General features: G+C 39.4%; 6 protein-coding genes across 6 annotated transcripts in view; 3 read left to right on the top strand and 3 right to left on the bottom strand.

The window, feature by feature from the left end:
• The window catches only part of LOC133725028 (probable receptor-like protein kinase At1g80640), a 4338-nt gene extending 3626 nt beyond the window's left edge, over window positions 1-712 (bottom strand). Inside the window, exon 1 of the mRNA XM_062152046.1 lies at window positions 331-712. Coding sequence (XP_062008030.1) covers window positions 331-502 — 172 coding nt within the window. The 5' untranslated portion in view covers window positions 503-712. The remainder of the gene's footprint in view (window positions 1-330) is intronic.
• Window positions 713-16602: 15890 nt separating this feature from the next.
• On the top strand, window positions 16603-18110 carry LOC133738251 (vegetative cell wall protein gp1-like). The gene has a single exon (XM_062165739.1). The coding sequence runs from the start codon at window positions 16697-16699 to the stop codon at window positions 17900-17902; it is 1206 nt and encodes a 401-aa protein (XP_062021723.1). The 5' UTR covers window positions 16603-16696; the 3' UTR covers window positions 17903-18110.
• A 4509-nt stretch (window positions 18111-22619) lies between these two features.
• On the bottom strand, window positions 22620-25097 carry LOC133728737 (uncharacterized). The gene has a single exon (XM_062156173.1). It carries the CDS (start codon window positions 25095-25097, stop codon window positions 22620-22622), a length of 2478 nt encoding a protein of 825 aa, XP_062012157.1.
• An 18486-nt stretch (window positions 25098-43583) lies between these two features.
• Window positions 43584-45686, top strand: LOC133738261 (uncharacterized). Its single transcript, XM_062165761.1, has one exon. It carries the CDS (start codon window positions 43732-43734, stop codon window positions 45484-45486), a length of 1755 nt encoding a protein of 584 aa, XP_062021745.1. The 5' UTR covers window positions 43584-43731; the 3' UTR covers window positions 45487-45686.
• A 549-nt stretch (window positions 45687-46235) lies between these two features.
• Window positions 46236-50963, bottom strand: LOC133725029 (uncharacterized). The gene is made up of 5 exons (XM_062152047.1): window positions 49964-50963; window positions 49432-49511; window positions 48788-48899; window positions 46636-46688; window positions 46236-46520 (listed from the first exon to the last, which is right to left on the bottom strand). The coding sequence occupies exons 1-5, from the start codon at window positions 50850-50852 to the stop codon at window positions 46353-46355; spliced, it is 1302 nt and encodes a 433-aa protein (XP_062008031.1). The 5' UTR covers window positions 50853-50963; the 3' UTR covers window positions 46236-46352.
• Window positions 50964-54784: 3821 nt separating this feature from the next.
• LOC133725030 (uncharacterized) lies at window positions 54785-59411 on the top strand. Its single transcript, XM_062152048.1, has 5 exons — window positions 54785-55287; window positions 57015-57065; window positions 57927-57989; window positions 58100-58168; window positions 58819-59411. Exons 1-5 carry the CDS (start codon window positions 54904-54906, stop codon window positions 59074-59076), a joined length of 825 nt encoding a protein of 274 aa, XP_062008032.1. The 5' UTR covers window positions 54785-54903; the 3' UTR covers window positions 59077-59411.
• Window positions 59412-72089: the final 12678 nt, after the last annotated feature.

A 72089-nucleotide genomic window follows, 5' to 3' on the forward strand; every position in this document is an offset into this window, starting at 1 on the left:
AAGTAATTAATTTAAAGTTTTGTTATTGCTTTAACTTTCATAAGAACACAGACTGGAGATTTTCAAATTTTGTCAACTCTTTTTTTTTTTCCCCTATATTTTATCAGTAATCTAGCAAGGCATCCCACAGAGCAAGGAAAAGGAAAAAACATAATAAACTTCTGACATGAACAAATTGACACTGAGACCCCATTTATAAAACTTGAGTTTCAGTGGCAGAATGTGGAAGTAATGAGTATCCATTAACCCAAAAAGACCCAGAATTGAAGTAAAGTATAGAAACCAACTTAAAAGCTGAAAACAGAAGGAAACTCTGGATTGCTGAAATACCTGGAGATTGAGCTTCCATTTTTGCAGAAAAGTGAGAAGTGGGTTGTTCCTCAAGTAGCATAATGTGGCCAGAAGTGGTGGAAGCTGTTGGGTCTGGCCTGCCCTCAATTATGGTTACAATCAGAGCGGTGGTTAAGACCCACATGGGTATTAACACAGCAGCAAAACTCATATCCCCTTTTCCACAGAGCAAGTGAAAATGAGGGGTCTAGAATTTGAGCAACTTCCTCTTCTTGTGTACTGAAGGTTTAGAAATTTTGAATCTATATCTTTACACATATGTTTGTTTGTTCACAAAGTTTGGAGGAGACAAAAAAAATAAAGTGGTATTGCAGGGAAACCAAGAAAGCGCTTTATTACGTGATTTGTGTCAATCCAAAGCCCATATGTTGGTATGAAATCGGGTGGTAGTTATCAAAAGGTGGAGGTCGAAAAATTATGGGGTTGGGATGATGATGTTGATAGTGGGCAGGGGATGGTTTCCCTCGTGAGTCTGTCACGACCCTCTTCAATTAAAGTCATTATCCTTTACCAAAATATCAAAGACTATTTATCTATCCCCTACCAAATGCAGAGGAGAAAGCTTTCTGTCCTTTGGGTTATAATAAGAAACAGTCGAAGACAAGGCACCTAAAAAGAAAGTTTATGACATTATAATTAGTTAGGTCGGACAAAAGTATAACGTTAGGAATTGCGTAACTGTGAGCTCAAAAGTATACCGTTTCTAAACTTATTTTTCAGAGAAAATATCAATTTTATCAATAAGCCTACATTAATGGTCGAAATACCCCATGACATTTCCTTCTATTGTCAATTTACACACTAACACACTAACTTTTTCAAAGTTTGCCAATTTCCACATTTCCGTTAACTTCCATCAAGTTCCACTATTAAGTGTCATCATGTGCGAAACATGTGAGGGTATTTTAGTCATTTTTCTTTTTATTTTTATCTTTTTTTATCTTTTTCTTTTCTGTTTTTCTTTTTGGGATCAAAATCCCACTATCATTTTCTGATAAAAATAAAATAAAATAAAAATTCCACTATACATGAATCTTTATTTTGTTATGGAAAAAATAATTTATACATGAATGATTCAATTGTTACTAGTACGTACAATACTATTGGTACCCTAAACAAAGTCAAGGGCAGAGAGAACAGTAAAACCAAAAATATGTATCACGACCACAACTTTAACTCAACATATTCTAACATGGACAAAGCCATAGATGAAACAACAATACCAGACCAATAAAACCCTCAAGCAGAATATATGTTCGACATCAGAGCCAAATAACAATATAGACCACTATATCTACACAAACGGTGAGAAGATCTTTTCTTCTTCCATGTAAAACATTAACAAGAATTAGATTAGATAAAAATAAATAAAAATAAACATGACCAAAATACCCTCACATGTTTCGCACATGATGGTACTTAACGGTGGAACTTGACGAAAGTTAACGAAAATGTGGAAATCGGCAAACTTTGGAAAAGTTAGTGTGTTATTGGGTAAATTGACAAGTTAGTGTGTAAATTGGCAATAGAAGAAAATGTTAGTGGGTATTTTGGCCATTAAGCCATAATAATAAGAAGGAATACAAATTTACAATGGCAAGATGTAGAAATTATACTAAAAATGACAAATACGAAAATAAAATAAAATATCAAAAGACATCGAAAATAAAACCTAGTAAAGACAATACTGGATGCAATGATGCATCTATTGACGCATCAGATGTAAACGGGGCTATTTAAAAAGTTATTAATAGTATGACCGACCATAGTAGGGCAATCTTCTATGAAAGTAACTAGTGATATGACCGACCAAGCATATTCCTCCTACAATTTAACGCTAAAAAGAGTACAATTTTCTGCCTATATTATCGATAGTGTCACTGACCATGAAAGGGCAATCTTCTAATAATGTAACTGGTGATGTGACTGTCCTAGCCTCTTCCACATAAAAAGTACGCCAAATCAATCTTCCACCAAAGTAACCTACAAACCAAGAAATGAAAAATCAAATAAAAATAGCCACCAATGCCCAGCCAAGATCCATAAACTCGGCCCAAACTAAAATCCAACCTAGATGTCAGATCCAAACCTAGGACCAACTCCAGATCCTGATCCTAGCTATCGGACCCTTCTTCACCAGGCCATCGCACGGCGTCACCAGCAGCAAAAGGTTGAGGGCCCTCTGTGCCGCCGTCCACAGTTGCCCCACCGAGACTTGCTTGTGACCCCAACAAGACACCGCCACATCTGCCTCCCTACTCCAACTCTCCGACTGCCATGAACCGCGACCATCGATTGTTCTCCGCGACCTCAAAGTGGACCTCTAGATCAAATCGGAATTTCACTCTACCTACTCCCACACAACACCGCCGCGTCCACCAGCCACCACTTTCTGTCACTAGATTCGAATGGTCAATCCCTCACCCAAAGATCTTCTAGCCCCGACCTTCACAAAATTGACCCCGTCGCGAGAAAACAAGCCGGACAACACAAGATCTGCCCAGCACCTCCTTGCCTCACAAGTATCCTAGAGCCTCCATTCTCATGGAGGAAGGTTTCATATACGACCGCCACGATGGCGGTGGCACAACATCCTAACAGAGAGCTAGGTTTTTGTTTTTAACAATATTGTACGTTAATTGGTCCTCTCTTTTTTTCCCTCAAAAAGAGGAGGAAAAAAAAAAGGGTAGGAGGGTAGGAGGGCCGACACATGTCTTTACTTGGTGTTGGCGTTAGATAGAAAAGTGACAAAAGAAAATATAACTTATAAGTGACTGACTCACACCCAATTATACCGAGACCTTCTGTGATTAAAACCTAACACATACTAGGTGGTTATTTTGGGACAATATCGCTACAATGGTAGGTCAAGGGGAACACTTGTCGTTATTTAATATGGTATCAGAGCTGGTCCCTTTCCAATCATGTCTCATATTGTCATGGACCCGATTTAGGTTCCTTAAATTGATCATCGAAGATATTTCGATTAGATGGTTATTTAATTGACCAAGTCTCTTATATAGGACTTGTGTCCCAATTTTCAATGTGAGAATTAGATTTGTTAATTGATTCACCAAGTCTTCAATGTGGGACTTGTGCTCCAATTTCCAATATGAGAATTAGATTTGTTAATTGAGTCCACGTGCAAACCTAGAGTTGCATATGAAGGAGCGTATTAGAGAGGAAATATCCCACATTAGAAAAGCGATAAAAGAAAATATAAATTATAAGTGAGTGGCTCACATCCAATTGTATCGAGGTCTTTTGTGATTAAAACTCAACACCTAACGGGTAATTAAATTTGGACAATATCTGTAAATGATTGGCCTCGGGCTACCCTTATCTCTGTTTAACAATTGGATCTTAAAAGGACTAATCGGTCGGTGTATTTGAAGAATTGTTTGAATATTTGTGTTTATTTAAATTCATTGGTCGGAGTCCAAGAGACCCTTTACTTAAGCCAAAGGGTTATTGTGTACAATGGTTGAAACTTGTTATTTTGCAAGAACCTAGGTCATCACACAAGAGCACAAAAGAACCTCAAAAGGGAAGTAAACTAGCCTTTCACCTTTCTTGCTATTATTTATCGCCTACCATTATAGGGCTTTTTCAGATTGCTTTGGGAAGGGCTAAAAGCACTTTTGAATCAATAAAGAAAATAATGTTTTTCTATTCATACCTTTAAAATTAACACTTGGACCTTCATATTTTTTGAAGTTATTGTTTATTATGTCAACTCATATGAAATTACAAATAAGGATGTGAAGAAGAAAAACAAAAGATTTCTCTCTCTACCTCCACAAATTTGTATCTTTCAACTTATAGTTTATTTCTCCATCTCCTCCAATGTTAACCCTAATTCATGTACAATTTATGAAAGAAAATGAAAGTCTAATACGTAGTTGAAAATTGAAGCATTATTATTATTATTATTTTTTTATTTTTTTTTTGCAGTCTACCAAACCATTGTTTAGGAGCTGTCGTATGAGAGGCATGGGTTTAGAATGTTTATGTTCTTCTATTCTTTTTAACTAACGTTAAACCCTAAGTTTTCTTGCATCAAAGATTTTTTGTGTCAAAATTTTCGCACAAAGAATTACCATCATCAACTTCTGCCATTGTAATGTTTTAGGTCAAAAATTTGATGATATCACTAATAAACAAAATTGCCATCTTTGTTTAATATATTAGTCAAAAGCAACGATAGTGATGATTGTGTTGTGGGTTTATGGTTCTAGTATGGCCTTTTCTTTTAGCATATTGTTGTTTGTGATCTTTGGGAAGGATCATCATATTCCTAAGATTTCATGCACATGCTTAGCATACTTGGGTCTTCAAATCATAAGAATGCTGCAATATACTCCTGTTGGCAGGCCCACTTGCTAAGTATACAACTGTGCTTATGCGGTAACAAGCCAGCGAGAGGAGCGCACACGTCCACGCACAATCCTCTTCCCAATTCCCAATTTCAGAGATGACTTCCGCTTTACCTCTTTCTAACTTGAACGTCGGAGGGGTGAAGTCCGGATCTCTCCAAACTTCCTCTTAATGACTCTTTCTTTTATCTGCAGATCTCAGCAGAAGCATCCGTTACAGTACGTATACCTCCCGTCAGCCTATCCTCCTCAGCGGAATTACACACTAGCAACTCCATCAATGGAAATAGTTTCTATTTCATGCCTCTTTTTGGCAGCCCCCCAATCCATAGCGACTTTTAAAACACTGCAGATAAATTGACTTCTCAATGTTGAGTGCATTGTAAAACATTCTGAAAACTAATGTGTCACTCTAAGTGTCAGTTCCGACGAAGACATGTCTGGTACTTGAAACAACATATATGGTCATCTATATTTTTCAATTTAATAATATTTTGAAAAAAAATAAGAAAACAATTTCTATTCGCTTAAATAATAACATAAATATATACAAAAACAATTAACTGCATGTACATTTATATATATTGCATCACATGATGGGGTCATGAATACAAATCTAACTTAATGTAAGGAATAAATAGAGTGGGGATAAATATGCACATTACATCACAAGCAAGCATTTGCAAACCAAAGGAAATTAACAACCGCATTTGCTTGATCAAATGGACGCAACCTCCTAGTGGCCGGATGAAATTGAGTGTCGCCGGATTTATTTCCGTGCGGCAACATAGTGGGAAAACTGTACTATTTGTAATGATGCTTCTTTGTGATAGAGTTATCTTTCCGGTATGTCACCGCTATGTCAAAGCAAATGGAGTAGCCATTCGTGCACTCTTTGTTAATTGGTGCTTGTTAGAATACATAGGTTTTGTGGAGAATCCTGGTATTATTTCAGGATGTTCTCTCTATGCTTATTGTAATTTGGGGTTCAGGTTCTATGTCCCCCCCCCTTCTATTCTGCAATTTCATTAATCAAGGCTTGAGGACAGCCACACCAGCCCCATTTCAAAAAAAAAAAAAAACAACCGCATTTATGTCTGAACATCATTCATTTTTGGTATTGTCTCTATTTCTTCCCATATCTTCCGGCAAGTTCTTTTCATTGTCAAACCTTTGATTGTTATTTCCAATATAGTAATCAGTGGCTAGATATTTATATTTTTCTACACTCCTGATATATATATATACATAGGCCTCATCATTTAGCCCTTCGGCCCTAAGCCCGCCCGGCCCGTAGGGCCGAAGCCCGACTCGGCCCTTACATTAGGGCAGGCCGGCCCTACCCTTTTTCAAATAGGGTAGGGTAAGGGTCATGCTAGGCCTCATCATTTAGCCCTTCGGCCCTAAACCCGCCCTAGGCCCGCCCGGCTCGTAGGGCCGAAGCCCTACCCGGACCTTGCATTAGGGTGGGCCGGCCCTACCCTTCCTCAAATAGGGTAGGGTAAGGGTCATGCAAATGAAGCCCGACCCTACCCTACGGCCCGGCCCGTTGAAGCCCTCCCAATTAAGCCCTAATAATTTTCTATTTTTTAAATATGTTTCTCTTTAGTCTATAACATACAACTTATCTCATTTTTGTAATTGATTTCCTAAGCTTTATTTTCTTTAATTTTTGTTTCCTTTGTTAAACAACAATTAATTTTGGGAGATTTAGAGAGATAGTTAATTGAATATAACCATCTTAACAAATATTTATAAATGTTATAACTTATAAGTTAATTCCAATATATATATATATATATACAAATCCTATCCAGAGCGGAGCTCCGCTTTGAAAATTAACGTGTGAAGTTCGAGTTTTCGGTCACTTTTCGGTCGCATATCCACATCTCGACCGTTCAGTTTTTAGGTACTAGTGTATAGATCGTCTCTGCAAATTTTCAGCCAAAATGATGATCATTAAGGCATTGATAAGTGCCTTAAAGCTAGTACGGTTCAGGTTGACAGATTCAGTCCGTCCATTGGTTTAAACGAGTTAGATGCCTTAATGATCATCAATTTGCCTGAAAATTTGCAGAGATGATCTATACACTAGTACCTAAAAACTGAACGGTCGAGATGTGGATATGCGACCGAAAAGTGACCAAAAACTCGAACTTCACACGTTAATTTCAAAGCGGAGCTCCGCTCTGGATTGGATCTGATATATATATATATATATATATATATATATATATATATATATATATCAATTTGGCTGAAAATTTGCAGAGATGATCTATACACTAGTACCTAAAAACTGAACGGTCGAGATGTGGATATGCGACCGAAAAGTGACCCAAAACTCGAACTTCACACGTTAATTTCAAAGTGGAGCTCCGCTCTCGATAAAATCTGTATGTATATATATATATATATTATATATGATCAACAAAAAATAATGAGTCTTGTATTACCTATATAACCATTGAGCCACATTTTGAGATAAAAAAATAAAAATAATATATTTCTTTTTGTTAAACAAATTAAGGCCCTTTTTGGCCCTATTTGGCCCTATTCGGAAGGCCGGCTCTTTCAACCCTTTCGGCCCTAGTGGCTCGGGCCTTTCGGGCGGGTAAGGGTTAGCATATTTAAGCCATGGCCCGACCCTAAATTTTGTTGACTTTGACTAGGCCCGACCCGGCCCGACCCTAAGCCCTAAAATTTAGGGTAGGACCGTCCCTAGCCCGGCCCATGATGACCCCTAGGTCATGCAAATGAAGCCCGGCCCTTTAAGCCCGCCCAATTAAGCCCTAATAATTTTCTATTTTTTCTATTTTTTAAATATGTTTCTCTTTAGTCTATAACATACAACTTATCTCTTTTTTGTAATTGATTTCCTAAGCTTTATTTTCTTTAATTTTTGTTTCCTTTGTTAAACAACAATTAATTTTAGGAGATTTAGAGAGATAGTTAATTGAATATAACCATCTTAACTAATATTTATAAATGTTATAACTTATAACTTATAAGTTAATTCCAATATATATATATATATATATATATATATATATATATATATATATATATATACACAGATCCTATCCAGAGCGGAGCTCCGCTTTGAAATTAACGTGTGAAGTTCGAGTTTTTGGTCACTTTTCGGTCGCATATCCACATCTCGACCGTTCAGTTTTTAGGTACTAGTGTATAGATCATCTCTGCAAATTTTCAGCCAAAATGATGATCGTTAAGGCATTGATAACTGCCTCAAAGCTAGTACGGTTCAGGTTGACAGATTCAGTCCGTCCATTGGTTTAAGCGAGTTAGATACCTTAACGATCAGGCTGATCTCCTTGCTCGACTGCGTTGACGAATTGCAAGAACGGGAAACTGGACGTTCACTCCAATGACTGAAAAATCGATATTTTCGCCGATATTTCGGCAAAATTTTTGTTTTTTTGAGTTGACGATATTATCTTTATATACCATGATAATTCAACTTGAATTTCTTCTTTTTTCTCGTGACCCAACAGTCCCATTTCCTAATTTGGATTCAAAATTCGGAAAACGGGGGCATATCAACCTTAAGGAGGTTCGAACCTTGATTGTACATGGACAATTCAAACAAGTAAACCCTTGCCGCTGGAAGAATACTTGGTTATTATATGAATATCTTTTTATATATATCCTTTCTTCATTAATCTCTTTTTTTTTTTTTTATAATCCTTTTTTCAATAGTTTGTTTTTTTGTAATTAATCAGATTTATTATTTTAAATACATTGTATCTTTTTTTTTTTTTTGAAAGAAATGTGGATTTCATTAACACATACCAAGATGACCATTACATATCCTTCTACTGCCTTCGACTAGACAAATCAAGAAGTTGTAGTAAGAGAACTATTGTGATACATAGAAACAGACCACCTATATTCGAACTAACCGCTCACTTATTTAAAAGTGAGCCCATAAACTATGGAGAATTGTAAGACATAGTATATAGGCCCCTACCACACCTACCTATATTTTTTCTTTGCCCTTCAAGCGAGAGCTAGGAGGGCTACCTGAGTACAGTACACTCAGAACCTCTTCAGCAGACACCTTCTTGGCTAAAATCTGCAAATCGTCGGTGCTTGAAAAGAGAAGGCACCCTAGCACTCCATCATGAAATGGGCCTATAGATCCAAAGTTTCCAATTTGGGGCTCCAAAAACCCATGGCCCAATACTGGTCCAAACTTTGCCAAACCCCAAAAACCATAGACTCCATTTTGTTGTGGACAACCCGAAAAGAGATGCCCACTTTGAACATGGAGGCCGGACCGACAATAGTCAATTGCACCACCGCCATCGCTACTGTCATAAGCTTGGTGACAACTGCAAACGGAAGCAATAGTGTCCAAATTTGTTTCAAGTGTGACCCATTGATACGTGCATCGCCGTATTCAACTACAGTCCCGATAGGTGACAGCATAGCCCTAGCTATCCACAGTACCGGTCCCGATTTCCACCTCTTGAACGCCGCCCAATAGTTCCTGAAGGTCCACACAAGTGTCGACGATAGTGTTGAGGATGAGCCCTCAATGTCGACTCGGTTGTCGCCTCGCGGTGGAATGACCACCGTCCCTACCATCTCTTGTGAAGACTTTTGGATCTTTGTAATATGAGATCTTCAACCATGATTATCGATCTGGGGTTCAGCAGATCTGTTGTGGATGAACCAGAGAGAGTCACCCACAAGTAGGCTTGCGAAGAACAAAATTCTGACACAGAGCAATAGATTTGTCGACAACATCGACGTTGGAGTTCGGCCAGAGAACCCACGGCTGCGACCTTAGAGCGACTCAGATTCCCAAAGCCTAGGCAGCTAGGGTTTAGGGGATGCAGCCATAGCACTTAAAAGCATATTAATTGGTTTTTTTCTATATAAACTACTAATTTGTATCTTAACAAACTACTAATGATATGTACGAGAATTATTTAAGTATCAAGATTATAAATATTCACTAAAGTTAAATTTCAATAAATGTATGTGACTCATATTAATTCACTTTAAATTATATTGATTTATTATGTAATAATATTTGTTTAATGTATATATATTTTTGAAATAGAGTAGATAATTGATCAACTAGACATATCCTAAAGTTTCATTTAATTTTTTTTTTGTTTTTCTCCAAGTTTCCATAGTTTTTGTCGAATTTTTATCAATGTCGATATTTCCTTCAAATTTCCTTCGAAATTTCCATTTTTTGAATGGTCGATATTTTGGTCATTGGTTCACTCTGTCCCCGATTGGCCGATGCTCGAGAACTCATCGTCTTTTGGGTCAACGTCGTTGTCTCCGTCGCTGGCCAATTTGCCTTCGATTTGGGTCCACGGTGAGAATAGACCACAGGATCAGAAGGTTGGGATTCGAGAGCCCGGTCGGCTACCTCTTTTGCCTCGATTCCACTGCAGCCCACCGCAGATCAGTCATCTCCAGCGAGATTCAGGTCCACCACCGAGCCTTTTTGGAGTGGGAACGGTCTTCTGGAGTGCGGGAGACGAACTTGGATCTCGATGCAAAGCCTCGCCTGAAGACGAAGAATACCTTAGGGTTCCGGTCCCGGGTCCACCACCTTAGAGCATTTTCTGGGTGCCCAAATCAATTTTTTTTTTTAAATTGTGGGCAAAAGTCCAAGAAGGAAAGAAAAAAAGAAAAAAAGTGTTTAATTATCTCGTAATAAGACAAGTATTGCCCCACCATAAAAGGGTTTGAATTGATGTAATCTCCTCATCTTCATCCTCAATCAAAGTTTTATTTGTCTAATTTTAGGGAAATTAGTTTCTTTTCCCCATAATAAACTTTTGTTGCCCCCAATAAACATTTATTGGGGGGGGCAATAAAGGTTTATTAGGGGTGCAATAAATGTTTATTAGGGGGACAATAAACCTATCCGGTGATTTATGAGATCTCCAATGACCTCTTTGGGGACCTCCAGCGAGGTTTTCAAAGAAGTCCAGCGACCGGCGACGGGACTCCGGTGAAGTCTTCTATGACTTCTCTCTTGTCATACCCCGGAAATTCCTTATTATTTTCCGAGGATTTTTCGGAATTAATTTAGTGGTTGTTGGTACGAGTACGTGGTTCGTGAATGGAGTGGAATTATTTTCGGACGAATAATTATTCAGGAATCGTCATTTTAGGGGGAGCGAAGGTTGACTTTTTATACGTTGGGTTTCTCCAAAAATATTCTTCACAAAAGTTTACAGCGCGTCGATACGAGTTCGTGAACATATGGCACGGGTAAATTGGAGTTCGTATGAAGAAGTTATGGTCAACAGAAGTTTTTGCCATTTTTAGAAATTACTATAAATAGAAGTTACTGTTTTGGAAATTCATAATCTGATAATTTTGGAAACCTTCCATTTTTGGAAAGTCAAAAACCTCCGTTCTCTCTCCTAAAACGCGACTAACCCGAGCCGGACCCGGTTTCTCGACCTGAGTTTTCCGGCGAATTTCGGCGATCTCTGACGACGACACCAACCCAGATCGTTTCGCCTCCTCCGTGCGCACTTCCCTGTGGCATCCTCTAGTGGCGATTCGCACTCACGGTGGCATTGCAAGGCGGCAAAGTTAGAGGCAGTCGGACCCGACTGGTTCTCTTGATTTCCGGCGATGGCGGAGGGTGAAACCAACCTTTTTGAGTTCGCAGCAGCCTCCTCTGTCGATCCCTGGTGGTGGTTTTGCTCGATTCTCGTTGTGGAGTTGCAACTCACGGTGAACAGTAAATATTAGACTTCGGACGGCGATCGGCGGCAATCTAGGCCGAGTTGGCTTGAACCCCAGGTATTAAAGTTGCTCTACTTAGTATTCTTGACATTATGGGATTAAGGTGGTTTTGAGTTTGGTTCGGCAGTGGTTGTGGTTGTGGTGGTTGTGCAACTGCCTGTGACGGCGCTGTGAAGGCGTTCCGGCCATGTAAGGAGCAGTTTTTTGTGTTATTTATCATCTACTCGTTGATACGAGCATTTCAATATATAATACGTAATTTTTGGAGATCGTATGAGCATGTTAGGGTTTGTGATTTTGAACCGTTTGGTTTTCGATCCGTGTGGATTCGATTGTCCGATCGACTTGTGGTTTTGATATATCGATCGTAGAAGTATTTCTGAGACTTTGGGTGGTATCGGATGAGGTTTCGCCTCGATTGGTGTTACTTTTGGGGATTTTAGTTCAAAACAGGGGTTTCGGACTTTAATCGCTTGTGTTTTGTGTACTAAGTTGAGACCATATGTGATTAGGTACTTGACGAAGTATTCTTGGACGGATATTTTGTGGTTGTGCTACTCTGTTATGTATTGAAGACGCATCGGGATTCTGAGGTGAGTAATCTCACAATGTTCATTTACGAACGAAGTTACCTTATCGTTTTGGGAGTTATTTATTTAACTACAAACTATAGTTGGTATTAATGGCATTCCTGAGTTAATGACTACGTGTGTGTGTGTGTGTATATATATATATATTTACGTGAAATATGTATATCTTTATGGGTTAAATGGTGATTTAAGCATTATGTATGATGGGTTTCATTCTATTATTTTGAGGCTTAACTTTTTGGGAAACATTGTTTTGGGAATTGGGAATTTCTATTGTTTGAAAAGTATCAAGATTTGGTGTGAGTTGATTTAACGAGAGTTGAAATGTTTTGATCAGACGACCGGGGATCTGAAGATTTGAGAGTCACGGGTTGTGATTTCTCCTTTTGAGTTGATTTAACATTTTGGGTTCAGAGTGACTTTCTTAATGTTTTGAGTCTGATTACCGGGGGTCTGAGGATTAGGAGGTCACGGGGTAACATCTCATTTTGATTTGGTTTAACATTTTGGGTCCAGAGCGACTTGCTTAATGTTTTGATATGGTGACCGGGGAGGTCTAATGATTAGAGGTCACGGGGTGACATCTCCTTTTGAGAGTTGAGTAACATTTGGTCCTGAGTGACCGCTTTTAAATATTTTGATCTGACGACCGGGGAGGTCTGAGGATTCGGGGTTGCTAGGAGTGACATCAAGCATATATATCGGGACTTCACGCCTTTGGCCGGGTGAGTGGGTACGATCAATTAGAGCTCTAATCTGTTGTCATTGTACATCATGGGGAGTAGCGGGGAGCTACTTGATGCTCATGAGTACGTGTTTTAAAAGGGAGTTTCAGAGATTCTTTCTTTTAAATGTCCAGGGTGGACTTGTTTATCATATTTAATTGTCAGAGTTTCAATTAATATGATTTTGTCATGGGGTGACTTTCGTTGTTTTGAATACGCGTTTTAAAAAGGAGTTTCAGAGATTCTTTCTTTTAAATATCCAGGGTGGACTTGTTTATCATATTTAAATTGTCAGAGTTTCAATTTATATGATTTGGTCACTGAGTTGACTTTCATTGTCCGGGTTGGACCGAAGTATCATATTCGATTTGTTAGGTTAATAATAGATATGAATCATATGATTTGTTGTGTTGTTGATTTTCATTATCCAGGTTGGATTAATTTATCATATTTTAATTGTCGGAGTTTCAATTAATATGATTTCGTCACAGGGTGACTTGTGTTGTGTCTTTTGGGAAAAGAATAGGGTTTTTGGGGAAGCATGGCATGTGTTCCTTTTTCTCGAGTTGAAAGGTTTTCCTCGTTTTGGTGTGAGTTGTGTGGAGTTTTGTTTTGAGTTACTCATACGAGCTTTCATAAGCTAACTTGGTTTGTTGTGTGGCAACCCGGTGCACTATTCGATGGTGTAGGGGTTAATCCTGCAGGTCAGGGTAATTGTGGCTGAAGCTGGTTCTGATAGTTGCAGCTTTACGACAGGAAGCCAATTTTGTGACTTTACCGTTGTTAAGACTTCCGCTTGTAGTAAGCTCTGAGGAGCATTTACTTATTATTTTGTTATGGCAATTTAATTCGTAAACTTGTGTAATATTTGACTCTGCGGAACGAGTCTGTATTTTATAAGAAAAAAGTTTTCAGGTATTTTGTATTGATGGCTGAACTATCACGCATGTATAATTATGAGATTATATATTGATTTTTAAGTGTGTTTAAAAATCGGGGCGTGACATTTGTCTCTCTCTCTCTCTATTTACTCTCTATGTAACAAAAGGTGAGGGCAAAATAGTCTCAAAAAAAAAAAAAAAAGCCTTAATTGGGTATTAGGGAATATCTTATTACAGTCTTTATGGGTAAGTGAGAAAAAAAATAAGTGGGTAGTGTAAGGGGGAAAAAAGTCCCTAGAATTAGGGTAAATTGTCAAAAACACTTGATTTAATCTAATTTTATACCTTAACGATCAATAATCAATTTGGCTGAAAATTTGCAGAAATGATCTATACATTAGGACCCAAAAACTAAACGGATGCCAAAATATTATCTAAAAGTGGGTCCCACAACAAGGTATCCCTTAGTGCAATCTCTAAACCTTAAACCCTAATCTCTAGACCACCTATAAATCCTATACCCTAAACTTGCATGTACTGCCCTAATTTTTTTTTTTTTTTTTTCGGTCTTTCTTTAGGTTTTCAGTTTAGGGTATAGGGTATAAGAATTTGGTTTTAGGGTTCGAGGTTTGTGGTTTAGAGTGTAGGGGCTGAGATTTAAGTTTACAGGTATCCATGGAAGAAATTGATGTACATAGCATGGTAATGCATGAGAACCATGAAACCCAAAGAAACACAAATGCATTGAATAATCTCCATCCGTAAGCTAAAAACTCATTCAATTTTAGCCAGAGCAAATCCTGAAATTCTGGAGACCTATGACAAAAACAAAAAGATAGTCATCTCACTTAAATATCACATTTTAGCAATTAATATTGTTCTTTATGTCTAGTACAAGGTAAATTATTTTTAGTACAAAGGATGCCAAGGGGAAAAGAGAAAAAGTTTTGACATTAGATAAGAGGAAATGCTCTTGGTATGGGAATAATTTTGGTTCATGGTTTCGGAGTATCTCACGGCGTTGTCAAGTGGTAATTTGGGCTATTAAGAATAAGACACACCTATGAAAGGTATAATAAGTATCCAGACCACGTACAGTACACGTAGTGACTAGAGACTATATAATACTTTCTCGATCTTGTCATAAAGCTAGCCTTACCTGCACAAGCAGAGTAAAAGAAAGTAAACAAATATAAGCCAAATTTGTGGATTTGTGAATGGTACTATTATCTGACCTGCCTTCATGGTCGATCTCTGCCCTGGCAATGGCATGTATGTTTTTTCTTCTTTTTTCTTTCTTTCTCCCATCACTCGAATCTTCCTCATCTTTAGATCTCAGGCTTCTTATCCCGATCTATTAGTCTCAAAAATTCTCATCGACCTCTTGTCTCTCTATTTGATTTTTTTTCTTTTTCTTTTCTCTTTTCTTCGTCTTTTAATTTTCAAATCTCATGTTCTTCACACTTCAGGTGCACATCTTTCTCACCAATCAGCTTTTTAAATGAAGGTTCGCCAACTCATATCGAAATCAATGTCGTATCGCATGTCTTACATCGACACATCAGCAATTCCACTACTGCCTTTCTCGATTCCTCTTTCTTTTTGTTTTATATGGTTACCATTGCACTTGGCAAATCCTTGCCTGGTGATTTGTTGTTGGTGTTAGTTGATGTTTTGTATGGTTTGGAGATTTGGAAGTTGGAGTTCTTGTGCTTTTCTGGATGGGATCACCTTGAGCGTCATGTAATTAGGTTATTTGGATTCTTTCCAAACTCCTGTTGGAGGACAGGCGGTTTTTGGCGGTGACTGCAAAGGTTTTCCTTTCTTGGAGGATTTCCTTCTGGGTTTTCCTCTTTAGGAGAGTTTGCTCCCTTAATGGGCTATTACTGTTGTTGGACTTGTGTTGTTTTTTCTTTCATTTTGTTTGTAATCTTAGCCCAAAATTTGTTTGTAAATCTTTTGTTCGACTAATAATAGAAATATATTTTTTTACTAAAAAAATAAATAAATAAATAACTTCAAGAACTTTCAACACGATTTGAGAATATTAAAATGTCTAACGATTCTAAATTCACATATTTCTATATGCTAGGTTGAGTGTCAACAGTGGGAGTCTTACATTTCAGCAAGAGCATGAGACAATGCAAATCTCATTCATCTTGGTCCAATCCGAACCCATTTGATGTCGATACGTAACGTGTCAAGCCCAGAATGTATAAGAACTTACTGGGACGACTAATCCAGATATCGATAAGAATGTATCATAAATTGATTAGCTCATAATGTAGACTGTGTCATTCACCCTAAGGGCACGTTTACTTACTTGGAATGGGAGGGAATGATTACAGGGTAAAAATATTCCTACGTTTACTAGCACATAAAGGAATCAGAATGATTCCTGGTAAAAGAATTCCTGCGTTTACTAACACATGAAGTAATCAGAATTGATGTAGGTCTCACCTCCTTATCAGGAATCGATTCCTGAATACTCAGGAATTTGATTACGAAGGGGGGAGATGAGTTTAGGAATCAATACCGATTCCTTTCTTCTCTCATTCCTCTTGTCTCCGATTCATGATTATTTTCCATTCTAAATAAGTTAACGTGCTATAAGATTAATCTCTCTAAATCAAGGAAGCATCTATACATATGTGCATTCAATTATCTGCACAATATTATTTATTAGTTTTGCATGTTGTCAACATTGGCACTTCAAACAATGCAGTCCCTTAATTCACAGTCAATACCAATCTATATGTTGAAATTCGAAACCAATTAGCTGGCCTCTAGTTAAAGGCTTATCTCGTTGCACAGTGATTGTAGCACATAAATGCATCGCAGTTTTTGCAGTTGATCATGCATATATTGCACCAGATCACCTCATAGAACCTCCAATACGAACATGCATGTTTGACATAAACCTTGCATTTGACTATTCTCAAATTGTCCATGCAATTAATGAGCGAGGTTTTTATATATTTGAACCCTAGAGAAACATCAAACATGAACCTGCAGCAGAAATGAAAGCATGCATAGTATTCATTGCTATTCTCTTAGCTCTGCTTCTGATCATCCAAACAATCACAGAAGCTAAACACCTGCAAAATGAGGAAGAAGATAATGTAGCAGAAGAAAAAAGAAGCAGGAGAAGCAGAAGCAGAAGCAGAAGCACAGGAAGAGGCAGCAATGGTGGATCAAGGTCAAGAACAAGATCAAACTGTGATCCATTATTCCAGTACCTATTTGGAACCTGTGGCCAATGGCCTTTCCCTACCAACCCTTCCCCAAACAACCCTTTTGCCCCAACACCAAGACCCTCTCCTCGGCCGCCGCGAGTTCCACCTACTCCTATACGCCCCTTCCCACCCGTAATCCCATCCCCACCGCCAGTAGTACCATCTCCACCACCTTTGCCGCCACCAATTCCTCCACCCCCTTCAGCACCGCCACCATCCTCACCTCCACCATCAGCACCACCTCCATCATTGCCACCACCTTCTCCCTCACCGCCACCGCCTTCTCCACCTCCACCGCCTTTGGTTCCATCGCCACCTCCGCCGTCTCCACCACCACCAGAATTCCTGCCCCCACCAATACCAATCATCTATCCACCACCACCAGATGAAGACATACAACCACCCACACTTCCGTGGCTGTCACCCCCTGACACCTTCCCCGATACACCACCAACCATTCCAGCTCCACCACTAGTACCAGATATTGACCTTCCTCCACCCGCATTACCAGACCTGCCACCATCTGGTGATCAGTCTAGCACTCCAGCAACACCACTGGTTCCAATTTTCACTCCACCACTGCCTGAAGATGAGCCTACTCCAACCTTACCACCCACAGTTGCATTACCACCACCGATACCTATACCTGATCAGCCTTCTCCAATATTTACATTCCCACCACCAATACCTGTTGATCAGCCTTCTCCAATATTACTACCACCGCAAGATCCATTTCCGTTTAACACACCACCTATCTTACCCTTTCCAACTACACCAGACACCGGTAATAGTGGTGGTGGTGTGATTGATCAGCCACCCTCTTTTGATCCACTACCACAAACACCAGTCTTTCTGCCACCTCCAATTCCTGAAATTCCCCAAAATCCACAGCAACCACCAGTAGTACTTCCATTTGAGTCTAGTCCGCCAGCACCAGATATAAGCTTTAATGAGCCATTGCAGCAGCCATTGGAGCCCACACTGCCTTAATTTTCTGCCTCCCCCTCATAAGATCTTTTTTTTTTCTTTTTTCTTTTTTTTTCTGGCTACCGGCAATCTTGTAAGAGCTTGTCTCTTGTTGATTTTCTCTCTTATGGAGCATCTAGTACTCAAAGAAATAATTGCTATCTATGTGAGTTGCATTTTGTTCTGTAATATATGAATATGTCTATTATATTGAATTGATTATGTGCTTGCAGAAATTAGATTGACCATTTGAATTAGTAACCTGCCTTCGCTATCGATTCCGTACGTTTACGTTCCTATTCTTTAGCGATGTGGGAGGCAAAGGAGGTAACTTTACCATTCATTCCCTGTGAGTCGTTCGAGGTTTCCGACGACTCTGATCACTCAAAGTGGCTACCTCTGGATCTGCCTCCATGTCATCCCCTCATCAGCGCTGGTCATCTAACTGAAATTAACTTCAACCATCTAGTAGCCGGCCCCAATATCCTTCACTGGATTCGGGACGGTGGCGGAGTACTTTCCCGGTTCGACGTCACCCGGCCCAAACAAGGATGGACACAGTTAAACGTTTTTGATGCAAATTGCTTAATGGATATAGTGGATAATACTGTAATGTTGCTAATCTACTTGCAGCAACATGGTCATGATGGTTTCCTAATCTTCTCCTGTAACACGCCTCACAGGAGACGTTACATATAGACCTTGTGAAAAGGTTCACGACCGTATAGAAGTTCTCCTCATGTCTCAGGAATGTGATTCTATGAAACATATGCAACCTCTGCCCCTGCCACCATTGCCTTATGATTTTGGGCAAACAGTTAATTGGAGTTTTCTCCATCGAGAAGGTCAAATGGTCGAACTTGCTCTCACAGGCACTGGAATCGACTTCTGGAATTGCCCCCCCCCCCTCCCTGTTTTTCTCATAACATTTCAATATGGAATAATTACCACTGAGGAGAGCGGTGCCTTGGATGTCAAGTGCAGAGTGCATACTACTTGCAGCCTAGAATATTCCCATGCTTCCCATCCCCGTACAAGTGGTACTGGGACAAATTAGCTGCCTCAGATACGTGTGAAGTCCATCTGTCAAGTCCATCTGCTCTAGTACTACTGGAGGCTGATTCTATCAAGGAGGCTGGTTCTAGACAGGAAGAAGCTATGTTTTGGAATTTCCAAGGCTGTTCTCGACGGCTAGCCCTGAATTGTCTCTAAGGCCGACCTTTTTTTTTTTTTTTTTTTTTTTTTTTTTTTTTTTTTTTTTTTTTTTAAAAGGCTTGGATAGGTGAGGAAGGATCCTACCTATCCACTTAAATTAAGAGAAGGAAAACCAAAATACAAAGGAGGGGGACCAAAGCCAAAACCTCCCAGATAAAAGGAAAGCGTACATGACACTAACGAAAACGAAAGTTCGGAAGACCTAATTGGTCTCTGTTACAATGTGCAAGTATAAAGGGTGGAGCAGAGTCCCACCAAAACAAGCTTGTAGAAGCTGTACCAAAATTCGCTAATGCATCCGCAACTTGATTACCTTCTCGAAAAATGTGTGATGAGCGGAAGTTCATTTGAGAAATACGATACAAGCAATTGCGCCATTCGATGCGAAGCATCCAAGGAACTAAATTAGGACTGCGAAGAAAGTCAAGGATAAGAGAGGAATCCACTTCCAGCCAAATATGTTTCCAGTCTCTAACCCAAGCAAGTTCAATGGCCTTGATGACTGCCATCACTTCCGCAGCAACAGAGCTAGGAATTTCAAGATTAGCAGAGAAAGCACCCAGAACATGACCCCTGTAATCTCGAAAGACCGCACCATAACCCCCCACATTAGAACCATGCTTCCAAGCACCATCAGAGTTAATTTTAATCCACCCAGAAGGTGGAGGCTGCCAATTGACTTCAATTCTCCTAGGAGCATTGCGAGGCTTACATTGGACACCAAACCTCTTCAATATCCGGAGATCGCTTATGGTGTTATGTATGTTACCGTGAGCAAGTCGACTAGCATACTGAATGTGCCCTGATATCATTCGACAAATCACACCCACATGAAACACCCGGCCATCATATTTTGCTTTGTTTCTAGCATTCCAAATGAACCATAAAACTGTTGTAAAGCAAGCCAACCATAGCTCTTTTAACTGTGGATTAAATCCAGCAGAGTTACCCAAATGAAACACGCCTAATATTGAGCAAGGCAAAACACCCAATTCAAACTGGGTTGCTAAGGCCGACCTTCCCTTCAGATGTTTTAGGTGTTGCTTTTCTGTAATTTTAGTGTGCTTTGTGTGCTGTAGAGGTCTCAGCATGTTGCGTCTTGGCTACGTGTCCCCTTTTGTTTAATGATTGACTGTTTTGAGGAATAAGCTTTCAGTACTTTGGGCAGTGTATCCTATAGTGATTAAACTGTTTTGAGGAATAAGCTTCCAGTTCTTTAGGTAACGTTTATTTTTTTTTTTTTTAAGGGAAAGACGACAAACTATATTAGATGAAACTGAGAAGTACATGGAACGATGCAAAAACATTGAAAGGAAAAACAATAAAGCATAACAAGATGCACAAATGCATCTATAAAATAGGAGAACAATAAAAGATAGCACGATGCACAGACGCATCTAAAATGAAAGGTAACCATGTGACTTGGTGTCGGACGACATCGCTGCACTGCATATGTCACGAGAGCAGTGTAAATATAATAGTAACCGTAACCGGTGATATGATCACCTAGGAGAGGTGATTCGCTCACCAGGAGTTCGAAAGTAACCGAGGGTGTCAAAAACTCGAAAATTAGCAAACGAACTCCCAAGAACCAGAACAAATACCATATCAATACGAGCAGCTGTCTCGGATCCAAGATCCGGATTTGAATACGACCCGGGTCCCAAATTCGGATCCAAATCCGGCCTGAATCCAAAATCACATCTGCCGAGGCAAACTTGACAAAGGCCCAGGCCCAGTCCAAAGTCTTACTTGAACAATCCAACTGAACAGAGGGCCAGCCAACCCTAGCACAGGCCCACCTTGAATAGCCCAAACAAGAAAGGGCCCAGGTCCATAGTTGGCCACCCAAAATCCCTCTGGGCACCCATACCTGCCTTGTCCACGTCCCCAGTCGCTGAGCCGCCAGTCCTCGCCGGAGGACCCCCGTCCCGGCCTTGTGCGCACGACTCAAGACGTCGCCCACAGCCCCATCAGTCTTGTGGCGTTGTCCGAGGAATACCGAAGATCTTCTACCCCAGAACCAACCCCCACTAATCATATCTACAGCAGAGCAAACGCCGAATCCAGTCTCCGACTCCGGTCATCGATCTGTCATCTTCCCATCATCAGTGATCATAATCACGCACCGATCCGCTGTACGCCTCACCACCACCGGTCCAGATCTAACCAATAAACCCACTTTCAGACGTGCCCGACTCGGTCGGAGACGGTTCACAGCCGGCGTTGTTCCAAACCAACAAGGCGGCACAACCTCTTCTTCTCCCCACCAGCCACGATCAGATAGAGTCTGGAACCAGAAGGTTGTCACCGGGAAGCATGCTTGCTGCGACTGGTAAGCGTGCACGGTAGAAGCCGTACACAAGGGTAACGACGCCGAGAACGGTGTCGGAGATTTGCTCCATCGACGAAGGAGGAAGGTACATAGAGGCCCAGAACGGCGCTCTCCCAACCCTAGCAGAGCGCTAGGTATTTTCATTATCACAGGTAACGTTTATTTGAATGTTATAAGAATCTGAGATAAAAATAATAATAAATATAGGACAATTCTTAGGGGTGAACTAGCATATTCACCCTCATTGTCGATTAACATACTTTTACTTAATAAATTTATAATCAAACCATTCATGTTGTATAACGTAATACAAAGATTAGCTCTGTAAAAAATCAATCAAATTGAAGACCTTTTAGTTATTCATTTCTATGAAATACATGGACGGTTCATCATAATAGTAATAAGTGTTGTTAGAACCATCCATTTGTTTGGTTCAATTAGATAATTAAACGATTTCCGATTCGATTGATTTTTTACAGAGATGATCTTTAAATGCTAATTTAAGATATGGACCGTTGGATTATAAATTTATTAAGTAAAAGTATGTTAATCAACAATGGGGGTGAATATGCTAGTTAGGGTGAACTTAAGAATTGTTCATAAATATATAATAAATAACAATATTTTCAAAGTTTGCCCGACTGCCACAATTTCGTTAAGTTCCACCATTGAATATTCTAATAATCTGGGTATACCCTTGAATTTCTTTTATTTTATACGGATGACTGAAAACAATTTGGTTTGGTTAGAACTACGCCATCTCAGTACTCAAGTGTATGGGTTGAGCTTTTGAACCAACAAACCAATTAAAAAAAAGACGCATATCAAACATTTGGGTGGCTTGTCCCTTTCAACATACATAATTGCAAGATAAGGTGTCTTTTTTCTTCTTTTTTCTTTTCAAATCTTTGATACTGCGATGAATTAATATCTCAAAGCAATAATAAAACATTAAAGCCTGTATCACGTACCCTATTGTATAGTGGCAAGGTCCTTGATATGAGATTATTATTGATTGTCTACTGGCAATGCATTTTATTCTGTTAGGATTACTAACAGTGGCGTAGCCAGAAATCTTAGTTAGGAGGGTCAGAATTTAAATAATAATATTAAACAAACATAAACTTCATCAAATAATATAAAATTATAAATCATTATAATACTTAAAAATATTAAGCCTCTCTAAAACAATTACAATTGTCCACGACGATTGCTCATATTTTGAAATCTTTTCATGATGGTTTCATTATCAATACCATCAAATATTTCTTTCTCGATATATGTAATCATGCTGCTATTCATCCACATGTCTCCCATTCGGTTTCGCAAATCACTTTTTATGATCTTCATGGCAGAAAATGCTCTTTCTACAGTGGCAGTTGCAACTGGAAGAATTAGCGTCAATGTTATGAGCAAGTAAACTAATGGATAAACCTTGTCCTTCTGTGTCTCAACCATTTTTTCTCCAAGGTCACTAATTCCTTTCAATTGTGTAAACACACTACTGCTTCGCATATCAGATATATAAGTGTCCAATTCATCTTCAAGAGCCAAGAGAGATACTGCAGAAAAATCTTTAGGATAAAACTGAGCAAGCCGAATCAATTTTTCTTTGCTAAAAGCTGAGAATGAATTAGATGGATTAAGACATGCCATACAGAGAAGTAGCTCGGTAGTAGTCTCTGTAAAATGATCATTTAGCTCTTGAAGTTGCATATCTATGACTGCACAAAATAATTCAACTCGATACCTATGCAGATTAGTGACCTTTGGAGCTCTACGCCGTGATTTTCCTGGAATAAAAGGAACATCATCCATGTTAGGAACATCAATCTCCTGTTTTTCACAAAATGAAACAACTTGACTAAGAAGAGAATCCCATCCATTGTCTCTCATATTTTGCAATTGCTCCTTACACACTTTAACTAAGTTCATTGCATTCACAATATCTTGGTCTCTTCTTTGCAATGCCTGTGATAATTGATTTGTAGTCCCCAACAAAACCTTCATCAAATGCAGACTAAATACAAAGTCGAATGATTCCAATGAGTCTAATAATCTGCTTGCATCTTGTTTCTGATCTGTAGATGATCCATCCTCTTTTATTTCTTCAAGCAATTCAACTAAAGATGGAAATAAGTTGATGATACTAATCAAAGTACCATAATGTGAGCTCCATCTTGTATCACCAGCTCGCTTTAGGGTGGTTTCCTGATCCAAGCCCCTCCCACTTAAAATAGAACCAATATTAAGTTCTTCGATAATCTTGGCAACTTGTTTCTCTCGAAGAGAATCACGACGTTTACATGAGCTTCCAGCAACATTCACCAGATTACCAACAAACATGAAGAGATTAGAGATTAAGATATGATTTTTTGCTACAGCCACAATAGCCAGCTGAAGCTGGTGAGCAAAGCAATGAACATAAAAAGCTGACCCATTCTCCTTTAAAATAAGTGCTTTTAGACCATTGAATTCTCCTCTCATATTACTAGCTCCATCATAACCTTGACCACGGAGGCTAGATATGCTTAATCCATTCTCTGAAAAGAATTGATCAATGGCTGTCTTCAGTGATGCAGAAGTAGTATCAGTGACATGTTTAACACCGACAAAACGCTCAATTACTTGTCCTTTGCTCACATATCGCAATACAATTGCCATTTGCTCTTTTCCTGATACATCACGAGACTCGTCAACAAGAATAGAGAATAATGCGTCACCAATGTCACTAATTATGACATTGAGAGTTTCAGTTGCAGCAGCCTTGACAATATCATGTTGAATATCAGGTGATGTTAATTGATGATTTCTTGGAGCATTTTTCAAGACAACCTTTTTTATATCATCAACTTTATCAGAATGCCACTTCAAAAGCTCTCTAAAATTTCCTTGGTTATTTGAATAATCAGATTCATCATGACCACGAAATGGCAATCCTTGTCGTAGTAGAAAACGAGCACAATCAACTGATGCATTCAAACGAGTGCGATAGTTAATCCGATCTTGTTGTGTTTGGTTCACCAAAACTGTATCAAAATGCTGTCTTTGATTTAATAAAACTTCACACATTCTTCTAGCATTGTTGTGAGCGCTATTGATCCCTCCAACATGATCTTGAAGCTTGTCTTTTTTCTTCCAATTATTAAACCCCGTACCAACAAATACATCACCACCTGCTTGGTCTCCAATATTTGGTTTAAAAAGATAACAATGCAAACAATATGCAGCATCCTTTTCTATACTATACTCCAACCAACTAGGATGATCCTTAAACCAATTGACGTTAAACCTTCGCTTAACACCACTAAATTCTGTTTGAGGAAAATTATAGTTTTTTGGTTGACAAGGACCTTGCAGTAAATAATGTCTTCGCACTCGATCTCGAACATTAGGATGGTACTCTAAAATCGGAGTTCGAAGTCCAGGATCTCCAGGAAGATCTTCTATATTAATCTCATTGACAGAATATTTTGAAGTACCAATATCTTCAGATGCATTATTTGTCCGATGGGATTGAGGGGGTGCCAACTGATTTGTCAAGTTCAATTCTTCAGAATGATGTTCTGAAGTACCATCATTGGATGTGTTTCTTATTTGAGGAGCTTCAGGTGGTGTCAACTGTTCGGTTGCTTTTCTCTTATGATACCTCTCTAAAAAGGCTTTCATATTCCAAATTTTCAATTATGGAGACTTCGCTTGCCGTTCGTAGGGAGAAAATTGAGGGAGACAAAAGACGAGATTATGAAAGGAAACAACTTGAGAGCATGACCACGAGACAAAAAAAAAACTATACAAGGCCAAATATATATAGACATATGTTGGAGAAAACAATAATTGAATAGGAAAATATATTAAAATATATGTAGAATGTGGGAGATAGAACTCTGTCCAAATTGGGACAGTAATGGGAGAAACCAATCAAGAAGGGATTAGGAATTTAGAAAGATGTATTAAAAAAATAGGAGAACGTGGGTGACTAGGAGTAGGAGAACTGTGTCCAAGGTTTTTTCGGTAGGGAAACTGTGTCCAAGACTCCAAGTTGATGTAATATTTAAACAAATTTTTTTTTTCCTTGTCAGAAGGGTCAATCAATTGATTAAAATATGATATATATATGTATATGTGATAATGATCGACCAATCATGTCTTAGTTTGGAAAATTGAGAAGGGTCAATTGACCCTTCTAGCCCTACTGTAGCTACGCCCCTGATTACTAATGATTGTGTGGTGACAATGTTTTCGTATTAATTACTAGGTGCACTAGGATTTTTGCTTGATATTACTGTAGAAGCACTCATAATGAAATGATCTTTCCTCCTGCACTCACTTTCTCTCTTCTTAATATTAATTACTCCTTTACACCGACACCCACATCCCAGCGAACTCCTCCCTCACCTCATCTATTAGAGCATCAGCAGTGGGGACTCATTTTTTGGACTCAAGTTTGGGTCCAAATAAGCTGGAATAGTGATTTGAGTCCATCTGAATAGTGTACAAAAAGACTTACTTTTATTGGGTGCTACAGTGGTGCAGGACTTATTTTTGGACCTATATTTTGGACTCATATTTTTAGACTCAAATTTGGGTCCAAAACACAAATCCTTCCACTGTGGAACACATTCATATTTGAGTCTTCTATTTTATGTTTGTTTTAATATATGTGTGTATATATATATACATATCTTAAATTAAGATAAAAAAATGTCACACAAATTAGTATAAATAAAAGTTAATCATCAAACATTAAACATAAAATTCATTAAAATTCAAAATAAAAAAATTTCAAGACAAAGCCGTTGAAAAACAGCAATTTTATCAATTTTGACAAAAATTTTACGTTTCTAAAAAAAAAAAAAAGTATTAAAACAAATTTTTAATCAATTAATTTCTGACCGTCAGATTGAATTAATAATTCAATCATGACCATCAGTTTCAAAACCAAAGAGCCGTTGGTTTTTTAAACAAGCGGGACCCACTCCATTTCTGATTTATTCCCACTTTGCACGCCCACTTGCATGCATCAGCACCCACGTGGTGGGTCCCACCAAATTTGGGTCCAAATTTTTTTGGGTCCTTCCTTGGATCAAATTAGCTCCACAATTTGGGTCTCCGATGGATTTGGGTCTAAATTATTCCGACCCATTGCAGCATGATTTCTTTGGTTTTGGACTCAAATTTTGGTTTTGGACCCAAATTTGGGTCCCCACTGCTGATGCTCTTACAGCCCCTCCCCCCATTAAATAGAGCCGAAACCCATCGCCTCTCTCCTCATCCTCCTTCCTTCGATATCTTTTTACTTATTACTGTCATGTCCATCAGTTGATGAATCTGTTAGTTTGAATATGTTGATCTGCAATTCCTTACTCTGGTACTTAAACACCCATCGATGATGTTAATTTATATCGGTGGAAGTATTGGTAGCGTAGACCTGCCAAGTTATCCGAGAGCGATGATGTTCATGCCTCTCTGTTGTTAATTCACATATGTTTAATGAAGCTTTTGGCTCGGTCTTGATGTCATTGCAGTCTTTTCGATTGTATACCTGTCGATTAGTTTCTATTTTTGTCCTCTTTACAATTTTTATAATGTCACTGTATGTTTGACTAGTTTTGCTATTAAATCTCTTAGTTAATGTAATTATGCTCAATTGTATAATCAAGGGTAATAAAGACTTTTTCTACTTTCATACGGTCGTTTTTCAACTAAATTACAAAACAAGGATAGAAATAAACTTGATGACCAAAAAAGGGTCATTTTTCAAAATTTCTCTAAAAACTTCTAGGACCAACCCGACCCAAAAGAGTCACAAATAGAAAACCATAACACACTAAGCTGAAGTCAATTATCCCAAACTTGTTCGTCTTAATTGAATGATCAAAGTTTTCTTACGATACACATCTCATCTCACTCATTCCTGATCTTAGTGATATTTGAACCCGTGACCTTCACAATGTAAGTTAGGTTACCAAACCAACAGGTCACAACTCATTGATAATTGATTGACCAAGGTTAATTAAAGCATCCGCATGCTATAAAGTTTCCTTCTGTTGATACCCAAAAAACCACTAGACACGTTGTAGTGTTGTACGCACATTTCAACCCCAATAAGGAAATACACATGAAAACCACATTTAGAAAGACAAAACTTTACATATTCTCTTAAACTGTCATGCCACACATGTGGATCCACAATTACGTTCTTGGGGCTTGCAGAACCGGGTGTGGTGTGGAAGGTTACGTACACACATAATGGTCGTCTATTGATTTAGTGTCATTAGTGGTTTCGGTTTTGAACCCAAAATCCAAGGCCATTGACTTAAATTAAGAACGAAATGGTGAACTTGAGAATTAGGCCAGTCTTTCCTTTAAAACCCAAAGCCCATATCAGAAAAGCCCAACTTCCCTTTTTTCTCTTCTTCGTTCTCGTCTTACCTCTTTTCCCTGCAGCAACCAAATATACATAGAGAGTTAGCAAGAATCCAAGTACGAGAGCTTCCCTCTGTTAATCATTGAAAGGGAAATCTTGTGCCAGTTATGAGTACTGTTTTTCTTCCTTAAACGATTAGTTTACACATTCCAACTCCCATCAACCACCTAATCCACCTCGTTCCTTATTTCCCATTACTGCAGCTGCCACTGCTATAGGGAGTGTCAACTGCTGTGTAAAACCATTACTGTCACGCCCCTGATTTTTAACAACAATAAAAATCGATATATATAATCCCATAATTATACATGCATGAACGTTCAGTCATTGATACAAATACCTGGAACATCTTTCCCTTAAAACAAGTATATACTGATGCCCTGAACCAATTCAAGTTAATATACACTCGCTCCACAGAGTTATATATTACACAAATTTACGAATTAAATTGTCATCACAAAATAAAACGTAAATGCTCCTCAGAGCTTACTACATAGCGGAAATCATACACTGGCAAAGCCAACAAAATTTGCTTCCTACCTGTTCTGCTGCCAACAAGCTACCTCAGCTTTAGCCACGATTTTCCTGACCTGCAGGATTAACCCCTACACCGTTTGAATGGTGCACCGGGGTTGCCAAACAACAAACCCGGTAAGCTTTTGCAAGCCCGTATGAGTAACTCATGAACATCAATCAACAACTCACATCAATCTACTTAAGGAACACATGAAACCATGGTTCCTTCTAACATTCCATATCTTTTCCACAGAAAGGACAACATGAGTCACCGCCGTGACAATATTCTATTTGCTAACTTAACCATTAAGTAGCAGTTCAAGTCTCATCTAGACAATTAAAGAAGAATACCATCAGAACTCTCCTTTAAACTACATACCTATGAGTCTCCAGCAACCTCGACCGTTACTCCCATAAGCTATCATGGCAGACAGACTAGAGCTCTATTGAAATCGTAATCACTCGTCCTACCAAGGACGTGATTACCTATTTCCTGCCTTGGTCACCATCTGCGACCTGTCACCATCTGTGACATATGATTTCAGACCCCGTCTGATCATGAAATCAAACATCAAGGTCGCCATCTACAACTTGTCACCATCTGTGACATATGATCTTTAGACCCCGTCTGGTCTCAAAGTCAAACGTTAAGTAAGTCACACCTGACCTAAAATGTTACAAATATCTAATTTCGACTTTCCTATCCCTGCTCACCATCTGTGACCCTTGGTACAAAGACCAATACATTTAAATGAGTCACGCTTGACTCAAAAATGTAACATCAAACTCAATACATTTCAGCAATAGAAAACATCTTTTTCCACAATATTGTTTCCATGAAAAGTCACATTCAACAATAATATAAGCATCATAATGCATATTATTCATCAAATACCATCCACAAGAATATATATATTTCGCGTAAATATATATATACGTAGTCATTCTCTCAGGAATGCCTACTAATACCAACTATAGTTTGCAGTTAATTAATTAACGCCAAAACAATAATGGTACTACTGTTCATAAAGATCCTTGTGAGATTTACTCACCTCAAAACTCCTGCTGCGTCTTCAATGCAGAATAAGTAGTCAAACCACAGAATAACCGTCCAAATACTTCGTCAACTACCTAATCACATACGGTTTCCACTTAGTAATGATTCACATTTGATTTAAGTCCGAAACCCTTGTTTTGAACTAAAATCCCCAAAGTGGCGCCAATCGAGGCGAAGCCACATCCAAGACCTCCCAAGGTCTCCGGAACACTTCCACGATCGATGTGTCCAAACCACAAGTCGATCGGATACTCAAATCCTCACGGATCGAATAAATTCACCGATATGAAACGGTAAAAATCATAACAAATCCATTCGAACTCCAAAATTTGCATATTATATATCGAAACGCTCGTATCGACGAGTAGAAGACATATAGTACCAGAAACAGTCCCATACATGGCCGGAACACCGTCGGAACGCCGCCACAGACGGAGGCCCACCGCCGCCGGCCAAAACTAATTATTTCACAAAACTCCCAACATCAAAAAGCTTCATCTAAGCATGCTTGTGAAATCTCATAACTAGCTCGAAGTCAGAAAACAACCATAAGGGATCGAAAACTACCTCACAAGCCGTGAACAGTAATCCAAACTGAGTTGATCGAGTTTTCACGTGAATCCTTCCAAACAACCACCACAGATCGCACAAGGAGGCTGCTGCGAACTCCCCAGGCCAAGGTTGAAGCGCTGCCGACGTTGGAAGCCGGAAAACCAATCGGGTCCAAAAACACCCAACTGCACCGCCTTGCAGCGCCGCCGTGGAGGAGAATCGGAGCTAGAGGACACCAGTGGGACGACCAGACGGAGGAGGCGAACTGATCTGGAGAGTTTTCGTCGTCGGAGACCGCCGCAGTTCGCCGGAAAAGTCGGGTCGGATCCACCGGGTTCGGGTCGGGTCAGACGGAAAACTCAGATTGTGAAGGTATCGACCGAGAGAGAAAAGAGAGAGAAAAAAAAAGGTTTCCGGAAATGGAAACTGAAATTATGAAAATAATTTCTGATTTTCTCTATTTATACTAAAACGGAAACTTCTTCCGATGGCCATATCTTTCTCATACGAACTCCGATTCCCGCGTTCCGCATGTCCACGAACTTGTATCGACGCGCTCTACGACTTTCGTGAAGGAAGTTTTCCGAGAATCCCAACGTATAAAAAGTCAAACTTCACACGACCTCTTAAACTGTGAAATTCGAATAATCATACGTAAAAAACCCATTCCACTCCACATACAACCTACGAATAAAGTACAATAACAAATATTCGTACAACTGGTCCATTATAAATTACCAAAATTAAATAACAGAAAACCAGGTCATCACAATTACGTTCTCCCAAGTTCTCATCTTCCAAGTAAGCATCACTTTCCCTAAATTTAGGGCAGAGGTTTTGTATAGATTGATAAGAAAACATTGCTTTTCCCAGAAATCTCAAATTAACGTTTTGAAACTTCAAAGCCTCTCCAATGGAGTTTATAAATGAAGAGTTTTGCTAGTGTAAAGATCATGGAACATAATCCAGCAATACCCATAAGCACTCAAAACATTCAAGCATAAGCCCAATTCTGATCCATTCCCAAATCTTCCAAACCTTAGATTTCTTATAAATCATCTAAAGATCATTCCAATTCTCTCACCGCAGTGTGTTTCTAGCTCCCAAACTACACTTCACGTTATCAAGCCTCATTTGTTTTTCATATGATCTGAATCACACACAAAGTCATCCCATTAATCAAGTTATTGGGTTAATTTTGGCCTGGTCTTTGCTCAATTCACAAAAGAACCCTCAAACCTTCTCTTAGAACATGCTGAAAGATAATTGAAGAAAAAGCATTGCATAATTGTTGGATGTCATGAACACCACTGTTTCCATTAACAGAGTTAATAAAGCTAAAAGTCTCCTTCACCAAAAATGTTTCAGAGACTTTTGTTCTGTTGTAGGAAAATATGATTCAAGAGAATTGTGAGAGAAATAGTGTGTTCTATTATTGATAATATGAGCCCTTTATATAGGGGATTGCAAGGTACATACAAGGTAATAGAATCCGAATATAACTAGGAAATCTAGAACCTTCTCCTATTACAACTCTAGAACTAAACCCTAGATTGAAGAGGCACATTAGAATACAACATCCTTAAACACTCCCTCTTGTGCGGCTCAAACTTGGTGATGATGTTTTGATCGTTGCCTCACTAAAAACCTTTCCAGGTAACAAAAACCCAGTGGGACAAAAATAACCCTGGTCGAAGGACAAAAAGAGCACAACACGTCCTTCACTCTTCGAGATCGATCATGTAGACATCATTCCTCCCCTGATGTCGACATCTCCCCCTGATTGCTACAATCATGGGAGTTCGGATAATTTTCTCAATCCGAGGCTCTTCACATGTTTCTCGAAGGTGGATTTAGGTAACGACTTAGTAAATAAGTCCGTTACATTATCCTCTGATAGGATTTGATTTACTTCAATCTTTAGAAGTGCTTGTTGTTGTTGATTATAAAAGAACTTAGGCGATATATGCTTGGTGTTGTCACCCTTGATGAAACCTAATTTCATTTGCTCAATAAATGCATGTATGTTCATCTGTGGTAGACTTCAAACCACAAGTTCCTCGAATATGTCTAATTACAGACTTGCGCACTATGCATTCAGGCACGGCTTCATGTAGAGCAATAATCTATGCATGATTCGAGGAAGTAGCAACAAGGGTCTGTTTTGTAGACGTCCAAGATATCGCGGTGCTTCCCATGGTAAAGACATAACCCGTTTGGGAGCGACATTTGCAAGGGTCAGAGAGATACCCTGCATCAGCAAAACCCATCAAAACATCACCATCGTTTTGATGTAAGGGAGGTGGGTGAGGCCAGCCACCCTTGGTGGCGGCGGCGACATGGCCGTATGGGGTCCAATCCCATAATTCAGTCATTCCTCTTCTCTCTGTAGGGATAAAACAAGCCCATATCTATCGTACATTTTAAGTAACAAAATATTGTCTTTACACCAGTCCAATGGCATTGCGTTGGCGCAAGGCTACATCTAGCCAACAAGTTCACAACAAATGAGGTGTTCGGTCTTGTATTGTGTTAAGTACAATAATGTCCCTATTGTACTTAGGTAGGTCACTTTCGCCAATTAACACGTCTTCGTCATCATCCCTGGGACAAAACGTACCCCTCTTAGGGTCAAGACTACGGATGGTCATGGGAGTGCATCTTGACTTTATCAAAATGTCAAAGCATACATTGACACGGAATACAAGTTCTAAATCTAGACAAAACCGTGTTCTCCCAAGGTCCTCCATCTCAAAATCGGATTTCAGGTGTTCAGCGGTTTCCCTTAACTCTCAAGGGTTCCAATCAGGTTTATCAACATAAACCGCGACAATTACAAATCCGGAACTTGTCATGGAAATGCGCGGGCATAGTTCATCATATCCCTTTCCAATCAAGTAGTCACTTTAGTGAGCGTTTCAACCTCATTGCAAACGCGCTCTGTGGTCTAGAGCCACTTGACTTGGGTAAATGAAGTTCGCAAGAACCTTCATTATATTCCGTATCTAGATCCCCATAAAGGTACGTAGTGACCACATTAGTAAGCTGCATGTTCAGTTATTCGGAAACTACCAAACTGACAAGGTAGTGGAGTGCAATGACATCCATTACGAGAGAATATGTCTTCTCATAGTTGATTCCAGGGCGTTTTATGAGAAGCCTTGCGCCATAAGGCGAGATTACCATATCTTTTTCTCATCACGCTATCTAACGAAGACCTATTTATGTCAATAGGGAAGTATCATCATCTCCAGCCTGAAATCATTCCTCTTCGTTAGTGAATCCAATTCAACCTGGATCACATCTTTCTATTTAGGCCAATTTTCTCTACGTTGACATTCTTCAACGGAGCAAGGTTCGATGTCATTGGTCTCAATAATTCCACGTCCTCATGTACAGTAGTGTAGTTTGTAGAGATCTCTATATTCTCAGGGATTAGTTCTAACATTGAGGCGTCCCCCAACGATGTCTCTTGGACATAACCACAATCCAGAATATTCTCATGAGACGGATTTTGAGTATCAATGATTAATGGATCAAGTTGTGCCAAAACTCGCTCTCTTCCTAGGGCGAGAATCCATCTAACCTATGAGTCTCATATGCTCTCTAGTGGAACCCATGGCCCATGACGCCATTATTCCACCTTGTGGCGTCACCATACCACCATCCATGGCGGCGGCGCCGTGCCCAGCTCCTTTGGGTAGCGCCATGTCCTTTTAAGGGGTACATATATCCTTGCAGGCATGTTTGCAGCAGGTATATGTGATCTCGTCACTTTTGGAGATCGAGATGAGACATAGTGGGGACAGACCACGACAATTCTTGTTATTCCTGTTGAACGTTGACGTTCTAATCTCCCCCTAACGATGGGAAGATTGTCTCATCAAAGTGACATTTCGCAAATCTAATGGAAAAGAGATCGCCTGTCAAGGGTTCTACATAGCGGACTTATAGTTGGAGATTTATATCCAAACACAAATATATAAGCATTCATTGCAATGACTCAGTTTGATGCGTTGTGACGGCGCAATTGGCACATAAACCGCACACTCAAATATGCATAAGTACGAGATATTAGACTCGAACCCAGTCACTAGCTGTAACGCAAATAAAAGTTGAGTGGCTATGAGTCATAGACGGATTAGCATAGCTGCATGTGATATTGCATAACCCCAAGCGGAAATATTGTTGAGCATTACCAATGTCCGGGCTACCATTGTAGTCGTTTAATGGTGGCTTTTCCGTGAGACCATGGGGGTGTGTTCATGGGAATATGATGCCTAATATCAATCCCCAATGATAAGCAATAGTCATCGAAAATTGTTTCGATGTAAACTCTCTAGCATTATCAAGTCGAATTGACTGAATGAGATGATCCGGGTAGTGAGCCCGTAGCCATATAATCTGGGGCAGGAGTTTATCATAAGCAGCATTACGAGTGGGCGATAGCGCGACACGTGACCAGCGTGTCCGCACATCAACCAACATCTAAACAGTCCGCACGTTGGTTGAATCGGTCCACTGAATCCCCTTGGATTCTATGTAAGAATGGAAATATTTATGTTGGGTCCTTTGCATAGGATGGTCTCGATCCTAATTTTGCTAAAGAGCAGCTTTGTAAAACGAACGATGGGCTTTAGAAGCAACCAAGGAAGAATTTGGTTGAGTCACGAAGTCACAATGGACTTTAGAAGTAGAAAAATGGGCCAAGAAGGCATTGGTGGCGTCAAAGCCATCTTTGGGCCGCAGGGGGTAGGCAGCGTTGGCCATTGATGGCCGGTTGTGCATAGGGACGGCGCCGTGTGGTGCATGTGCCCTTCCTTAGACCGAATTTCGGTTTTTACTTCTTTTCGTTTTGAAAAATGAATGTCCGTGTGAAGTCTTTAGTATACAGATCATCATATCATGACCTGGGTGTCCCCAATGGTCGTGCCAAAGCCTATATGTGTCAGAATCCTATAAGTCATCTCTCATGACATGGTTGGATTCAATAACTCGAATAGTGGTTGCATACAACCCACTAGCGCGACACATAAGTTTCTCTAATACTCGTTTATGTCCGTAGTTATTAGAGGTGATGCAAAGGAACTCTTGTCCATTCTCACAATGTGTTTCCACATAAAAAAAATCATTGCCTCTTATATCTTTGAAATAATAAAGTTCGATTTAAAGTATGTCCAAGACATGAAATAAAAGAATCGACACTTTATTAATAGCCAATGATTACATCAAAGTTTCGTAATCAAAAATCTAATCCAAAATAAAAATCAAACTGAGAAAAATTGTAGTTACTCAATCCTTTTGGTACCTCCAATTAAACATGACCAGGAAAGTAAGAAGAGATGTCGGTGGAGCGAGGCTCTCTTAAGTACCACTAATCTCAACTAGTTTCCTAGACATCATACTTAATTGGTTGAGCCCAGTGAGAAAGAGCTAAAACAAAATGTCATTCATTGATTAGGGCACAATTGCCATTACATAATTCTTGGAAAATAAAAGATTATATAAAATCTGCGGCATTTTATCTTCATCGCCAGATTTGAAGTTTTCATTGACTCGATGTCTTGATCACCATGAGGAGGCTACCTTCTTAGGTACATTGCAAACTCAGGTCCATTGATCAGACGTTCCATATCAGAAATAGACACCATGAAGAGGATTCTCCCTTGATTGAAGCGCATTGGCGCAATGTGCATGGTCTCTAGGACTGGAGGCGTTGGAAAATTATTACCATTGCCAACGTTGGCTCTATGGTTTCCAACCCTTCGCCCCTCAAAGTCACGACTCCTACGGTGGCGTGATTGTCACCTTTGGTGACTACCTTCATGAGCATTTCGATCATATGGATCATGACGTCTATGGCGACTTTCTCTAGCCATGGGACGATGCTCTGGATAGCTATCTCGAAGCCTATCGATTTCTCTTCTCACAAGCTCGTTGCCTTGCCTTTCAGCAATTTCTATAGCTTCAATAAGCTATTGAAAGCTTGTGATCCGTCTTGCATTTATACGAGTCCAAAATAAATCACAGGACCTCATAGCATAGACAGGGAAGGTATTGAGGGTTTTCTCAATCAATTGTTCTTCTGTGATCGTCTTGCCACAGAAGCGCATCATTCTTGTGATGCAGAAAGCTTCCGAATAAAATTGTATGACTGTATCAAAGTCAGAGAAGCGAAGATCATTCCATTCTGCTTCTAAATTCGGAAGGATGGAGTCACGAACGTTGCCATAACGTTCACGAAGCGCTTGCCATAGCTTTATAGCGCTATCCTCATTCATGAACTCAAACCTGAGGTCCCTATCCATGTGATGCATCATTAGGGCAAGTGCCCTAGAATTTTCGATCTCAGTTTGAGGGTCTGAAGCAGTTCCTTTATGACAAAGCTCTTGGATTGTATGCAATAAGTCACGGGCAATAAGGTGGAGCTCAACATCCTAAGCCCACATAAGGTATCTTTTGCTTGCACAATCCAATGGAACAAAATCGAGTATGTTCGAGTTTGACATCCTAAAAAAGGGTGAAACAAGAATGAATTAGTTTCGGAGTCAATGCTTCCACGAAAACTAATATTAATAAGATTTCCGAGCTATGCTACCAAGAAATCGATTTCCAAGAATATTTGGATTAGACCGAAACAAAGATGTTTGAATGGTCAAATTTTGACGCTCACGGACACTCTTAGTCCGTAGCTTACGAACGCTCTTAGTCCGTAATATTTCGATGCTTCACGAACGCTCTTAGTTCGTGGTTTACGAACGCTCTTAGTTCGTATAGCGTGAATCCCCACGATTCCGCTTATTTAAATAATCGAACCCATGTTCGTATATTGCAAATCCTGCAGAAAATAAAGGAATTTAAAAGACAAGAAAGCAGGAACTTTAATCATAAAAACTTACTTGTTGATTCAAGGCTTGAGAACACGCGCGTGTTGATGCAGGCGTGTTGGAAAACAGGCTGCGGGGATGTGCGAGGTAGGTGAACTTTGGGCGAGGCTAGCTGAACGCGGGAGCTGCGGGGGTAGGCTGCGGGTACTGCAGAGCTGCAGGGCAGTAGGCAACAACGAGCGCAAGGACGCGTAGCGCAGGGGCGGGCTGGCAGGCTGGCTCTCGCAGGGTCGCGCAGGCGTGCACGGGGGTGGCTGTAGGGCTGAGGATTGCGGGGGGCAGACGCTAGCGTGGGCTAGCTGTGTGCGGTGGTTGCGGAGGCAGCGGGCGAGCGTAGGGCTGCGGGGGAAGCAAATGCAGGGCGTGCACGCGGGGAGCAGCGAGCACAGGGGCGCGTAGGAGCTGCGGGGGCTGCAGGGCTGGGGCTTGTGGCAGATTTGGTGAGAAGAGTTTTAGGGTTTGGGTTTTTAGGGCTAGGGTTAGGGCTCGTGCTGATAATGTGTTGTAGGAAAATATGATTCGAGAGAATTGTGAGAGAAATAGTGTGTTCTATTATTGATAATAGGAGCCCTTTATATAGGGGATTACAAGGTACATACAAGGTAATAGAATCCGAATATAACTAGGAAATCTAGAACATTCTCCTATTACAACTCTAGAACTAAACCCTAGTTTGAGGAGGCACATTAGAATACAACATCCTTAAACATGTTCTTAGTTTTGACTAAACCATCACGAAGGTCAATTGCTTCCGCAACAAGAACATAAATGCCTCCTAGTCTTCTAGCTGTAGCAATGACAGAATTGCTATTACCGTCTCTTATAATGAAGCCAAAGCAGCAACACCAGTATTTTGGATGACAAATATGATCCATTAAATTAGTTTAATTTATGGCTTTTTTTGATTTTGGTCTCTTTATATGGAAATAAATTAAGGAACTTGTCACTGTGCCTTTCGTTTAACAACCATATACTTGTGTCATTTAATTCTATTTGGTTTAGGAATGTTTTTACGTGGGAAAGAATCAAGAAAAAGTCTTGGGTAGGGGCTGCCACGTGGTAGGGCAGTGCGACCCACCAATCAAAACTCAAAGAAAAAATTTCTTGTTCCAAAACTGTCCTCAATTTGCAAAATAAAATACCCAAAATACCCCCCCTGCTAGACAGTGATTGGAGGGCCTCACTGCCCCACCACGTGGCAGCTCTACCTAAGACCTTCTCAAGAATCAAAAGAACATTAGTTCAGTAATAGTTGAAAGCACCTTTTGTGCGAAGTATGTGGTCGATACGATGCTTTAAATTCTGTTTCATGACTGTTGCAGCTGTGGTTGGGATTGATATATTATCCTGTGTTGTTTTTCTATAATTAAGTGGAGACCTGCTCCATAATCGTTGTGTATGAAGAGCTTTGTGCTACAGTGTTGTTCTTTGGCTGGTCTTAATCAGGATAAGATTGTTGGTAAGTTTTTTATTTTATTTTATTTTATTTTTTATTATTATCAATAACTTGGGTGTCAATCTATTAAGAAGAAATGTAGTTGATAGTACAATGATCACTCACAGAGAGCACAAGCAACTTGTATACTATTAAGAGAGCCCTAAAGCTACCTACGTAATACTAACCTAGAGAGAAGCGCTAAGTAAATAGTAATCTGACACTACTAATTTATTCTTAACTCACATGACCCACCCTACACAAAAGGGGATTCCCTAAGGATGCCTACAAGCCTAATAAAGTCCTGAAATAAAACAAAGGAGAAAATTCTGCTTACTACCCTGTATTTTCAAGGATTCATCAATTCAGTCCCTGCACTTCTAATTTAATCAAAAAAGTCATCGCACTCTCCAATTTCATCAAATCTATCTATTCCGTCAATTTTCTCTGTTAAGGTACTGACGTGGCCAGTTGAGGTATGATATGGCAGTTTTGTGGGACCGTCTCACTGGGAAAATTCCCAAAATACCCATACAAGTATAAACACAAACTTCATCTTCTTCAACACCCCAAGAATCACTCTCCACCTATCTCTCCATTCACTTTCTCTCTCTAATGACCTCTATGAAAGTACCTCTCCCAGCTCGATCACTTCTACTTCAACGACCTCAAAAACGGCATCCTCCACTCCCGAACCATCATTAAGGACCTCATCAACGCCGACCACATCGACGAGGTCTCCATCGTCGACAACGCCACCACAGTCGCTGCCGCTATAGTCCTCTAGCAGGCAGCCTGGGGCTTCTCCGAGAGCAAATTCGAGAAGGGCAACGCTGGCGTCATGCTCCATTAAGCTTACGGCGTTGTCAAGAAGTCCATTGCAACCTATATCACTCGCGCTGGCGGGTATGTCGTTGAGGTACCCTTGCCGTTTACTTTAAATTCTAATGATGAGATTGTAACCGAGTTTAAGAAAGCTTTGGAAAAAGGGAAGGCAAATGGGGGGAGGGTTAGGCTAGTTGTGATTGATCGTATTACTTCAATGCCTTGTGTGGTTGTACCTGTTAAGGAGTTGGTTAAGATTTGTAGGGAGGAGGGGGTTGATCAGGTTTTCGTTGATGCGGTTCATAGCATTGGGTGTATGGGTATTTTGAGAATTTTTCCTGTGAGAAGGTCCCACAAAACTGCCAGATCAGACCTCAGCTGGCCATGTCAGCACCTTAACAAAGAAAATTGACGGAATGGATCGATTTGATGAAATTGGAGAGTGCGAGGACTTTTCTGATTAAATTAGAAGTGCAGGGACTGAACTGATGAACCCTTGAAAGTACAGGGTAGTAAGTAGAATTTAATCCTAAAACAAAACAAGCCCAGTAATTAAATCTAATATGCAAAAACAAAAGACCACCCCCAAGAGGTGGGGCCCAAAAGGCTTAAAACCAAACCCAAATGTTAGGAGCCCAAGCCCAACCAACTATGGGAAACCTTAGGCCCAAGTTGGCCTCCCCTGTGCTGCCACCGATGACAAAGCCAGACAGCACACCACCGCTGAAAGACCGAGCCACAACAAGCATCAAATCCCAGCCACCATCAAGATCGAGATCAATCACCCACTAGCCATCGACATCACCATGACCATGGAACTGTTGAACAACCGCAATCCTCAGGCCGACAACACACCCAGCGATCAAAGTCCCAATCTTCACGCTCCGACTCATCACCTCCATCCAGGGGCGTAGCTATAGCTAAGACATTTAAGCTATAGCCCAAGGGAGATTTGGGCCAAAAATTGCCAAGTATAGGTATCAGCCCAAATTTAAAAAAAAAAAAAAAAAAAAATACCAAGTCCATCAATGATCAGTCCATCTAGGAGAATAGATCTGAGTGTCTCACACTCTCACTGTTTGAATCACTCCCGCAGTCTCGCCGCTCCGTAGTCCAGTTGTTGGGTTGTTCACTGCCATTTCTAGCAACTTGAATCTCAGCTTGTTTCAATTCTACTACTCTAGCTGAAATCAATTTTACTACTCCAGCTGAAGCCACAACTAGAATCTCAGGTACAATCAACTTTAGAAGTTCAGATTATGTAGATGTTCTTGTTTTCTTTTTCTTGTGTATGTCGAATCACAAGTGCTCTGTTTAGTTTTCATGACTCATAAGGAATTAAGGATAAGATCATGATCTCTTTACATTAATCAAGGAAGAAACCATTGAGCTGTGCCATCAAGGTCTTCTTAATTCAATTATTTTCCATTTTTGTTTCGAGTTATAGGTTCAGATTTCGTTTTGAGTTTGTGGGTTTACCATTTAATCAACCTCGTATGATCTTCTCGTTTCGCTCTTCCTCCCCATTTAGTTTCGAGTTTGTGGGTTTACCCTGTACCTTAAGCTTAGAGGAATTGAATACATTAATTGAACCATTTAATACCTTCATCAATTCCTCATGTGTCTACGACCTCATTCCTCTAAGCCTGATTAGCCCCTGAAAGCTGTATTGGCTTTACATGAAAATAAGAGTTTGTTTCTTTTATGATTGTTTTTGTTGACTTGTGCCCACAATGGTATCAATCTGTTTTAATAGTTCCTAAACATGCTGAAAACTTTTGTTAATGAGGTCGTAAGAGGAAGTTCACTGGTGCTCCTTTGACGAGCCTCCATCTAGGCAAGAAAGTTGCTTCCACTGCTGGTCTCTTGACCAGCTTCAGATTGAACTTTCGTGACCCAAGCCCAGAAAAAGGTGAAGCTGTTGACCAAATTATTGACCCAAGCAGGCCGGTTGCCACGCTGGCCCAAGCCCAGACGTTGAGAAAGCGACACGAGAAGCAACGCGTGTGGAGGCCATGTTCTTATAGTTTAGCGCCAAAAAGTATCAGGCGCGTGCTAAAGAGTAGCGACGGAGCCGTGGACAACCCAGAAACCAAATCATCAAAACTAGATTGATTACAAAAACTAAGAATATTAGTATGTAGAGCGTGTTGCGAGGATTAGTTTTCCTACCTCATGCAATTAAATCGGCCACCAGAGCCTCCAAAAATTGCCACGAAACTGCTGAAAAACTTCAATCTTCTCCAGCCTCGTATCGTCGTCGTCCGTCACTGATTGTGTAATCCACCATTAGGAGGACGTCGACGCTGAGGAGAGGGATCGAACGCAGGTGGTCTGCTGCCGGAATATGACCAGACAGTGGAGCCCCGGTCGGATTTTCTTTCCGGCTTTTCGGGTCGCGCTCGCAGGTCAGAAGCCTAGAAGCTTCTATCGTGGTCTGCCAAAGTTTGACCCGATCTGATCATATATATAGCCTCTCCAATAATTGAATTTGGACGGCTACGATGAAGGCGGTGGGTATTTTAATGGCCCAGATTGCACCGCACAAATTTCTCCTTTTTCCTTTAATAATTTCTAAAATCCCAAAACTTCGGAAAATCACTATAAATTGCTCAGGTACCTGAAAAATTTCCCAACAATTCCCATGAACTCGTTGTGCCATGTACTTTATTATCCAACTCATAAATAGAGGATTTGACCTTTTGAAAATTTCTGAAAATAAGCTTGATGAATTTTTCGGGGCTCACAAATAGTATGCAAATGATTTATTTACATCAAATATATTTCAATTTTACAATAAATAAATTAATAAAAAATTCAATGAACAGTAACTAACCGGTCAAGAAATAGAACGGGTGGAAACACATGTCCAGTGGCAGTGACCAATGTCTTCATTTAGTGACCCGGTGACCTAGTGACCCTGACCTATTGACCCAATTGGTGAACTTGCTCTAAGGTTGGCTAATTGAATACCTTGCTTTTGTTGTGCAGACGGTGATAGTGTTGGAAACTCGCAAAATTTTTATATAGCTAATTAAACTAGCCCAACCCATTTTTGATTCCCGGCTACGTCCCTGCCTCCATCTGATGCGACCACCCCATCAGAGAACTGCGCCTCGAAAGAAGTGATGATAGACTAGAGTCTTAAGAAACAGAGCGGACACTGAAATCGTCGACCCTGGCGGCGTAGGAACCAACTCACCTGTGAATATGGAGATGGTGGGTGCCGGTGCCATCGTCAGCCAAGAATATCACCCTCAAAGTGATCCGAGATGGATCAGAGATGCAAAAAAGGGGAGCGAAGGCTGAGAATTGGCGGCACCTTCGCGAGAGAAGAACGAGAGCATGTTTCTAAAATATATATTTGTTTGAAGTATAATCATTCCCAAAAAAAAAAAAAATTGTTGGTTAATTTAGCAACAAAAAATTCGGTCTTGTATTTTGATAATTCAATACATTTATAACAATTTTGGTTTATTTTACCAGCTTTCCCGGACAACAATATATGGTGTGAATTTTCTACTATACCTTTATTAAATAATTTGGCCATTTTTGTACAGAAACAATGCCGTCGCAATATCTTTCGTTATGGATTTTTACCGTCACAGTTGACATTGTATTCTATATTATGTAGCAAAAACTAAAATTGTTGTTACAAATACTATGGCAATACCAACTTTATTGTTGCACAATGTAAAAGATTTTTGTTTTGTTTTTAGTAATGCATTAAAATTTATCTTGAAAGCATTAACAGGAAGAGGATGCCACATAGCTCTCAACAATCCTGACGAGTTTGGATTGTGTCGGTTATATAATTGGGCAAATTATGCAGCACCAGCCACCGCAGCAAACATATTCTGGCCTAAAAAACAAAATATTTCTTGCACACCAAGTTTGCGAGCGTAACATTAGATACCTAACATAATTAAAACCTCAAATTCGTGATTTTAAATTTCATTGACATCATTAAAAAAATAGATAAAGTGTAGAGGAATATGTTGGGTGTACGATGTGCGAAAAGGGAGAATTTCACAAATGGTCACTCAACTATGACTCATTCGACACTTTGGTCACTCAATTTTCAAATATATCACTTTGGTCACTCAACTATTACTCTGTCAATCATTTTAGTCACCGAATTGACATTTTATATCACTTTAATCACTTCTTCCATTCATGTTAATTCAGATTTCTTAATTTTTCATAATTGGTTGGTCGAAAATATCTTTAATATTGTGGCAAATAAATTTTTTTCATTGAAAAAAAATTAACAAAGTTAAAGTTGAGTGACCAAAGTGATATATTTAAAAAGTGAGTGACCAAAGTGTCGAACAAGTAAAAGTTGCGTGACTATCTGCGATATTCTCCCCTGAGAAAATTTGAAATATTTGAATAATCCAGACTCCAAAGTGGAAAATTTGAAGAAATGGCCAAAAGCAACCCTCCAAAGTGGACGTCGTTGGCCAAAGTTACCTTTCACTTTCAGGGACTCATCATACATGAATCCACGCCTTATCAACCTCCTATTACCCCATCCCAATTATATCCCAGCTTTCTGTCATTTGAATTCTCTCAAATCTTGATTCAGAGTAGGAGAAGCAATGGCAGAAAACTCATCAGATTTGCCACGAGAATGCTGGGAACACATATTCAATCTTCTAGACCACCCTTCTCACTTCTCCTCACTCTCTCTGGTCTCCAAGCAATTCCTCTACATCACCAATCGCCTCTTACTCACTCTCAAACTCTCCGATTCAACACTCCAATCCATTCTCCCCCGTCTTCTCCATAGATTCCGATGGCTGAAACATATAGACCTCAGTGGGTTCAGCGGCGACATGAACCCTCTTCTTTATCGAGTTGCCATATCTGGGTTGAACCTGGAATCCCTCAATGTCTCCAACCAAACATGTTTGCCAGTAAATGGGATAAGAGTGTTTGGCTCCAAAATGATGCACTTGAAGTGTTTGGATTGCTCCAGAGTCAAGTTCTTACAGGACAGTGATCTAAACTTGATTGCAGAATCGTTTCCTTTGCTCCAAGAGCTTGACATTAGCTACCCAGAATTTGGATCCACCAATCCCTCAACTGGGTCATCGGATTGGAAGCCCATATCCGATTCTGGGATATTTTCACTCACATTGAATCTCAAGGGCCTGAGGAGGATCAACCTTTCTGGTAATCACTTCATTACTGATCTCTCCCTTGTGCATCTGTCCAAGCATTGTGTGCTTTTGACCCAAGTTGTTATTCATTACTGTGATTTCATAACACAAAATGGTGTGGCTAAACTGATCCGTGCCTGTTGTCACTTGAGTTGTGTTTCGGTTTGTGGAATTGGGGGGTCTTTGATTTGTTTGTTAGGTTATTCCTCGTTGAACTTTGGATCATTAGGGTGTTCACTGATAAGCTCCAGGGCTTTATCTGGTATTGATTTTTCGGACTCTGTGGTTTCGGATGAATTGCTATGTTCAGTAGCAGAAGCATGTTTTCCTATGAAGAAGCTCGTTCTTTCTAATTGTACAAGTTTTACTTTTGCTGGAATTTCATTTTTGGTGAGTCATTACCCGTTTCTTGAGTACTTGGATCTTGAAGGAGCTTATTTTCTCACAGATAATGAAATCATTGAGCTATCCATGTCCCTTCATAGTATCACTTATATAAACCTTAGCTATTGCAGTAGTCTCACCGGTGTCACCTTGTACACCCTCGCAAGAAACTGTCTGGTTTTAAATGAAATCGAGATGGTAGGAACGAATGTTGGGGATGAAGCCTTGGAAACCGATGTCATGCCAAACCTTGGAGTCAAGTCTCTTAAGTTGTCTCAAAATACTTCAATGGGAAATGGGTTTATTGCTAACTATGTATCCATTTGCCCAATTTTGGAGCTGCTTGATTTGAGCCATTGTGTAAACATCACAGAAGACGGCATTGTAGAAGTTCTGAAGAGATGCTCTAGGATTAGGCATTTGGAGATAAATGAATGTGGTTTGATGAAGAATATTTCAATTGACTTTGAACTTCCCAAGTTGGAGGTATTGTATGCAAGAGGATTGAGAATTGATGATGATATGTTGGCTATAATTGGGAAAAGATGTTCCAGGCTACAGCAATTGGACTTGTCGGGCTGCCTGAATGTGACAGCAAACGGGGTGAAGGAAGTGGTTGCGAACTGCAAAGAAATTAAGGAGATAAATTTGAGGTCGTGCGATAACGTCAGTGTTGATATTATTCCTTGGATGGTGTTTTCAAGGCCGTCACTCAAGAAAATAGTACAACCTTGTGGTGGCTCTGTTCCTACTGAGAGCCAAAGAAACCATTTCTTGCGTCATGGATGTCTTGTTTGTGAAGGCTAGCTTTTATAGTATTCTTTTCAACAAAATTTTTAATATTTCACGTCTGCTGAGATTGAAGATATGATTTTGTTCATCTTATACTGTAAACTCAATTTTTTTTACAACAATGTACTGGCTATGGTAATTTGTTGATGATGTTTCAGATGTTGATATCAATTTGTAATTTGGATCTAGCTACATGAATTTCGATGAATTACAAATTTACAAGTAACTATATTTTTGTCAGTAATTGCAGGCAGATTACTTATCCTACAAGAATCGCCTCAAAGTGAGCCAATTACATGCACAAGATGCAGAACGGTTGAAGTTTTTAATTTCTACAATTAGCAAGTGTAGATAGGAAATTAGGAACCAACATGTTAACTAATCAATCATGATAAGTTGGATCAAATTTTGCGACAAAATTTCTTGGCTTTCTTGGTCAATGTGATGTTTTGAAGTTTAGTCACCTGAAAGTATGAAAGATATATGCCTAGTTTCTAGTTGAATTGGACGAGCCATTGGGTTAAGGGAACCCTCATGTGTGATTTACATGCAAATTTGAGCAACAATTGGGCATTACGAACCAGCAAAATGAATGCATTAGAAACTAGAACTGAAAAACCAAATTGGCGTAAATAGGAGGTTATGTGAGAGGTAAACTGATCTAGGGGCTTTATTTTCAATTTCATCTATCAGTCTAACGGATAAGAACCAATGTGAAATACAATTATGCCTTGCAACACACTCAAACGGAGTGAAAAGAAAAGGAGATGAAACCAACATGAACTATCTATTTCATTTTCTATCCATACAGAATTTTGAATGTATGGTTGACCAGACAGGTAAATTACTGACGAAACAAAGAGAGAACGTATTCAAATACTCTAATTCTTGTAATGTTTCTTGTACTCTTGTTTGACATCTGGCGTGTCCCGGAGACCAAGTTTGGAGAGAACAAGGCAGTAAGAGTCCCAGTCAGTTCTTCGGAGATACTTCAATAGCTTCTTCCTCCTCTGCACCATTGCTTGAAGACCCTTAAGTGAATGCTTATCCTACGAAAGAAATAAGAGTTGTTACTTAAGAGACAGAAACTTGTTACTGAATTAGATGCTAAACATATTATTTTAAGTATGAATCAAAATTTAAAAGCAAATCAATGGTTGTCACCTTTTTGTGTAGAACTGAAGATAGATGCTTGATCTTAGTTGTGAGTTGTGCCACTGCAGAGTGAAGAGAAACGGGTTAGTGAACCTCTACAAGTATCACAAGTAGAAAACATACCATTTGTCTACTAATTACAGAAAAGTTGAAATATTATTTTTTCCCAGCCAGGAAAAGAAAAAGAAATTTGCTATTCCTAAAAGAAATTATATGGGACCTCCCCTAAAATTCTATACCCTAAAGTTCATATTCTACCCTCAAATTATAAACATAAGAACTACGACAGCAGCCATCCCAACCAGCCCCTACTCTAGCAGTAACCCACAAGACTATGAACACTAAGGTGTCATATCGATGTGGATTACTCTCCAGAGGCACCAACTACAAGGCCTGATGCTCAGGCGACCCCTTTAAAATTGACTCAATGCAGTTCAAGAATTCAGATGGACCTCCCATCAACATAAGCCATGACATGCTCATCTTAAATGATGAGATCACAAGCTATAAGGACCTATCGCAGACTCCTACAAGGCCTTAGTGAGGTTCCAAAGGTTTTCTACTAATTTATCCTTTCTCATTTCCAGCCACCTAAGCATCATCAAATCCTACTGTATTCTACCATACCCAGTATACAACCCTTAACACAATTGATGATCATTTTGTGATTGAACTTATAAAGGAAAATGAAGTACTATTCTCGGGTCACTGTACTACACAATAACACATCGTATGTTTTCCTTTCTGAATTGCAATTACAACTTCTCCCTCTAGTTACATGAACAAAAGCCTAACATCAGCATAATTTAATGCCCTTTCCTTTCCAGTAATTTCTACATGCTAATATCATCAATATTGTAGCTGCTGTCCAAACTACAAGAATTTGTATTCTTAACCAGTTTCCAGCAATAAACCAAATACCAATTTTTCACCTTGTTCTCTCCCTCCCCTTTCAGATAAGGAAAAGAATCTTATTCACAACCAAAGAAAGATGAAGAAACTCAATTGAGACACAACATTAAGTCCTATAAAACTACAGTCTAAGGTTGTTGTGAATCGATAGAGGTATCTTTGATCAAAAACAAGCAAAAAGAATGTGCATGTAGTGCTTAAAGTCTCTAACTAGGACCATATTAACATCAGTTGTTGCTTTGTTTCCCTCCATATATACTCAAGGGATTCCTTTGCCATGAATCACGAGACTCTGTATTAAAACTCTATACTACATATCCCCTTCGGGCCCAAAGGAAAACATTCACTGAATCTTTAACAAAAGAAATTCTTCACTGCACCAGATGTAACCAACTGAACCTCCAAAAAGAGAGAAAAATAAGAGGAAAGAACACCAGAACTCTAAAGCCACCTGCAGTATTACAAAAGGTAGTAATCCTTGGTATTTTTGCACATTAAAAAACTGCTAATTAAGATGATGCCACTCTTCCTCAAATTTTGGAAAGTGAGGTCCTACCCCATGCCAAAGACCAAGTAAAGAAAGCCACCTTAAGCAGTATTTTAGCACACCAAACAGTCCTCCACGGAAAGAACTGGTGTGAGCCCTTAACATTATGTAGACACTATAAAATTCAAACACCATTGTGGAATCCAAAAACCACAAAGCTTATCTCCCAAACTTTTCAAGCTTCATTTCTTATCAAGTCAAAAATTCAAGCATTTGTCATATCTTTCTGTTTTCTCAGATTTCTTAGTTTTCTTCCCCTTGAGTTCATTCTATTGATGAGGAACATCTTAATAACAGTTACTTAGACGATGTTTTTTTTTAGTTCTTGGTGTGTAACTATCATAATAGTTTGCATCAAAATAAAGGGGGAGTACACCATTCAAAGAAACTAGCCAGATACAAATCAGCACTAAAAATTGAAAATCAGTGGCCAACCACATTAGGTTTGAGACATCTTTCTGCATAGATTAACCTATCACCTTTTCTGTCCTCCTCTAATAGTATGACAGTGTATTAACTAGTAGTGATGTACAGATATATAAATGTTAAAAATATTAAGTTATGAGGAAGCAAACATTAGGAATTGCGTGCCATGGATAAAGATTAAAGTTACACTTGTCTAGTAAGAATGAGAATGCATTTTTTGCATTCTTCTATGACTACAAAAAAAGGTGTAGTAAAATACAATATCAAAACCTATACCTTGAACTCGTGCAGAACCACAATCTGACTCTGACATTTTAAATTCATCTCTAACTTTGCCAAGCTCAATTTTCAGCTTTTCTGCAGAAGACATGTTATCTGGATGGAAATGCTGCATTCAACATAGACATAGATTAGGCACCAAACTGCTGAATATGGATCATCATTGACAATATTACCTCATATGAGAACTATAACAATACAAGTGACATTAAACTCTCTACAAACAGACACTTTCCAATAGATAGATACATTATGAACATAAGAAGACCTAGAGTAACGCAACTGTGTGCTACTTATATATATAACCGATAATACCAAGACCAGTCGAGTTACATCTTCTACTGTATGAATGTACATAATGATCAATGACTGTCTCCATTTCTATCAGGATAGTACTCAGGACCTTAAGAAAGAGCTATTCTGAAAATTCATTCCATATGCATTTATAACAATTCCATATCGTCAAAAACAGAAAACGAATATATTATAAAAATCAATAAATGTCTTCATTTAACTTGTTAATGTTCATGAGTTTTCTACATTGAAGTTGTAATTGCGACCAATTCCCCCAAGATAAATTGAATTTATGAAATATTGTGAAAAGTCACAGGTAATGCAAAAGTTAAAAGAACTATACTTGCCTTCTCAACCAAGCCTTCCTTTGGGGGTTTCATCATATAATCAGGAGTTTGACCTATATCTATCATATGAAGCCTCTGCACTGAAACAACAACATAAATCAATGAGTTGCAGAGGACCCCAAAATAAAATCAATAAAGCACAACATCAAAATATTTGTTCGAGCTTTAGTTGTAAATTACTCCAAGGAGCAAGCTCCAAGTTGTTAACTAATCTAGCTCCACATACTGATAAGCCAGGACTTTTCTTTAATTTAGGGAAGCAAAATAAAAAAAAAAAATTAAAAAAAAAAATCTGGCCATGATCTAGAACTTAGAACTGGGGCAAGTTTCTTTAGACACCTAGGAGATATTGTCAATATTAACCGTGGGTCTGAGTACGATTATGTTTCTGCTGATATACAATTTCTAAGCCTTACAAAACAAACCATTCTAATTCTATAAAAACAAACTATTTCCCTTTCAAAAAAAAAAAAAAACAAACTATTAAACTTAACATCAACCTAATCAAAACAGCAAAAAATGGCTTACTCACTCGGACTTTTCCTATGCTTCTCCTCTCCGGATATCTTCAACAAGCTCTGCTTCAAGTCAGTATTCCATCCCCCAACCCAAGACTCGGACTCATTCTCTTCCATCTTCCTCAACTTGACCAACCTCTCACTGAACTCCCCCAATGTAAACCCGCCCCCTTCCTTCCCTTCCTCGGGCCTCAACTTCCTCAGCTTCTCCCCCAACTCTTTATAGCTATAAATCTTCACAAACTCAGTCTTCAATGCATCCGAGCTCTTCTCTCCACTTCTCTCCTTCTCCTTATCAAATAAACTTGTAAGTGCTCCCTTCCTAACACCCACATCCTGCCTCGGATTCATATCCAAACTTTTGAACCTCAACAACGACAATCCCCCACCCTTCCTCTCACTCTGCTCATTCGCATTGAGCCTTATGAGCTTCAGACTCTCCCGAACCGTCTGAAACTCCATCTTGCGGCTGCTCACGCCTTTGTTATAGAGCTTCTCAAACGAAATGGGGTTCGGAGGTGGAGGTGGAGGTGCAGAGTTTGATTCAGTGGGGTTTGGCCCAATGGATCGAAGCCGAAACTCCGCAAGGTTTTTGCGGATTTCCTCCAGAGAGGCAGCCTTGGAAGGCCGGGAGAGAGAAGGGTTGTTGTTCTGAGAAGTGGGTCTGAAGTGTTGTTGCTGTGAGTATGAAGTGGGTCTGCTGTGTTGTTGCTGTGACTGTGACTGTGACTGTTGCCTGAGGCTGGCTTTGACATCGCTGAAGTAATTGGAGAGAGAGGAGGAGTCGGACTGGGGGTTGGGTTCAGTTGGGTCGGTTGAGTCGGATGGGTAAGTCGAGAAGACGTGAATGAGAGATGGGTTTGTGAGGGTTCGGTGGTTGGTTCTCGGTCGGAGAGCCATCATCGTCGAAAATGACGAAGAAGAGAGATTTTGGGGGGTTTTGCCTGGGTTTTATTCTTTGGGCCCGGATTTTACTGTGGTTGGATCGGGTTACTATGGTCTTTTTCTTCTTTTTGTACAAATGGGGGAAGCAGAGGACGCTTGGGTTCACCGTTCACGCTTATGTGACCTTAATTCCTCATATTCTCACTCTCACCAGGTTCCCTTCTCTTTAACCTACAATTAATTACACCTCTCTGCGTGTTCTTGAGGTCAGTTGCCTTTTTTTTTTTTTTTTTTTTTCTTTTACTGGGATTCGTTTAATCTGGGAAAATTTTGATTCTTGTAATTGGAATTGTTGCTGCCGTGCTAGCATAAATGCAAATTTCTCAAATTCTAAGCTTGCTCCAATCTGAATTATATATGTAGAGAATGTTATGCTATTGTGTTAAATGCCCTTCTTATCAAATAATTTCATTGACTTCATAGGAAAGAATGTTAAAATGCAAATTAGAAACTCATTTGTTCAGAAGAGCATGCATGTTACATAGGGGGTTAAGGTCAACTTGTCATGTTACATAGGAGCATGCAAATACTTTTGATCTGGTTTTGATGTCATATTATGTTGTACTGGAAATCAAGTTGTGAGTTCTTAACTCTTTCAATTGCTTCCTGCAATGCACTTCTGTATTTCATCAAACACATTTGGTTTGCCTTTTCTTACTCCCCCTAATCCCATATTGTTCAAATTAGCGTTGCTACTTCGTTTCCCTTGCTCCTTTCTCAAATAGTTACCTCAACTTCTATCATTTGAAGCTTCTGATGTTGGGACTTTTATGGTGTTTCTGTGCACAACTACACAAGTGATAGGATAAAAGTGAAACACACAAATGGGGCAATTTAAAGGCTAAATAATTTAAGAAGCAAACCCAAAGTTTCATCCTATCAATTTTGCACGTACTCATTTCTTAAAAGGCTTTACTGTTTCAGTAAACAGATAGAGTTTTGAATCAAAAAATTGATTTTAAAGCTTTCTGTTTGAGGGAAACTTAAGCTGCAATTGCATGAGCTTTGATTCATTGCAGTAGCCAGAACTCTTAATTTGATTATTAACCTAACATGCCTTCCTAATAAAATATTGATTGGGGAAAGGCTTTATATATAAGCAATGCCTATCACTGATTAACTACTAGATAAGGGAAGTCTTTATATATGTCTTGCACTAATAGACAAGGCTACATGCAGAGCTTGATGAGATGATAATGCAAATATTGAATAGGAGATTTACTCACCCACTCAAGAAAAAGAGGGGAAAATTACAATTACAGTAATTGAAAAGAAAAATTACAACACATTGTAAGAAGGATTAAACAAAGAAGCACCCACAAGGAAGTAAAGAACCAGTCAACAAAATGAAGCCAAATATAGTGTAGCTTATACTTGTAGACATCTTGAATAGATGAAACCATTTGCATAACCTTTATAGATCCATTGTACTGCTGCTGCTGCTAACAAAATGGCAAAATCACTGACCTAGAGAGGGAAATAAAAGAAAACATACACTAGATACAATTTTCCTTCAAGCCACAATTACAAGGAAAGGATGATGGCATGGCAAAATCAGATTCATGATGCAGGGACAATTACCATAAGAATGAGACTGTAAATTATAGTCCAACATCAATAGAAACACAAACATTACTATGCAAAGAATGAAACTAAGAATATCAATAGAATTATTTTCAGATTAAATTGTTTTATCCTTGATGAATCAAGATCAAAAAAATTTGACACAAACAATCAAGAGCTGGATAAAATTCAACCAGTAAGCAAGATAAAGAAACAGAAAATGATAATGACCTCTGCTGCCACTTTCCTTCACTCTACCAGATTTGCTTTATTCCCAGCTAGAGCCATGACCATACTTGGATTGCCTTGTCATAAGAGAATGATCCAAGTAGATAGAATTAGCCATATTGAAACACACAAATTAGCATAAAGAAGTTAGAATACAGAGTGCACCACCTAAACAAAACTGAAATTGAAGTTATAGCCTAAGATTGTTTAAAGCAGCCAAGGACTGAGTGATGTTTAGACAGCTAGAAAGTGTGAGCAATACCTGCTTGTCTTTACAATTGAAAAAAGAGTGTCTCGTAAAAGAGTCCGTCCCTGAAAAGAAAAGTTTAGGCTACTTCATTCAATATAGAGAGGAAAAGAACGAAGTGACAAGAACAGATCAGTTTATAGCTCTTTCCATAAGCAACTAGCAAGCTGATCATACTAACATGATGGTATTCTAGGTACTCAAGGTGGAAGCAATACCCTGTTATATACTGAAAGTCAAATATTGTGTCAATTCCTCCGTCAATAGCCCCACAGATGCAGCAGAAAAAGAGCTGCCTACACTGTGCGGAATCGATATCAGAAGGACAGTAAGGACATTTGAAGGTTTTTGTGCCGTTCTTTGACACCTTTGTAATAGACTGCTTACAAAGCACATGTCAAGATGACATCAACATAGGTGGATTTTCTTCGGTTGCTTGTTCCTTGGAGACTGGACAAACAAAAATAGAATGGAACTGAAACTCACGGTCTAACTCCACTAGCACAAGCAACTGCTTCATAGTCTGCCATTCATTTCTCTTCCCTACCATTACATTCATAAACTTGAGGAGAGGTGGCAACCCCTGAACCCCAACAGCTACAGTCATGCTCAATGGGCTCTCGTAAGACTGGCAAAAAATATTGCAGAATTGCCTGGTTAGCTCCCCAGTCACTTTGTCCCAGATGGCCTTGGATAATAGGCAGGTCTGCTAATAGGTGACAATATGTTGACTTATCAAGCTTTCCACTCCATAGAAGACATATCACGAGCTTCTTATTTCACTGATTAAGAAGCACATAAAGGTATTATCATTGCAAATTGAACTTGTTTATGAAATGGTTTCAAAGAAGGACTGCCAAGGAACTTGAGGAGGGAACTTGCTGAACTATCAGTCTATCACTGCCATGTTTCTAGTGGTGGTGATCCTGCACGTAGCAGATAGCCGGCTCATGAAGGTCAAGGCATATGAATTCAATCGGGTGACCAAGTGCGGGATTGGTATCCCCTTCACATGCAACAATCCTGCCCTCAACCTTGATGGGTGAAACTTGGTTGATCAACTCCATTGGGGACTTCTTGCTTGTATCCTATTAACGAGGGAGACATAAAGAACTTCAGTGACTTATAAGTTATATCTATCTAATTTGTGTGTGAGTCAAATGCAAATAGGGAACTGATTTAGTGGAAAAGCGTGTGAAAAGGTCAACAAAATCAACCGATTCTCTTACGCAGAACACTCATTCTTGTAAAGCTAAGATGACAACACGAATACTATCTGAACCAACACAATGTCTGTCTTCATTGGTAACAGGGAACTTCATAGTGTTACATTTGGTTTCTCATTGTAGTCTAATTGGCTTATGCTCCCGAAAAATAAAAAAAAGAGGAGCGTCAAGCCGTCAATGATTCAATGCCATGAAGGGTTTTGATTTAATGCCCACATCCTAAGCGAAACGTGCCGCCTCATTAAGTAACAAACATCACCATCTTCCCTATCTGCCCCCTATTCTCCACCTTCAATACCCCACTCACATTCCTCTCAACGCGCGTCGGCCACACTTTCCTCAACCAATCCAAGTCCCTATTATTACTTTTCGTACTACAAATTAAAAAAAATAAACGTATTATCCATCGATTATAATAAAAATCCAAAAAAAGCCACGCGAGCTCGGTCCAACACCGCCACGTTTCCTGCCCGTGGTGGCCCACAGAGAAAACAGAGAAACAAATCCAGAGAAAGAGGAAGGAAGTGGAAGGGTTTGTGTGTGAGTCGTTGTTTGTTTGTTGTGAGAAGAAACACAAGAAAAGAAAGCAGTAGCCACATATAAAAGCAACCCCCCCCCTCATTACACTTTATATTCTTCCTCTTTCTTCTTCTACACGAACCCACACATAAAAACATTTCCTCTCTCTCTCTCTCCACTCTCCTCAGAAAAACACAGACGCGGCGGCGGAACCGTATCACACACTATGATGGCTGCGGCGCCACCCACCGAAGACGTCAACGATTGGGTCAAACTCGCCATGAAAGACGACGTGGCGGTCGTCGGCGTTCTACTCGACATCAGACACGCCGAGCCGCCGCCGCCGCCGCCGCCTCCACCGTCGATGTTCAAGTCTCCAGCTTTGAAGCTCGAGTGGAGCGTGCGGCAGAGGCGGTCCAAGCACGTGCCGCGCCACCCAAGCGACGTCGTTGTTGACGTCAAAAAGAAGAAGAAGAAGGCGGCGGAGGAGTCGACCAGAGCCAGCCCCACAACGCCGCTCTCCTGGAGCGGCGCCACTTCGGTCAGCGGCGGCGGTGCCTCCGAAGAGTCCAGCAAGCTGCCTGAGCCGACCGACGCCGCGAGATCTAAGGTCTGTCGTACGTCTTTGTCACTTTTAGTTTTTTTCTCGCTTTCTTTTTGAGTCTGACTCACTCTCAGGCGGGTCGGGTTTAGATTCGTTCTCTTTCTTTCTTTTTCTTTTTTTTACATGGACGAAAGTGCCCCTCTGAAGGTCTAGTATTTACATGAAACGGTGGATGTTTTACCTCTTTGGCGATCTGTTGGTCCTTCCAACTGCTTCACTCTCCTGTTACTTTTATACCCCCGTATGCATGGGGATTTCTCGTGGCCGCCAAGGCCAATTGGGTCATTTCCTCGACCGGACGGGTTCATTGTCGCCGGTCATCTGGACTGGACGTTGTCGTTTTATCATTTGTCAACATCTGCCGGACCAAAACGCCCTCCACATTTCAAATAAATGACCTTTCCATTTATAAAAGATTATATTCTTAGAGAAAAAATCGGTGACTTCCATTCAAAGCCATAGAGGTCAGAGCGACTCAATTTACACTCACGTTTTTCTTTCTCATTTATTTCCGCTCCTGTCACACTTATGTACCCAAAAAGACCAAAACACCCTTTCTTCAAAGTCTCGGCCCCCCAGAAAATGTCCCAACAGTCTCAGCCAACCCCAAGTCTCTCTCTGTGTTGGTAGTGAACACAGAACCTGCCATACGCATCTAGGCAGGTAAAGTCTCTTCGAAATGACGTAACCCTCCCTGTAAAAGTCAAAGCGTACTCGATGATTTAGAGGGGCGTTTTGGTAAATGGAAAAGAAGACATGGTCACCTGCTTTCTCGGTGGCGTGTTTTCGTGGCAAAATAGGTCTTACGTGTGGTTGGGTGTGGTGCTAGTTGTGGTTGTGCAGTGTGCGATGGAGATAATGATTGGCTGAGGTCGGCCGCACTGTAGCGTCTGCTGCAGGCGAATAGCGAACGACGTCGTCTGCACGCGAGAGACCACGGGATTAAAATAAGACAAAGAAAACTTGCCTTGTTGCCTTCTTTTTATAGAAAGACGAGGTCAAGCTTGGATCCAATGGGAAAGAGTCAAACGAGTAAAAGCTTAAAGTTTCTGATTAGGCTGTTGTTTTATCTTAAGTGACAGCCTGTCATGTTAGGTTTACCATATTTTTTTTTTATGGGGTCCATAGGGAAATAGGATAGAATTTTTGAGTCAAATTATATATTTTCAAATTGTTTTGGTGGTATCAAAAATCAAAATGGTAGGAGTGGTTCTTTGGGTGGGAAGACCATCATTGTGATTGTCACCCAAATTGGTAATTGTGTAATTGTTTCAAAGGGTTTTTTTTTTTTTTTTTTTGGGAGGAATTAAATTTTGGGGCATTGTGGTTGGGAAATGAGAGAGAGAAGTTGCTCCAACAGAGCAAAAGGAGAAGGGAGTTGCACACTGTCATTATGTCTGGGCTGCCCATTTGAAGTGGGCACAATGTGCATACATGATTGAAGCGCCAATTGTCACGGGAAAGTCATGAGAGACTAGAGAGAGCCCTTTTAGAGGCACTTGTAGCGGTGAGAATTTATGGGTTCAATTGAGGTGTGGGCCGTTCGAGTGTTTTCCACGTACTCTACACTCAGCTGGATTGATGTCTATTTACTTCCTCCAGCTAAGCCTCCACCTCATATCTGTACTTGGTGGATGAAGAGCTTTGCTTTCTTGTACATTTGTACTTTGTTTTTCTCAGAGTAGAACTTGCTGGAAGTGGGCTTTGCTGACTGATTCAGTTGTTTTGTGTAGGTTGCTGTTACAAGTTGCACGACCATCTCCAAGAGGCCGAGAAAGAGGAAGGTAAATATAACAAGATATGTATGGGCATGGGAGGTGTATGAATTATTTCTTAAACGGAAGAAAGTCTCATACAGTAGATTAGTTAATAGTTAATACTTATATGTTACGGTAAAACTAACAAAATCCTTGCATCGAAGCATTAAAGCTAACAACTCTGAATGGCCACATAGATCCCCGAATTTCTCGAGTAAACCCAAAGGTGATATGTAGGATGGACATTGCATATATAATTGTTTCTAAGATTTAAAAAGTTCCATAAATAAGTGACCTTGATACAGCTGCAACTTGGGATTTTTCATTTGCTGCATGTAACAAGTATGAACAAATACCTTTGGTATAATATAAACGACTTAATTGTTGCAGTTACTATATTTGCCACGTCACTTAAGTAGTTTCTATAATAGGTCTAGTTTTGGATGAATCAATCAGTGTAATTATATTTCTGCCACGGAGTTTGTTATCGAAAAATCTAGAGGTAGTGAGTCTGCACTCCAGTTTTGAGCTTTTTGCACTTCATGTGAGTGTAGACATATATAAGATGTCCAGCATGGAGTGAAAAATCGCTAGCATAGCTAGACTTATCTCAGGGTTGTAAAAATTGTAAATTTAGTTCTATGCCTTTTTGCTTCACATATGGAAAGTGTACAGCCATCATCTTGCCCTTTTTTTGAGGAATAGTTTAGTTTAAGGTTACGCATTACCCTTTTCATTCCCTGCTTTTTATTTTGTTTGTTTGTGGTGGTGAGTTGACTAAAAGTAATATATATATATATATATATATATATATATATATATATATATATATATATATATATATATATATCTCATAGAGTAGTAAAATGTTCTCCTGGTTCCTTGCAGACATTAGCTCAACTTAAAGAGGAGGAGAGTCTTCTATTGAAGGAAAGACGCAATTTGAAAAAGGTACAAGTCCTTGAGAAAATATACCTACCTACCTATATTCTTCTTTGTCTTCCTAATACATCTGAGTGGAGATGCCTGAATATGATTTCTTTTATGCATCCTCTGTGCAGGAACTGCTAAACCTACGCCTCAATGTCGAGAAGCAGAGGGCCACAAATGAAAGCTTGAAAAGAATAAAGGTAATTAAATCTGTTCAAGTTTCCATCAACGTTATAGTATAGTTTGAAACCTCATAACCGATTCACTTTGGTATACAAATATGTGCCTGTTGTTGGGAAATAGTATTACCTAACTGATGTATTAGGGTGACGTATATAATAAATTGGAGATGACATGGTACTCATAACTCATAACTGCTTAGAGATGTTATTTTGATACAAATGAAGTATCGGACTTTACTATCTATCATTAGTAGTAGTACTTTCTTAAACTTGCACTTAAGTAACAAGTTCTTAGGTCATTATGTTAGCTCTGCATTTTTTTGGTGTGTGTGTGTGTGTTGCATCAGCCTGCATGAATCAGTGCTTCTTTTGCATTGAATCAGTTGTACTTGGCTTTCAGGATACAAGCATAAAATCTGTGTTTTCTAGTATTTATTCTTGGGTAAATGACTACGTTATATCCCTCCTACAAATTCATCAATAAGCATTAGGCAACCTGAAATTTGAAGATAATACTAATTTTGAGGAAAATTACTGTAGTGGAAAGGCAATACATCTTTTCCTCACTCTTTCTTTATGCCCATAATGCCATACTGTAGATTTGATTCTTGAAACACTTGTGAAATGATGAATAACTTCATGTGTTATCTGTTCATGGGTTTTAACAGCTGCAGCAAACAATGATGAAAGTTGCATCTTCTTCTGCATCGGGTGAAGCCATTTCGTATCAACCTGCACAAGTAAATGCAGTTAGTGAACTTACTAGAATCATTGATCTTGGCAATTCACAGAGTTCCTGTCCATCCAACATTTCTTACATGGTACACGAAGTTGGGAACTGCCACGAAGCTGCCTTTCCACTACCGGATCTAAATCTTCCATTTCAAGATGATCACAACTCCGAGGCTTTATGTGGAATGAGCTGAGAAGATTCAAAACTACACTAATATTCCGTTTTTCTAATTATGCGGCATCAAATTCAGCAGCAGCATTTAGCGTAATAAGATAAAGTTCATCCATCCTATTTGTGTTTTTAGGTTGACAAACTATAGTGTAAGTATGAAAATCAGTTACCTTGACTGCTTATTGAAGTAAAAGCGGCACTGAGAGTAGTTTAGAGATCCTAACCCGGTAGTTTACAATACGTTCTTCCTCTTTCAATTTTGTTTCTTTCAAATTTTTATGTCTGTAGTTCTGGAACACTCTCATTCCTTTCTTATTTTCATTATTTCTTCTTTTGGAAATTGTGATTATACCGCTCCATAGTTAGTGCTTTTATTATCTTGCTGTCTGCTTTCTTTGACGGTTGATTTTGTTTGTACTCTTTTTACATGATGGATCGATCTGATTTTTTTTTTATTTCATCAATAATTAAGAATTATATCAACTAGACTTATGAGAGTTGATCGATATAATTTTAGTGATGTGTGTGTGTGTGTTTTTTTTTTTTTTTTTTTGAATTACAAGAAACAAATGAAGAGCATTTCTATCAGTACGATGTAACGTCTAAAGTGATTTAGTAATACTCTGGTTCCTCCTATTTCCTTCTATCATATTAATGAAATGATAGGTCAATCTGATAATAGGTCAGTCATAAAGAGAGTATTGCAGCCAAAAAAACACAAAGAGAGCATCGATACTGTCCTCTGTATTCATTACTCTCTTTCTTTGTCTGAATTTAGAAATCTGAAAGAAAGCCATTTGAGATTTTGAGGTTGCTATTTCCTATACAACTGTATCTGATCGATAGCTCCAATTGAAGATGACGAGGGCAACTGCTTCTCCTGTTTCTTATTGTTGCAGCACCACACAACGAAGAAGAGGTATACCTTTCTCCTTCACTCTACTACTCTTGATGTTTTCGTCAACAGTTTTCATTCTCTGTCCTCAAAGCTAAGTAAATCGAGAAACACACATGTTGTGAGAGACCCAGAAATGCCGAAACTAGTCAGTAATGTTGAGGATGCCTTGAAGGAGGACCTAGCTTGTAAACCGGATGTGTTTACCATCGATACTCTAAAGGGTTTGTGCATCAAGGGGAACAATACTGGAGCTCTTCGACTGCTTAGGAAGATGGAACAATCTCCGGTTTGTAACCCTGGTTTAGTTTCTTATAACACCATCGTTGACAGCCTTTTTAAGGATACACTAATTGTTGATGCAATGAACCTCTTCTCAGAAATGCTCTAAGGGTATCATCGCGGATGTCATTACCCATAACTCTTTAATTCATGGAGTTTGCAGATTAGGTCAGTGGAAAGAAGCTACAAGGTTGTTGAATGAAACGGTCACTAAAAAGATATATCCAGATGTGCACACCTTCACCGTCTTGGTAGATACACTTTGCAAGGAGGGGATGGCCGTCCTTGAAATGATGATTCAAAGAGATCTTGAACTCAATTATGATCACCGTTTTGTTGTGGATCCTGTGAATACTGGTGGTGGTCTAGCTCTTTTTTGGGACAAGTCAGTTCATGTTGCTGTTACTAGTAGCTCTTTTCACTATGTTCATACTGTAGTTACTTTTGTACAAGAAGCAGTCTCTTGTAATATAACTTGGATGTATGGGACTCCTCATGTCAATTGTGAGAAAACATCCTTTTGGCGTGCTGTGTACTCCTTGGTTGTGTTTAGGTGATTTCAATGAAACACTTAGGCATCATGAGAAATGGGGGGGGGGGGGGGTTTGGGGGGCGACTCTTTTTCAAGATTTTATTTCTCATGCTCAATTACAAGATCTTAGCTTCAATGGGCCTGGTTTTGCTATCAGTGAGGCAGATTACATATGAAAGAAAGACTAGACAGATTTTTGGGTAATTCTGATTGGTGTGGCACCTTTCCTTAGGTCCCAAGTGTTTCATCTTCATCGGAATTGGGTCTGATCATCGCCCTATTATTCTGGGACTTACTTCCATCTGAAGCCCGATCTCCTCGCCTTTTCAAGTTTGAACAAATGTGGATTACTAAATCTGATTGTCAGGATGTAATTCGGCGAAGTTGGGATTATTTTCCGGGCCCCTCTCCTGCTTCTTGTTGGGAGAAGAATCTTGGCAAATGTCGTACTTCTCTTACTGCCTGGTCTAAGAGAACGTTTCCCAACACTATAGCTCAGATTAATGTTTTGCAGTCAGAATTGCAGTCTCTCCAACAAAGCACTCTTCCAGATTCTATGGTTCATATCTCTAGAGTTACAAATCAGATCGCAGACTTGTGGAAGCTAGAGGAGATGTATTGGCAACAACGATCTCGTATTAATTGGCTCTCTTTGGGAGACGATAACACTGCTTTCTTCCACCAGACTACTCTTCAGCGCCAACAATATAACAAGATTCTACGATTGAAAAATTCTGATGGTAATTATCTGTGACACTGAACATGAAATTATCCCTCATTTGGGTCAGTATTTCCAGTCAGTCTTTACTTCTGAAGGTTGTTTTAATTGTGGAGACTGAAAATCAATCAGCTTTTGTTGGAGGACGCCAGATTCAAGACAATTTGATTGTTGCTCATGAACTTTTCCATATTCTGAAGCTTCAACGTTCTGGGCCTGATGGTGCTTTTGCTATGAAATTGGACATGTCTAGGGTCTATGACAGAGTTGAATGGCCTTTCCTTGAGGCTGTCCTCTTTAAAATGGGTTTTGCTAGTCCTTGGATTCGATTGATAATGAACAGGTCAGTCTCACTCTCTGTTTTGATTAATGGCAAAACTGGTCCGTTCTTTCTTCCCACTCAGGGTATTCGTCAAGGAGACCCTCTATCTCCGCATCTTTTTCTATTTGTTAATGATGTCCTCTCTATCATGATTCAGAAATTCTGGCAAGAAAACTTGCTTCATGCTCTCCAGGTTGGTCTGAAAGGCCCAAAAGTTGGCTATTTATTCTTTGCTGATGATTCCATATTCTTCATGAAGGCTACGCTTGCAAACTGTGAAGTGTTTTCAGATATTATTCACTCTTATTGCTCTGCTTCAGGACAATGGGTGAATACTCATAAATCATCCCTCTTCGTCATTCCTATTACTGATTATTGTATTGTGCATCGATCTTCTCAGTTCTATCCTTGGTCATCCGGGCAAGTACCTTGGCCTGCCAACTATTTGAGGCCGATCTAAGTCGAAGGCTTTGAGTTATGTAAAGGATCAGATTCTAAAAAAAATCGATGGATGGAAATCTGGTTGTCTCTCCTTTGCGGGTAAGGAAATCCTTATTAAGGCAGTCGCCTCAGCTATTCCAGCATATCCTATGTCTTGCTTCAAATTCCCAAAGGCTTTGTGCTCTCAAATCACTTCGGCACTGACAAAATTCTGGTGGGTTTCTAATCGTCAGTCTGTAATGCATTGGCATAATTGGTCTTACTTATGTTCCTCGAAACTGGATGGCGGTTTGGGTTTTCGCTCTTCGGAGGAGTTTAATGATGCATTATTAGCAAAACAAGGTTGGCGGGTTATGCACAACCCTCATGCTCTTCGGGTTCAGGTTCTCAAGGCTCGATATTTCCCTAATTCATTGTTTCTCCATGCATCCTGAGGTGGTTCGCCTCCTTGGATTTGGTCGAGTCTTCTTACAGCTCGTCCTATTCTGCAATCTGGTACCTTATGGCAAATTGGAGATGGCCATTCTGTCAGATCTTGGGAAGATAATTGACTGCATTCAATTCCCTCTAAGCATCTCCCTACACCCTTGATTATCTCTCTTGCTTGTGTTTCTGACTTTATAGATCGCGATCATATGACCTGGAATTTGGCCTCCATTAACCATCCCCTCCAATTTGACGCAGTCGGATTGATAACTAGATTTACCAGCAATAAACCTAACAAAAGGGTTCTGGAGTCCACCAGAGATAAAAGAGAAAATTCTCTATTTTATTGATAAAAGATGAAAGATAGGTTCTGCAGCCGCTTGCGGCTGCATAAATAAGAGAAAAGTAACCCTAGGGCGACTAACAATGAAACCCTAAAGCCCATGGGTAAAAACGAAAACAACCCAAAAATAACTAGGAAAACCAAAAGTCCGAAAAATAGAAAAATGCAGTTTTGAGGCCCTAAACGAGCCCGAAAGCCCGAAAATTGCCACAGCTCATAGTAAAACATGAGTCTTGTTTCTGGCGCGATTCCCTTTCCGGAAAGGTAAGGCACGTCCCAATCGGACACCGAGCTGTTTCGTGTCTACTAGTCACTTTTCGTTTTCCTCCTTTAGCACGATCCAACTGTTCTTCGAATTGGGCTGCCATCCATTCTGCATCACAATTGCATGAACAAGTTGCCATTCATTCAATTCCATTACTCGATTAGTGTGGCCTTCTGAGAAACATGGCAATTATACTGTCTGTTCAGGTTACCATTTCCCCCACTCGTGTATGTTTCCAATTATTCACTGTCATCCTCATACTTCACATATTATTGATTCTAAGGTCTGGAAATTTGTGTGGTCTGTGAGGTGTCTTCCCAAAATTAAGCATTTTCTATGGAGAGCATTATCAGATTCTTTGGCTACCAAGGATGCTTTGTTTCGCAGGCATATCTCTGACCTATTTGTAATATTGAGAGAGAGTCCATCGAGCATTTACTGTTCACGTGTCCTTAGACTTGTGTGATACGCTAAAATCAAGCGTTCAACTTAACCCTGCAAAATGTAGTCGTTAGCAATATAGGATAAGTAACGATCGTTCGATGCCAAAGATTGAGGGTAACTTTATAATTCACACAAAAGAAAACAAATAACAAAACAAAACTAAACTAGCACACAAAACAAATACCAATACTAATCTAAAGAAAAACGTCAAATAGTAGAAAAGAGAGAAAAAGATGGCAAGAAAAAGAAGAGGATAGAAGGGTGTGTTGCAATCCTAAACAAGAACAAATATTTTGGGGTTTTTTTGGTTTTACAAAATAAAAGGAAAATAAAGAAAGCAATTTCGATTTTAGGTTTGAGAAAAACAAGATGGAGAACGTTAGAGACTCGAAAATCTACCACCAATTACAATCGAACAATGTTAACCTAATTTCAATTACTAAGGTGTAAATAGAAACCAACCAAGAAATAAGTCGGAGCAGATTATGTCCTTTATTATTGTTTCCCTAAGTACTTAGTCTACGAGAACGCATAATAGCTAAGCCTATCAAACATGCAATCAAAGTATAAAACGCTATCCTATCAACAACACATATATTGTCAACATATTTGAAGCATTAAGATCTCATGGAAACGATTGGTTATAGAATTGCAGTCTAGTATGGAACGCCTACCTAGCATGCTCTTCTAGTTGTTTAAAACATCAGCTTTTGTCCAAAGCCTTGCATACTTGTGGATTAGAAAACAAGACGATTAGATGAATTATTTTCTAACTCCTAGCTCCAATTACATACATAAATCCTATGTTGGCCACCATAAAACAAACACATGCAAAAGTTTTCAATCAATCAGAAATAAACAACCAATTCACACCAAAGATCAAGAAACTAGATTTAAACAAAACATATGTTCTACATAATTGCGGCTTCAAACCTTGCCCCTAACAAAATGTAACAAAAAGCCACACATCATCTTAAATTCAACAAATAAAAACATAAGTATTAGGTTACAAGAGAATAAAAACCGTAAAAGGGAGAAGATGAGAGCCACAAGTTCACTTTTAGGCAGCCTTGGACGCAAGAACTTCCTTCAAGATGGTTCATGGCAGAAGCTTGATGAGGATGGATGATGGTTTGCACGGTTTTGCTCTTCAAGAACTTGGGAATTTCAAGACTTTGTGAACCAGGGTTTTGGGGCAGAAGATGGCATTGTAGGATGGTCGTTCTCAACATGTGCAGAGGCTCTATATATATAGGAGAAGTGCAGCCCTAGTTTCCTTCTTCAATAACGCTTTGAAAACCTTCCCTAGTTGCTTGAGGATTCCTTTGATTGGTTAACAATTTAATTTCTTTCAAGCCTTTGTAATCTTCCCATAATCTTATAGGATTCTTCTACGACTCTCCTTGAAAATTGCAGCATCAATAACCTCTCAAAAATGCACAAGAAATCCGTCCAAAGAAGATTCTCAGCCAAACTGCCCTGTTTTGACTGGGACTCAATTTCTGTCTTTGAAGCTTCATTCTTGGATAAGGAACGACTTCCTCTTGCTGCTTTTCTGATGGTTCTTGACTTCTACATGTTCTATGACATCATATATTCTGGAATGATCAATAATCTTATGGGAAAAATCCAAGTAAGTCGCCAAAAAAGATCTCCCAAAAAGCTTCATGAAAAGCTGACAGTTTCTGCATTATCGGGAAGCCGACTTTGAGCTTGATTTCCCGCTGCCATGTTGAGCTTCTGACCAGTTCTTTGGCTCTAGTTGAAGTACAACATCATATCTTCAAGGATTTCTGGCCCTTTCTGCAAAGGTGCAGTTGAAAGAATGAAAGAAACGCTCCTCAAAACTGCTTCCGAAAAGCTGATTCTAAAACTGCAGTTTCCTGCTTTGCAGCAACTGTTTTGCACAACGTTCTCCATAGACTTCCCTTGTAATTTCCACAAAGGGGTGATCAAACTTAGTCCTCTGCATTAGTACTTCATGTCCATGGCTTCATTTCTCCCTTTAAGCTCCTATTTCTCTTGAACTACTTCACGAACAACCTAAAAAGAAAACAGAGTTAAAATGGACTTTTTAAAGGAAAGAGCTAAGAAAAGTGTAAAGGATTGCACATTATATTTGTCTCATTTTATGCTCCTATGATCATGCAGCTTGGTTTGCACATCCAATTGGTCTTCACTTTTCATTGGATTCTATCTCTACTCTAGATAGGTAGGTTTTTCAGTTAGTTGTTTCCTCTTCTTCTTTGGGGGTTGACAAATACATATATTTCACCTATACTGTATTTCTTCTCTAGCACATATGGAAACAGTAGTGTACTTGTGTCTTTGATCATATTAATCCTAATCCAATCTTGGTTGCTCGGAAAGCCTATGATGCTGCCTTAGAGTTTATGCAATTTCCTGCTCCGAGGCCTACTCGTGTTCTACAACTGCCCCCTTCTTCGACTCATTGGTCACCACCTCCTATTGGTTTGTTAAAGATTAATACGGATGCAACATGGCATTCAGATTCTTTCTCTTCTAGTATTGCATCATTGGCACGAAACTCTTCCAGTGATATTGTTCTGGCTCTTGTAAGTCTATATATGCTATGTCAGCGGTGGCTGTCAAAGCCTTAGTTGTGAAAGAGGCCAGGCTCTTTCTTTGGCGGAATCTTTGAATGTTCTACCTTTCTTTCGGAATCAGACTCCTCCGATGTTATCACATCTCTTAAATTTCCAAATTCTCCTTTAGATTGGAGTGCTGCTCCAGTGATCTAGCATATTCGCTCTCTCATTCCTTCGTTTACTGTAATTAGCTGGCTTTGGTCCAGCAGACAAGCCAACAAAGCGGCTGACTTCATAGCGGCTTTGGCTTCTAGGAGGATGTGTCCTAGTGATTGGGTGACCAATCCATCTTCCTCCTTTAGAAATTTGTTGTTTTTTTGACAGTTCCCACATCAATACCCAAGAGTCTATTCCTTGGGTTTTTGATGCTAGGTTCTCTTGTTTCCTAATTTCTTTTAAGGGTCCTTGACCCAAAGCACCAAAATCAACCAAAATTATCTCACTTACCCCAGCAACAAATTTTCATTCTCACTAACCCAATATAAAGTAAAATGACAATTTTGTCCTTAACCAAAATAAATAAATCCCTTCATATCTCCTTCAGATCTCTCTCTCCCTCCTTCCTCTCATCCCTCTCCGATTTGTCCGACCTTTTTAGCTTCACCGGAGCAACTCTCTCGAACTTTTTCGACTTCGTCCTTCGGATAGCTTTCAGAAACTTCAAACCTGATTCTGATTCCTCCGGATTGTTTCTCTCCTCTCTCTCTCCACCGCGTCGTAGTTGAGGCTCGACGCCGTCTCTCTTTCTCTCCCCTCTGCGCCGTCGTCGAGGTTCGGTTTCCAGACTTGTCATGGCATTGGGGACGAAAGACCTGCGAGAGCGATAAGATTGGAGAAGTCCTCGTCCGAGGAGAGATTCTGAGGACACTCATGTTGCTCTTCTTCTTACATCTTTAATATTGGTTTGTCAGGAACGACCACGCGTCGATTCCAAATTCATGATTTTTTTGCTAGTGTGTTGTCCTGCTCTTCTTCTTCAATCTCTAATAATATATACATTGCCTAGTGTTGATGGTGCTCATATCAGTCACCAGAGGCCAAAAGATATGTCAGTGTGTACGATGCTTCTTTGTTTTTCTTGGTTACAAGTGTTTGTTGTTGCTTTTGATGCTAGTCTGTATATATTGGGACCTCGCAGACTTGGCAATTAAAGCAAAGCCAACAAACTACCAAGTGACCAGCTTTTGGTTACAGGTGTGGGATGCCTCTTTCTATCTTTCTTTTTCGTTAGATTGATTCATAATATAAAAATATAAAACATAGAGGAGCCTTGCCTCCTTGGTTAGTTGGTTGTCCTATCCATTTTGGCTTAAATAGATTAGGGGTCGTCAATGGGCAGGGCAGGGCCGGCCCTGCCCAAAATTAATGGGCTCGGGCCGGGCCGGGCAGGGCCAAAACATATTTTTTTTATTTTTCGGGCCGGGCTTCTCCTAAAAATCAAGGCCCAGGGCCGCCCGTGGGCCCAGGGCCTTACGGGCTTTTTAGGGCCTGGGCGGGCTGGGCTTTTTTGGGTGGGCAAGGCCGAGCCCATTATATTTATATGTCATATTATTTTGTTAAAAAAAAATACAAAAAGCTATGAAAAAATTTGATATGTTAATGATTGACCAAAATAAAATACAAAATAAAAAAAACATATGACCTAATGCAATAATTAGTTCAATATAACTACATAAAAAGATATTAATACAAGAATTGAATGGGCTTTCGGATGGGCTTATAAGGCCGGGCCGGGCGGGCTTTAATGGGCATATAATGGGCTGGGCCGCGGGCCGGGCCTGGGTTTTGAACCCTCCGCCCTAGCCCTGCCTCGTGCCCAATGGGCAGGGCCGAGATGGGCTTTGCTGCGGGCTGGGCCGGGCGGGCGCCCATGGGCTTTTAGGCCCGCGGGCCAAATGATGACCCCTAAAATAGATGATGTATATTTTAATTAAACATCATGTGTTCAAGAAAGTCCAAGTTTGGTGATATTGATACTTGACCATCAAGATATATTTTTTGGGGTTTTGACCATTTATCTTAAAAAAATGAGGGCAATAGAGGGCTATTGGGGGGCAATAAATGTCTATTAAAGATCTATTGAGAGGCAATAGACGTTTATTGGGGAGCAATAGACGTTTTGAATTGATGTGATCTCGTTTTTTTCTTTAATCAAAGTTTTATTTGTCTAATTTTAGGAAGATTAGTTCATATTCCGGTGACTGAAAGTTCTATTGAGGGGCAATAGACGTCTATTCGGGGGGGGGGGGGGGGTAATAGAGGTTTATTGCCCTTCTATTAGGGGGCAATAGACATCTATTAGGGGACAATAGACTATGGGGGGCAATAAACCTTTCCGGTGATCTATGAAATCTCCAACGACCTCTTTGGGGACTTCCGGCGAGGTTTTTAGAAAAGTTCTGTAGGTGACGGCCGGTGACCGAAATCCAGCTGCCGGCGACCGAATTCCGGTGGCCGGTGACCAGCTCTGACGAAGTCTCCTATGGTTTCTCTCTCTTCCATTCTCTCTCTCTAGAAGTAACAAAGGGGTGAAGGTAAAATGGTATTAAAAAAATTAAAAAACAAAAAAAAAAATCTTAATGGGGTATTAGGGAAGACCTCCTTAGAGTGTTTTGGGTAAGAGGAAATTAAAAAAACTTAATGGGGTAAGTGGGAAAAAAAATCTGTAGAAATGGAGTAAATGGACAAAAACCGTTCTTTTAATATACTTCTTTGTTAAAAAAAAAAAAAAAAAAAAAAAAAAAAACAGAGAGAGATCTTGAACATAATCCTGTTACATATAACTCGCTTATGGATGGTTACTGTTTGAGAGGAGAGATGGAGGAGCCAAGAGAAGTTATCGACCTAATGGGTGCCAAGGGCTCAATATATGGTCGATGCTTATAGTTATAACATATTGATAAACGGTTATTGCAAGCATAAAAAGATCGAAGATGCTGCGACTCTTTTTTAGGAAATGTCTCGTAAGGGATTGGTTTAAGATACTATCACTTATAATAACACTCTTATGGATGGTTTATATGCAAAATGAGGAGTACACAAGATGCACATAAGTTGTTTGTTAGGATGCAAGCTTGTGGCCAACTTCCAGATTCTCAAACGTATGCTATTTTATGTGGTGGCCTTTGCAAAAACCAACAACTTTCTGTGGAAATAGAATTACTAAGAGAGATGGAAGGCAAGAAATTTGAACCGCATATTGTAATTTGCGTGCAAATCTGGAAAGGTGTAGCTGCAAGGAATCTCTTTATTAGTTTATCATAAAAAAGACTTCAACCTACGGTAAGGACATACAATATAATGGTTGGTGGACTTTTGGATGGGGGCTTAACAGGTGAAGCAGAACAATTGCTTCAAGAAATGGAAGAGAGAGGTTATTTTCCAGACAGTTGGACCTATAAGATTATTATCTGAGGGTTTATCAATAACAATGAGATACCTAGAGCTATGGGACTTGTTCAACAAATGGTGGGGAGGAGTTTCTCTGTGGATGCATCAACTATGGAATTGGTAGTTGATCAATTGTCTAAAGATACAGTAGATTCCGCTTTGTTGGCTTTGTTAAAAAGCTGATATTAAGATATTTTGATTCTTTGAAACAAAAATTCCAGAGCATCATTCGAAACAGAAACTGATGCATTTTTTTTGTTAGTACAATAACTGCTGCATCTTTGAAAACCTTGGATGTATATGTGTTATCTATTTATCCATAAATTGGAAACACAATGTCATTTTTGGGGTTTGGAATGCAATTTTTAGCAATTTGGTATGAGCATAAAATAGTTGACTTGTGAGTCTTGTAGAACAAGAATACTTGGAGGACAAGAATCGTTGACTTGTGAGTCTTATAGAACAAGAATACTTGGAGAACATCTTGTTATGTTGTACTATATATATTAGTGTAAGACTTGTATATCAATATCTATAAGGGAGAGCTTCAAATGAGAATTACCAAAATGAGAACTAGCTGAGGACTTTTTTTTGAGACCTACTTTTCGATCACATTTCCACTAATCAACTGTTAAATGTTTAGATATTCATGTGTACGTCATTTATGCAATTTTTCAACCAAATTGAAAATCGTTAAGGCATTCATAATCATGGTTTATCAATTATGAACATGAACGGTTCATGTTTGACAGATTTGATTTGCCCATTGATTTGATCTAGTTCAGTACCTTAACGACTAACAATTTGAAAGAAAATTTTCAAAAGTATTCTACTCATGCATACATAAACATCTAATTCTTGATTTGTCATAATGTATCGAAAAGTGAGTTTCCTAAACTGTTGATTAGAAAGTTATCAACTAGTCCTCATTAGAATGGCTCCTGTATATGTAAACCCTCCATACACCATTGAATGATATATCATAAAATTCACTCACAGATATTTCTTTCTTTCCATCTCATAATTTGACAAACTATGTATATATTAGTACATTGTTGATGTCTAACCACACAAATTTACAGTTATACTCTTCCATTGCAATGGAAGTGCCATTGCTTTAGAAGATAAAAGTACATGGCACTAATACACACTAGGCCAAAAAAGCTAACAGACAACGGACCAAAATCGTTGTGTGATTTGGACGATCTCCGTTGTGTATCGGAGCGTTGTGTGATGAAAAATCACACAACGGTGCTGCACCGTTGTATGACATAAAAACAGTCAACATATTTTTGTTATAAGTGTTGTGCCTTCCCTCGACAGATGCTAGGCAGAGCTGCTGCGCAGCCACGCTATGCGTGGCAAGTGCATGCTTCAAACAACAAAACTTGTTTTCAAACTGTTGTTGGTTAAGTTCGTCAGACAACATGCCTTTGAATTTTACTGTTGTGTGATTGCTCCTCCCACTTCAGTTTTTAGACTATGACTGTTGTATGATTTAATTTCACACAACTAAATTTTGGTGTGTTATAAGAAGTCTGTTGTGTGAATTGTTGCTTGATTATTATGTAATAATCCGAATTTTGCATAATTAATACTCCATTGTTATCTAAATAATAGTATCGATCCATATTAGAAAGAAATCTTAATGCAATTCATCAATTCAAATACTCCAATCCATACATTAAAGCATCAAATGTACCATAAACATAGTATTTCTCAATCATTCATACATTAAAACACAAGAACAACATTGAGAACAATATCACTAAAGGCTGAACAGCTACTCTTCCTTGAACCTCTTCTTCACTTCATCCAAGCTTTCAATATCTCATATAAATGACTTTATCTCTCTGTTTTCAAATACCCAGCAAATCAATAATCTCAACTGCAATAGTATTCCAATCAATCTTTGGAAACATTTGCGCTCCCCAGAAACAAAAAGTTCTTTTAATTTCCTGCACACCGTAAACATCTAACTTTAGAGTCAAACAAAAGAGCAGAATTGAACTACCTTCAAGTACAATGAGGACATATATGAGAGCAACAGAAATTACCAGAACCAGTAACTTAAGGAACAACCAAGCTCTATACTAACACTAATGAGAAACAGAACCAAAGATGTCATGTCAAGCATGAAACAATAACACATACTGTTTGGAAGGGAAACATATTAGTAGTAGGCTCAATGACTATTGAGTACTGGAAGGAAAACATAATCGTAACTTCTCTAAGTTGCCATAGCCTTTGGTCAGTGATCCTAAAATTCAAAAACCATCATATATGATGCAAATTAATCAGAAATCTTCAACTTAATTAAGTAGTATTTACCACACTATATGAGGGTTGGACTAGAACATTTAGAACA

The sequence above is a fragment of the Rosa rugosa genome, chromosome 1 (genome assembly GCF_958449725.1).
Source record: "Rosa rugosa chromosome 1, drRosRugo1.1, whole genome shotgun sequence".
Lineage (NCBI taxonomy): Eukaryota > Viridiplantae > Streptophyta > Magnoliopsida > Rosales > Rosaceae > Rosa > Rosa rugosa.

Excerpts from the sequence above, each read along its gene's own strand:
- LOC133728737 (XM_062156173.1), bottom strand. The coding sequence starts at position 25,097 with ATGAAAGCCTTTTTAGAGAGGTATCATAAGAGAAAAGCAACCGAACAG.
- LOC133738261 (XM_062165761.1), top strand. The coding sequence starts at position 43,732 with ATGGCAGAAAACTCATCAGATTTGCCACGAGAATGCTGGGAACACATA.
- LOC133738251 (XM_062165739.1), top strand. The coding sequence starts at position 16,697 with ATGAAAGCATGCATAGTATTCATTGCTATTCTCTTAGCTCTGCTTCTG.
- LOC133725029 (XM_062152047.1), bottom strand. The coding sequence starts at position 50,852 with ATGATGGCTCTCCGACCGAGAACCAACCACCGAACCCTCACAAACCCA. Across the intron at positions 49,512-49,963 it reads GAAGCATAGGAAAAGTCCGA|TGCAGAGGCTTCATATGATA; the intron begins GTGAGTAAGCCA and ends TTGTTGTTTCAG. Across the intron at positions 48,900-49,431 it reads AGGAAGGCTTGGTTGAGAAG|CATTTCCATCCAGATAACAT; the intron begins GCAAGTATAGTT and ends TGTTGAATGCAG.
- LOC133725030 (XM_062152048.1), top strand. The coding sequence starts at position 54,904 with ATGATGGCTGCGGCGCCACCCACCGAAGACGTCAACGATTGGGTCAAA. Across the intron at positions 55,288-57,014 it reads CCGACGCCGCGAGATCTAAG|GTTGCTGTTACAAGTTGCAC; the intron begins GTCTGTCGTACG and ends TGTTTTGTGTAG. Across the intron at positions 57,990-58,099 it reads AAAGACGCAATTTGAAAAAG|GAACTGCTAAACCTACGCCT; the intron begins GTACAAGTCCTT and ends TCCTCTGTGCAG.